The 72,089-nt window shown below is 48.1% G+C and overlaps 1 protein-coding gene across 1 annotated transcript; it reads right to left on the bottom strand.

Moving 5' to 3' along the window:
- Positions 1-20,838: 20,838 nt before the first annotated feature.
- On the bottom strand, positions 20,839-62,204 carry SLC25A37 (solute carrier family 25 member 37; the record flags this gene model as incomplete). The annotated part of the gene is made up of 4 exons (XM_082843059.1): positions 20,839-22,339; positions 24,210-24,266; positions 26,291-26,519; positions 61,989-62,204. 4 exons carry the CDS (start codon positions 62,202-62,204, stop codon positions 21,819-21,821), a joined length of 1,023 nt encoding a protein of 340 aa, XP_082699185.1. The 3' UTR covers positions 20,839-21,818.
- Between the last annotated feature and the right edge of the window lie 9,885 nt (positions 62,205-72,089).

Genomic DNA, 72,089 nt, shown 5'->3' with positions numbered 1-72,089 from the left:
TTAAGTTAAAAATTTTTTACTTAAAAAATGATTGTCTTTGACACCCTTCCATATCAGAAGTTTTCTTATTATTTAAACAGTTGGATGGTATTCAATTGTATGCATATACCATCATTTTTAAAGTAGTTCCTTATCACTGTAATTTAGGTTGTACAGAATATTTTGCTATTGCAAATAACTTGGCAAGAATTCTATTTTTTCTCTCTTTTCTACACCACTGCAGTGACAGCAGTGGTATGGACACATAAAACTGGAGAAAAAAGCTCCTGTGATCCTAAAATCAGCACAAAAATGGTGGGGACTATTCTCAGTATTTTTTCTCTTGCCACTTTGCCCCTAGGGAGACCCCATCACATGGAACTGTGTGACAACATGGGGGTATACGAAAACTCTTAGAAAACCTATATTTCTTGTCAAAGGAAACAAGACAAGAAGTGCATCAAATTGGGGGCTGGGGTAATTTTATAGAGAAGAGAGCTGGAGAAGCAGCCACCATAATTCTGTGTAGGAACCATTACAAACCCCAAGCTCACTTTTGAACGGCACACATGTGGAACAGATCCAAAGAAGCATAGTGAAGACTTTGAGAAATGAACTATGATATAAAGACTGACTAAGTCCCAGACTAAACTCTGAGTGGTACATGCCTGCACAGATTCATCAAACTGTTGTTGGATCTACCACCGTTAAGTAGGTAAAACTGAACCTGCAGTCTGAACATAATCAGGTTGATCGCCTGTTAAAACAAAAAATAAATAAATAAACATTCTCCAGAGGATTTTAACAGGACTCAGACTTTCACAACATACTATTCAATGTGTTCATGGGATACAATCTAAAATTACTCAACATGCCAACAATGAGGAAAGTATGGCCAAGGCTCAAGAAAAGACAGTTTGCATATGCCAACCCTGGGAATACCTAGATATTGGAATGATCAGACAGAAACATTAAAGCAATATTATAACCACACTCCATGAGATATGGATATATACTTTTGACAAGAATATAAAGACAGACATTCTCATCAGAGAAAAACTACTTTTTAGTGTACAACTAAAAGATATTATATCTGAAATAAAGAATTCACTCAATAGCAGAGTGAAGATGACAAAGGAAAAAGTGAGTGAATCTGAAGGTAGATCAATAGTGATTTTCCAATCTGAAGAACAGAGAAAAAACAAATTTTCAAACAAATAAATTTAGCTTTAGGAACTTGTGAGATGATATCAAAAGTTTAACATTCACGTCACTGGAGTCCCAAAATGAGAAGAGACATATTGGTACAGAAACAATATTTGAAGAAATAAGGGTGAAAACTTTCCAAATTTTGTGGAAGATATAGATTTACAAAGCAAAAGTATCAGTGAACCGCAATCAAGAGAAACTCAATGAAAACCAGCAAATCATAACCAAATTGATGAAAAACACATGGTAAGAAAAAAATCTTGAAAACAGCCAGAGAAAAATGACATATTACATACAAGAGACGTTAGTCAAATAACTGCAGATTTCTCATCAGGCACCATGGAGGCCAGAAGACAATGGAACAGAACCTCTAACAATCTGAAAGAGTTGTCAACTCACCCTTTAAACCCATTGAATATAACCTTCAAGGCAAATAAAAGACATTTTCAGCTTAAGGAAAAGTAAGAATTTGTTAGCAGAGGATCTGCTCTAAAAGAAATGCTGAAGGATGTTCTTCAGCCTAAAAGGAAATGATACCAAAGGGAAACTTAGAACTTCAGGAATGAGGAAAGATAAAGAATAACAGAAATTCTAAAACTCCGGATAAAAATCATGGGCTATTTTTCTTGTCTTAAGTTCTTGAAAATATGTGTTATCATTAAGAGCAAAAATTATGTCATATTGTTTAGTGCCACTGGAATTCTCATACATTGCTGGTAAGAATACAAACAATACAGCCATTTTAGAAAGCCATTTCACAGTTCCTTATAAAGATAAACATACGCTTACCATATAACCCAGCAATCCCATTCCTAAATATTTACCTTAGAGAAATGAAAACTTATGTTTATACAAAAACTTGTATGCAGATGCTTAGAGCAGTTTTATTCATAATCACCAAACTAGAAACAATCCGAATATCCTTCAGTTAGTGAATGGATAAACAAACTGAGTTACATCCATACAATAGAAAATAGTCTACAATTTGTATGACCTTCTGCAAAAGGCAAAACTATACAGATGGAGAACAGTTTGTCAAGGGTCAGGGGTTGAGAAAAAATTTGACTATAAAAGGGCAGCTCAAGGGAATTTGGGGGAGTGATAGAAATATTCTGTACCTTGATCATGGTGGTGATTACATGACTTTATACATTTCTCAGAACTGAACACCAAACAAGTTCATTATTCTCGATGTAAATTTATAAATATTTTTTTAAAATTTAGCAGTCTGTTAATTTCTTCAATTCCACATGTCCCTTCCTTAGGTAAACATACATATTTCTAAAAGCTGAATGCAAATGGGATTCTTGCATATTTCAATATTTACAAATTCACCAAGCAGGCTTACTTTTAAAAAGAATCTTAGTGTGTATTCTTTCGTGAGGTAAACTCATTGCATCTGATATGCACTATTATCTACGTAAACCAGAGTTTTGAATTTCATCATCTGCTTAAAGTGAGGTGAATCTGCAACTGTGATGATCTCCCAGGATATTCTTTTTTTCTCTACAGTTCTAATCAAGAACAGGTTGGTTAAGTTATTCTCACAGCCTTTCCAATACCACGATAGGAAGAAAAAAAAAAGAGAGCAGTCCTAGGCAGTTCAAGTCCCCAGGACCAGCCACTTGAGAAACCCACATTCTCTGCCTTAATGAAGAGGACACCAGGAGACAGGGCTCTGGTGCCTGGTTGCACCAGGACTTGCCTTTTCTTAGACTGTGCTCACAGCTAAAAGTCCCTGGGTCTTGAGCCCCTTTGAGCTGGATCACGGTCACATCCCTCCTCTCATCCTGCCAGTCCTAATGTCAAGTGCAAACAGCAACACCATGAGAAGGAAGAAGTCGTCTTTGTCTCAGCCTGGCGCTTAGTGATGTATGACAGAGATGACACCTGTTCAACAAACCAGGTAAACTTTGTGCACCTCGTTCTGGCTCCCTCCTCCTCCACAGTTAGCTCAGGTGCTCTGCTCATCAGTTTGCACATCCTGGTCACATTTCCTCAGGCCCCACTTTCCTGAGCTGTGTTTCAGGTTCAGTAGTCTTTCAAAAAATCACAGACAACTCTGGCTTTGCCCTTTTAGGATGGAGTTCCTCACTTTGCTCAGTAACTTTCTGGAAAAACAACGGATGCAAATCTTATCAATCACAAAGCATAACAGGTGCCTGGGGATATAGGCATCCTCTATAACGCAAACCAGTGTGGCTTCTTCTACAAACTGAAGTCTCCTTTTGCAAAGAAGCTAATCCACCCCTCTCGCTACACACCAATTTCTCTGGCAACTAAATCCTTATTGGCATATAGTGGAGGTTTTTTCAGGTGAGCAGTCTAGCAGTCACTCTCCTGGGTTCCTAAAATTCCCTGTGTTTTAATGCAGTGACTCTGGGAGACGTAAGCTTGAACTTAATTGCTGGGTATCAAAACCAGTCCTGGGAGCTCCAAGCTCCTGACGAACCATTTCCTCCTCTTTCTATAGCATACAGATGCTTCTGCTTATCTCCCAGCTTCATCCAGCACTCCCCACCTTTACAGAAGGTGAAGGTAGTGCCATAGCTCAACCCAAGGGGAGGATGTTCTTACATAAAGCGTGCATTTAGTAACTAAGAAGAAATAGACTGTGATATGAGTGTCCTCTCATATTACCAACATACACCAAGCGATTTTCTTTTTCTGGGGCGCTCACTGCAACTTGAAAAGATCAACGGATATGGCTAGATTTTTAAAATAAAGTATAAGTCAAATTTAAATTGTTAATTTCCTTATTACTGAGAAGCCAAAGAGTATCCACTAATGAGAAAGAATCCACAGAACACTTTTTCCAATGCATTCTTCATCCTCTGTCAGGCTCACCCTCTGCCAGCTCACCACAACTACTGACCTAGCTGTTGAAGGAAAGTAACAGGTCGGGAGGACTGATAAGCCCCCAGGCCCTGCCTCACTTGGCATGGCAAGCCAGCTCATCCTTAAGGATTCCATGACTGCACCAGCCATAGGAGTGGAACTGTTTTAAGAACTTGATAGGCCTGTGTCCCTAAGTCTTCATCCCACATCAAATCAAAAAGCTTGAATTTACTCACATCCCACGTTAAATATAATTTCTACGTGGCTATATAAGAGCTAGAAGCAGTTAACTGACTGATATAATGTTGAATAGACATTTAATTAAATGTTCATTAATTTTGATTTTTCAGTTTTCTTTTCATATTTTGAAATCAGTACATTTCTTTTTGGTTTCCAAACATTCCCACTGTTCCCTGTAAAGCTGGTACTCCTAAGGCACTGAACCTATAGTGCTTAATGGACACAACAGTTTTGCACACGGGAACGCGGGAATGGTGTCTCTGGGCCAAATCCTTGCGACATCCAGCTCAAGATGATTTTACATGTTTGAAAAGAGGGCCCTAATACCCACTGGCAGTTGGTTTCATTTATATTATTCACTCAATCTTTACAACAGTCTTTTGAGGTTTTAATTATCATCCTCACGTAACAGAGAGGAAAAATAGAGCACAAACCATCTTAGTGACTTGTTCAAGGTCCTACTGCTAGCAAGCGGGCTTTTGAACCCAGGTCTCAGGGCCCCAAAGTCCACAGTTTTCAGCTGAGTCATGATCCCTGCAGGTACTGTGCAAGGTGCTAGAAACACAATGGTGAACCCAATCAGACTTGATCCCTTCCCTTAATGATCTAGAGACCTTACTCATACAAATGGTCTTCAACTTAGCCAATTTGCCTTGGGAAATTTTCCTTCAGGGTTGTTTCATGCATATATCTTGTATAGACCCAGCTTGAAACCTAGATTTTTGAGTAAAGGCTTCTCTGTACTGTCTCACTCCCAAGCAAAATAGCACGTGGCATATAATAAGCATATGTCAAAATAATTCATGCCTCCACTCTTGGGCGTAAGGCAAAGAAACACAAGGGAAAAGTTCCCAAACTATGAAGGATCTGCAACGCAATGATCAATTAAAAAAATGTAAAATGCATGAGCATGCCTTGATACAGATCTGAGTTACAGATACAAAAGATTTAGTTCAAGACTCCTAGAGGAACCCAAGGTAATGCAATATCCTTTGGAAATGCTGCCATTTGAAAAAATTGTGGTACTCTAAGCAACCAGAGGCTGAGACAGATGTGGGCTTCCAGTTTGAGTGGTGAGAGATGAAGTGTGTCTCGGATATTAATGAAAATCAGATGCCACCCTGTGGCAAGAAATAGAAATTCAGCAAAAAAAAAAAAAAAAAAAGAATTTGATTGCTCTGAGAATCAAATACTGCTATAGAATTGTGTCCATAAGTAACACAGTCCATCTAAGTGGAGACAGTGTATTCACACGTTAATCCTCAAAACACTTTTTTTTCTCTAGTCTATGACATCCTTGCAGACATAATTCTTAACACACACACACACACACACACACACACACACACACACACACACACACAGGACATTGACAAGCCTCCTGAACACCCCCCTCCTCCACTCTAATCTACAGGGCTGGTTGTCACCTCCCTAAATCCAGTGCTGATTAACCCCTAAGGCATTGCAAACTCAGTGGGACTCCAGAAGTTTGCTAAAAACAATTAACAGTGATTGTTGCTTGAGATGGGAATGCAAAAATAGTAGGAATGCAAAATGGGACGGCCACTTTGGAAAACAGTTTGGTGGTTTCTTACAAAACTAAAATAATCTTACCATATAATTCAGTAATCACTTTTCTTTCAACCCAAAGGAGTTGAAAACTATGTCCGCACAAAAACCTGCACATAGATGTTTATAACAGCTTTATTCATAATTGTCAAAACTTGGAAGCAACCAAGATGTCCTTCAGTAAGTGAATGGACCAAAACAAAACAAAACAAAAAAACTGTGGTACAACCTGGCAATGGAATATAATTCAGTGCTAAAAAGAAATGAGCCATTGGGGCTTCCCTGGTGGCGCAGTGGTTGAGAATCTGCCTGCCAATGCAGGGGACACGGGTTCGAGCCCTGGTCTGGGAAGATCCCACATGTCACAGAGCAACTGGGCCCGTGAGCTGCAACTACTGAGCCTACGCATCTGGAGCCTGTGCTCCGCAACAAGAGAGGCCACGACAGTGAGAGGCCCGTGCACCGCGATGAAGAGCGGCCCCCCCTCACCGCAACTAGAGAAAGCCCTCGCACAGAAACGAAGACCCAACACAACCAAAAATAAATAAATAATCTTAAAAAAAAAAAAAAGGAATGAGCCGTCAAGCCATGAAAAGACATAGAGGAAACTTAAAATGCATATTACTATGTGAAAGCCACTCTGAAAAGATGAAATACTGTATGATTCCAAATATATGACATTCTGGAAATGTCAGAACTATGGAGAGAGCAAATCAATCAATGGTTGCAGGGGTTAGGAGGAAGTAGGGATGAATAGCAGAGCACATAGGATTTTTAGAGCAGTGAAATGACCCTGCATGACACTATAATGGTGGACACATGTCATTACACGTTTGTTCAAACCCATAAAATGTACAACACCAAGAGTGAACCCCAAGGTAAACTATGATCTTTGAGTGATTATGATGTGTCAGTGTAGGTTTATCAACAGTAACAAATGTACCACCCTGGTCAGGGATGTTGATAATGGAGGAGGCTATGCATGTGTAGGGTCAGAAGGTATATGGGAACTCTCTGTACCTCAATTTTACTGTGAACCAAAAACTGTTCTAAAAATTGAAGTATGTATTTTTTAAAAGTTCAGACATACAGACCCTACAATTTTTTTAAATGCCACAGAAAAACCTCATTGTGTCTTCCTATAATTATGTACAATGTGAAAATGAGGGCCTTGCTGCTATCACGTTCCCCAGACTGCAGGCTCTCAATGTGACCTATTTTGTTTCAGGCACTGGACCTGGAGTTCAACACAGACAACAGTCGTCACTCAGAATTTAGAATGACATAGGCAAATTATTTAATTACCATTGCATAGAGATGCAGCAATTAAAAACATGTTAAAGACAAGGATGTGAAATACATTTACATGCATCATTTTCCTATACTGAGTTCCTGGATTTTTATATTTTATTTGTAGAGTAGTTTAGGAAGTGAGAAGTAAATATCAGTAAAGCAAAATGATAATGAATGATTCCTTCTGGCAGGTACGCTAAAAGGCCTGTGAAGAGTCTCCTTCTCATCTCATATAAAAGCATGTAACCATCCTTTAATTACAGGCTTGGAGGCTGGATAGAGCCTGTATTAAACAAACATAGACTATTGCAGTTGGAGTAACTATTACAGGTCATCTGACCCAACCCTTTCATTTTCCAGATGAGGATACTAGACCAGAGAGAGTAAATGATATGTCCAAGATCACTCAAGTTTACCCCACTAGTTAGTGACCACCAGGACTAGTGTCCAAGCCTTTGGACTGCACCCATCTGATATGGTTTAATGGTTAAAGTTAACCAGAGCAAATAAATTACTTCATTATATCAACAATAAAAAAATTATTCTCATATTAGCATTCACTATAAGGTAATTATACACTTTTCAAATTTGGCTTTTAGAAGCTTGCTGATCTTAGAAACAAAAGAATTATAGAGGCCAAGGTTGAAATACAAGATAGCATCAATAAACAAAGATTTTCGACCTAAGTCAAATCAGCAAAAATAGTCTCTTCAGAATAGGAAGCGGGATCAAATGAAGCATGACAGTAGGAATCTAAGAACATTTGCAAATGAGTGCTCTTGGCAACCCTAGCTCACTGGAACACCAAGAGGCTTAGAACCCCATGTTCCATGCTGTGTGAAGGGAGTTTTTCTATGATGAATAACAGGATCAGGGTTTGGTCCAGTATTACCATCTAGAACATCCCAGCTGTTCTTCCCAGTACAGTTATCATCTCAGTGCCATTAATCATAATCTTCTTAATGTATAATTTACCCAGATCTCATTCATATCATGAGTTTGAGGGGAAACATGAGGGGGAGACATACAACAGGCCCTCAGCCCCTGGCCCCTGCCTAAAGATTGTGAACTGACCATAGAGGTTAATTATTATGGACATAAAGTAATCCATAGATAAGACCACTGGAAGTGCTAGAAAATAAGCAAGAACCAAAGGAAGCTGCTAGCACTTGGGTCTTATCAGCTTCCAGGCTGGTGAAGTTCTTTTAGTCCTGGGCCAAGGCAGTTGAAATTTGGGCACTGCTTTGAGTCCCCAGATACTTCTGTTGTCAAGGACTTTCACTACTGAAAGTGGTTTCTACCAAAAGCAATCTACAGATTCAATGCAATCCCTATCAAATTACCAATGGCATTTCTCACAGAATTAGAACAAAAAATTTTACAATTTATATGGAAACACAAAAGACCCCAAACAGCCAAAGCAATCTTGAGAAAGAAACATGGAGCTGGAGGAATCAGGTTCCCTGACTTCAGACTATACTACAAAGCTACAGTAATGAAGACAGTATGGTACTGGCACAAAAACAGAAATATAGATCAATGGAACAGGATAGAAAGCCCAGAGATAAACCCACACACCTATGGTCACGTAATACATGACAAAGGGGGCATGAATATACAATGGAGAAGAAACAGTCTCTTCAATAAGTGGTGCTGGGAAAACTGGACGGCTACATGTAAAAGAATGAAGTTAGAACACTACCTAACACCATACACAAAAATAAACTCAAAATGGATTAAAGACCTAAATGTAAGGCCAGACACTATAAAACTCTTAGAGGAAAACATAGGCAGAACACTCTTTTACATAAACCGCAGCAAGATCTTTTTTGATCCACCTACCAGAGTAATGAAAATAAAAACAAAAATAAACAAATGGGATCTAATTAAACTTAAAAGCTTTTGCACAGCAAAGGAAACCATAAACAAAACAAAAAGACAGCCCTCAGAATGGGAGAAAATATTAGCAAATGAAGCAACTGACAAGGGCTTAATCTCCAAAATATACAAACAGCTCATGCAGCTCAATATCAAAAAAACCAAATAACCCAATCAAAAAATGGGAGGAAGATCTAAATAGACATTTCTCCAAAGAAAACATACAGATAGCCAAGAGGAACATGAAAAGATGCTCAACATTGTTAATTATTAGAGAAATGCAAATCAAAACTACAATGAGGTTATCACCTCACACCAGTCAGAATAGCCATCACCAAAAATGTCTACAAATAATAAATGCTGGAGAGGGTGTGGAGAAAACGTAACCCTCCTACACTGTTGGTGGGAATGTAAACTGGTACAGCCACTATGGAGAACAATATGAAGGTCCCTTAAAAAACTAAAAATAGACCTACCATATGACCCAGCAATCCCACTCCTAGGCATATTTCCAGAGAAAACCATAATTCGAAAGGATGCATGCACCCTGGTGTTCACTGCAGTGTTATTTACAATAACCAGGACATGGAAGCAACCTAAATGTCCATCAACAGAGGAATGGATAAAGAAGATGTGGTACATATATACAATGGAATATTACTCAACCATAAAAATGAACAAATAGTGTCATTTGCAGAGACGTGGGTGGACCTAGAGATTGTCGTTCAGAGTGAAGTAAGTCAGAAATAGAAAAACAAATATCGTATAATATTGCTTATATGTGAAATCTAGAAAAATGGTACAGATGAACTTATTGGCAAAGCAGAAATAAAGTCATAGATGTAGAGAACAAACGTATGGTTACCAAGGGGGGAAAGGGGGGTGGGACGAATTGGGAGATTGGGATTGACATATATACACTACTATATATAAAATAGATAACTAATGAGAACTTACTGTTTAGCACAGGGAACTCTACTCAATGATCTGTGGTGACCAAATGGGAAGGAAATCTAAAAAAGAGTGGATATATGTATACGTATAACTGATTCACTTTGCTGTGCAGCAGAAACTAACACACTGTAAAGCAACTATACTCCAATTTATAAAAGTGGTTTCTATAAAGCAACACCCGTTAAAACTTTGTGAAGCCCAGCATTACAGAAAAAAAAATGGCATATGGGTGGTATCCATAATTATTTTCATTAAAATTTGTACATTATTTTATTCCAAACTTTACACAGATACAATCAGACAAAGGGAGAAGATTTGCTGCAGTATTTCACTCACCTGATTGCATGAAGTTCAAAATATGAATGTTGAGATATATATTTGTCACCTGTCAACCCAACGAGAGGCATCCTCTAAAAGCATATTCTCACTACTCAGCAGAAGCCACAATCTATATCTACACATCCACAAACAATAGGAGCAAAGGCTCCCAAGACCACTCTTCATTTATTCTTTTTTTTTTCCTTCGTTGACTATAGATTTATTGTTTTCCAAGTCCTGGCAAGTTAAATGTCTGAGTTTTCAAATTATGTATGTATGTATTTAAATTCTTATTTTGAACCAAAACAAAATTATGCAGAATAATGTAATAGACATCTATGTATTCACTGTCAAAACTGAACATACGTTAACAGTTTACCTTATTTGTTTCACACTTTTTAAAAAAGATGAAAAAAATCACAAATATTTGGAAAGACTTCCCTCATTCCTTCATTTCCATTTGCTTTTAAAAACTTAATTCTGTCTCTGAGATTATCCATGTTAATCTACATGGCTCAAATGCTTTCATTTAAACTGTTGTATAGTATCCCAGTGTATGAGTAAATCAGTTTATTATTTATTCTCCCAACAAGCTCAATTTTTTTGTGTTATTATCGAGGCTGAAGTGAATATACTTGTGTGTATTGCCTTATGCCCAAAGTGAGTTTCTTTAGTGTAGAATTCTAGGCGTGATACTGTTGGATTTCCAAGATGAAGATCTATACCTTTTCTGTTTGGTTTATTTCTAAATTTCATGTAGTCTTTGTTGCTAGTGAAAATATCTTTTAAAGACTGTATTTTTAGATTGGTAAAAAGGGAATAATAGGAATGTTGGAATAATAACTGATTTCTGTTTATTAATCTTGTATCTAACATTTCTCAACTCTTTATTATTATTGTTGCGGTACGTGGGCCTTTCACTGTTGTGGCCTCTCCCGTTGCAGAGCACAGGCTCCGGACGCGTAGGCTCAGCGGCCATGGCTCACAGGCCCAGCCGCTCCACGGCATGTGGGATCTTCCCGGACCGGGGCACGAACCCACGTCCCCCGCATCGGCAGGCGGACTCTCAACCACTGCGCCACCAGGGAAGCCCTCAACTCATTATTTTAACAGTTTATGTAATAGTTCTGACTTTTCTATGTGATTTTCATCTGTAAATAATTTTTATTTCTTAGCTCTACGTATACTGTTTTCTTGTACTGGCTAGTGCAAGAAACTCTGGTACAGTGTCTAATCAGAACAGTAGTAGAAGCATTCTTGTTTTGTTCCTGACTTTATGAGAATGTTTCTTACACTTAACCATTTGGTAAGATGTTGGTTATCATTTCTTGGTATATTTCTTATATCGGGTTAAGACAGTCCTATTTTATTTTACCAAAACTTTGTATGATGAATGTTTGTTGAAACTTACCAAAAAGTTGGTAAGATTGGGGATTCTTTTGACCATATGTTACTTTTCTCCTTTAATTTAATGTGCAGGAGATAGTTAACATAGCAGACTTGAAGCTGCTATCTTTAGAAGAACCTGCTTGCAACGATGGGCTCCCGTTAAGGTGTGAGAACTTGACTGCTGAAACATTCTCTAACTGGTATAGATGTTTCACTGTGGCTAGGTTGTTTGTATATTGTGATTTATGGTGAGCACCTGATTTCTTTCTCGGAGGCTAGAATTTTGGTACTTGAGGGCAGAGAATGCCTGTGTGACCGGACGCCCAGTAAAAACCCTAATTTCTGAGTCTCAAATGGGCTTTTCCAAAAGGCTTCATTTTTCTTCCTGGAGAAAGAAGTATACTCAAGTGTGTCTCTTCCTGGGCTGGGAAGGGGAAGCGTAAGAAGCCTGTGTATTGATTTCTCCAGACCTCACCTATATCTTTTTCCCTTACTGAACCATCTAGCTGTATATTCTTACTGTGTTGTTTATAATAAATCTTAGCTGTGATTACAACTGCCTCTGAGCCCTGTGATTCCATCATCTCATCTTGGGGGACCCCTGAAACACTCAATAATGCAGTAATAATGTACACTGATAGATATTCTGTGTTAAACTGTTCTTACATTCTTGGAATAAATCCTGTTTCGGCATGATGTATTTTTTTATATCTATTTATTTATTTAAGTTTTGGCTGCATTGGGTCTTAGTTGCGTCATGCAGGATCTTTCGTTGGGGCACGCGGGCTCTTCATTGCGGCGCGCAGGCTTCTCTTTAGTTGCTGCGCCCGGGCTTAGTTGCCGCACCGCACGTTGGATCTTAGTTCCCCCACCAGCAATCAAACCTGCATCCCCTGCATTGAAAAGTGGATTCTTCCCTCCACCAGGGAAGTCCCTGGGCATGATGTATTTTTTAATTGCTTGATTCAGTTTGCTAATTTTCAGCTGAAATTTTGCATCTATATTTATAAGTGAGAACCGTCTGTAATATTCCTTTCTTTCACTTTCCTTCTCTGGTTTTTCTATCATGGTCACATTGATCTCAGCAGCTTTGTAAATCCGGCTTATAAAACCACTTGAGTTTGGACTTCCCTAGTTGCACAGTGGTTAAGAATCTACCTGGCAACGCAGGGGACACGGGTTCGAGCCCTGGTCCGGGAAGATCCCACATGCCGCAGAGCAACTAAGCCTGTGTGCACCACAACTACTGAGCCTGTGCCCTAGAGCCCGCAAGCCACAACTACTGAGCCCACGTGCCACAACTACTGAGCCCACGTGCCACAACTACTGAGCCTGCACGCCTAGAGCCTGTGTTCTGCAACAAGAGAAGCCACAGCAATGAGAAGCCCGCACACCGCAACCAAGAGTAGCCCCCGCTCGCTGCAACTAGAGAAAGCCTGCGCGCAGCATTGAAGACCCAACACAGCCAAAAATAAATAAATAGATTTATTTAAACAAACACTTGCGTTTGAAGAAAGGAGAAAAAAAGATGAAGAATTACTCTAACCAGTATTAAGTTTCATTTTATAGTAGTAAATAATTTTTCTCTTTTTTGTGTTTTATTCTTTGATTTATGTTTTTATATTATTGTTTTATTTTTAAACAGTTTTTTTTTATTTTCAATATTCCGTTATCTGAATTTCTGGTGGATATATTCCAGTTGTTTGTCATGATTATTGACTTTAGCTTTCATTGGTTTGTAATTGTAGATTGCAAACTCATCTTTGGCAAGGCTTACCTTCCTAAATTGTTTTTCCTATTTTACTGCTACTTCATACTTTTAGCTGTTTGTTGTGGGAGGATTTTCAGTTTATCTTAGTCTTCCACGTTGCAGAAACCGGAAATCAAACCCAACATTATTTGCTTATCTGCTGTTGATGTTAGCGGTAACTTGGCAAGGCTGCTCGCCTCATCTTCTGAGAGAGCACTGCTTGTTCTGCCAGCAGTTTTTGTGGGTTCTGATCCATCTGCTTCCACGTTAGGCCAGACTTTCAAGTCATGCATCCCCTGGCAAAACATGCCATATTTTCCAAACCATGAAACGGTTGGTCTTCCCACAGACACTGCCTTTCCTGGCCCAACACATCCCAAACAGTCAGGGCCACTTGGGCATTCCTGGGCCAGTCAGGGTATTTCACAGGCAGATTTAGCCATTCATTCCAGTTCCATCTCATACTAAATGCCTTGTAGGAGGGTCTCACTGGCAAGGCCAGAGGCTTCCCTTCTGCAAAAACTTGGCAAGTAACGTAGAGGTCAGAACATGTTTTTTGGTACAGTCCTGAAAACTTCCACACTGGGTCTTCTAGAACAGCTTTATAACTTTTGTTCTCTCTTCCCTTCCAAACTTCCTGTGTTAAACTGCACACTGATGTCCAGGTCACAACGGTAGATGTAGTGAAACTTCTCCGCTTCCCCCGTGCCCCACTCCACCCACCCTGGGCAAGAGCAACACCTAAGGCTGAAAGCAGGATGCTGGGCAGACTCCAGGACTGAACTCCTTCATTTATTCTTTTTAAACCACCTGTTCTCTTAAAGGAAGCCACCAAAAGCCAGGGTGACAATGACAAAGAACCCGGGTGTCCACAATGCCTCTGTCGCTCTGGGTTTCACGTCGGTTCTGCTTTGTAGTAAGCGATTTCAGTAGTAAGTCCTTGATAACAGAAATTCACGAGAACTCTAAGGCAATGCCTGGACTTCAACTGCCTTGGGTCAGAGACCCAAATATCTCCAGTATGATCTTGATTTTATTATAGTTTTTCTTTTCACATAGGACTTTCAGATGACAGCAGACACAGGCTGGGCTATCTTTCCTAAGGTGGCACTTGTGTCCTCTCAGCAGTGATGCTGGTGGCTCTCCCCAGCTGTCCCACCTGCTATAGAAAGTGAAAGATCACGACTGCCACGTGTAAATAAAAACATGAGCAAAGGTTTTCTTAAAGAAGCCACGTCAACAGGAAACTAAAGTGGAATTCTAAACCGTGGATATGCCCTCGCATATCCACCCCTTCACAAAAGGGGGCTTACGTGTTCCCCAAAGTAAGGTTACTTTTAGGAGGAAAGGCTAGAGAAATGAGTAAGCTTGGAAGTATTCTCGAATTTTATAAATGTATCGGGGAGTCCACATTTTAAACAATGTATCTGACCCGGGACTCCTGATGAAACTTCCTTGGTTCCCACTAGAACACCAGGGTAGCTTGGATGCTCTATAAATCATTTAACTTCTTGATAGATATCCAGTTTGCTTCCAGATTTGACTTTTGTGAACAAGCCTGGGACGGGCATTTCTGATTACTTGCCTGATTATTGTCTTAGGTGGCTATTGGAATATTCTGTCAGGTATATTAGGAACGGCGCTTGGAGGGCAAGCAGCTGAACCTGGGGGAGGTGGGGTTTAGCAAGGAATCAGAAGAGGCAAGAGTAAACGGGAGGGGAGACAAACCAGGGACAAAGACGGCAAGAGCAAGGAGAGACAACCTGGGAATTTGTAAATGGCTGTCACTGCTTTTACATCACACCTACCCAAGTCGAATGGATGACTCCTCCTCACCTCTTGGCTATCTTCATAGTTTTCTGACCACTCCAGTCTCTCCTGGTCCCCATTTCTCTCCTCACTATTAAATGTAAGCATTGCACATGGTTCTTGTCCTGCCCTGTTCATGAGATCAAGACCTCAGGGTCTCATATGTCCATTAGCTGTTCTCTTTCTCTTTACTCCCTGAATCTGGCACTGCCATATGCAGGTTAGCCTATTCTTAAAGTCAATAAGCACTGGGGAGCCCTGGAAGGTTTTGAGCAAGTGAGTAACATGGTGAGTAGCAGGGTAAGGGAGTAGCAGGGTAAGGGAGTAGCATGGTAAGGGAGTAGCATGGTAAGGGAGTAGCACGGTAAGGGAGTAGCAGGGTAAGGGAGTAGCAGGGTAAGGGAGTAGCACGGTAAGGGAGTAGCACGGTAAGGGAGTAGCAGGGTAAGGGAGTAGCACGGTAAGGGAGTAGCATGGTAAGGGAGTAGCATGGTAAGGGAGTAGCAGGGTAAGGGAGTAGCACGGTAAGGGAGTAGCAGGGTAAGGGAGTAGCACGGTAAGGGAGTAGCGTGGTAAGGGAGTAGCAGGGTAAGGGAGTAGCAGGGTAAGGGAGTAGCACGGTAAGGGAGTAGCATGGTAAGGGAGTAGCATGGTAAGGGAGTAGCAGGGTAAGTGGTCCTTACACAGTAAAGGAGTAATAACGTAAGTAACATGGTAAGCCTCCGGCAGGAGGGGCCAAAGTCTCTTGGGGTTAGGAGAACAGTAGCTGAGATCTGGGAGATCTCCAGCCAGCACCTGAACACCTAGATCTGGAGCTCAGGAGAGAGGTGGGAGCGCCATCTCCCACATCTGGGAATCATCTTTCCAGGGGGGCCAGGTGAAGCTGTGAGGGCAGATCAGCACCAAGAGGGGTGGAGAGCCAGGAGTTCCAAAGGCAAAACCTTCCCAAGCAGCCATCCTTAGGAGGCCCAGAAAGCAACAAAGAAGGTAGTCAGGGTGTGGCCTGAAGAAGGGCGAGGAACCAACACCAAGCGGGGGGGGGGGTGGGGGGTGGGGGGTGGGGGGGGGGTGAAGAGGAAGCTCTGGCCAAGAGCTCAGCTCATGTCGAGCACGCCCAGGGAGGAGGGGGACCGAGGGGAGCCCAACGGCTCTAGAGACGAGGCACTTCCTCCACCACCTGCTCCTCCTGCCAGCCTGGTTTTCCTGCCTACGCGGCCACTGCCCCCAGCCAGCCCATCCTCACCTTGCCCTGCAGCCGCGCCCCGCCCCAAGCTCCACTGTACACGCTCATCAGCCACGCTCATGCTGTTCCAGTGTCCCCTGCCTTCCCCTCAGTCACCTCTCTTCTGGGCAACTTCACTGTGACACAAATCGACCATCTCCCGGCCTCCTTGGTATCCCACCTCCACTCCATCCTGTTACTTCTGCCAGACGACTCTTCCGAAAGCTGAGCTCCAGTCGTGGAGTCCTCCACTCAGAGACCCTTAATGACTCCCCATTACCCACTGATTCAAGGTCAGATGACGGTCAAAGCTCACCTTTGCAGCTCGGCACCGAGGTTTCTCCTACAAGGCCTTTATGGCTCAACCCAGCTGTTCTCCCGAACTCTTAGGCCATGCATGCATTCTGCCTCAGACCAGAGCCAAGCCTTCATTTCTCTGTAAGCAGTACGAGCCCCCCTCCATCCCTCCCAGGGGCCGTGTCTATCTCTTGGACAACCCTGGGCTTCTTAGATGCTTCTCGGAGGTGTCTGTTGCATTTAGGTCACTCGAGCGGGCAGAAGTGGAGTCTCTCCCCAAAGAGGTGGGAACCGGAACAGAATGGAGCGCTTGGCCCGGGAGGAAAGGGAAGCCCTTCCCTTCGTGGATTTTCTGGGCTGGAATTTAAAGAGTGTGGATGGGCTGGAAAGGGCTCCTAAGTGATGAAGATGGTCTCTGTCGTAGGACGAACCAGGAGCTCCAGAACTAGAGGGGACCCCGGGTCGAAGACAAAAAGTGCAGCCAGCGTCTCTTTCACTCAGTGAAACTTCAGCGAATATCGCACACCAAGCCCTGTGCTATGTGCCCATAGTGGTGGACAGGTAAGCTGGCTCTTCAAAAAGAAAGAGCCCGGATTTATAGCACTGGCCCATTTCTGTGGTGTAAACATCCCTACCATTGCTGATTTCAAGCTACCAGCGTGACATTACCGAATTCGAAGCTGGGAAAAAAATGTGCCCAGTCAGCTCCGGGGAGCTGGTGCAGGACAAGACGACACACCAACAGTGGGGACAGAGCTGGGGATTGGATGGACTAGTAAGTGTCTCATGGAGCCTGGTCTAAAGGTTATCAAGTTACTGTTTTACATCCACGGCAGCCTCCACTACCATCTTGGTGGGTCTTGATTTGATGTCTTCCCTTATATCCTTCTATTAGACTGTATGGCCTGAAAGGGTGGGAACACCACTGACACTTGGCTCGTGTCCCCAGGGCGCCAGGCACGGTGCTCTGCTCGCGGGAGGCGCTCTGGACTTGCTGGCAGGTGGACTCCGTGGGGCAGGGAGAGAAATCTGCTGAATGGGTACATACGCATTGGATGCCCTCCAGCCCGGAGTGGAGGCAATCAACAAGCCACAAGGCAGCTTTGAGAAGCACAGTGTTGGCCTTTGGTAAAAGTGCAAAGCAGGAAGTTTACCTAAAGCCTTCTCCACTCTCTGATCAGCACCGCTGCCCACCTCCTGGCACCGCTGCCCATGGCTGGTTCTCAAGCCTGACCTCAACCCTGACTCCCCACCCTCACTAAAGTCTTTGGTGGTTATGCTGAAAGCAGGCGCTCTGACCTCCCAAACTGTGATGAGTCAAGAGCTGTCCCTGGCTTTTCAAAGGGGTCCGAGACCCCCCAGCCCCATTCTCAACTCCAGAATAGGTCTAGTTCCTGGTTTAAGCTGTGCTCTTTAGGAAGTACGGGTGGATTCTGGTCCCCCTCGGGGTCTTCCGTGTAGAGGGACCCTGATTAAGCCTCCATAAAGGGATGAGAGAGGGAAAACAGGCATGAGCGTGCCAGGCACCAGGGCTGGGCATCCCAGGTGCTGGCAGCCTCTCACACTCGTGATCCCACAAGGATAGAAGAGCTGCCACCCTCCCCAGCAGAGTGAGCAAAGCCATGGAGGCTCCCAGCCCTGCCCCATCACCTCGCGTGACCATCCCTGGCCACCTGCTTCCATTTTGATAAGAGGGCTGAGGGGCACTTTCCATCGAAGCCATAGATCCTGGTCCTTAATGCACCAGACTGCAGGAGGCACAAGCTCCGTGAATTAGGTTCCTTTTCTCCATCCACTTCCCTCTTATTTCAACATCCCCACCAAAGAGCCCACAACACTTCAAAGATCAAGGCTTTATTTTCTGTAGCTCCAGTGTCACAACTGTAGCAGCATATCAGAAATATCCCCACACAGAAACACACATTTCTCCCCTTCTTCCAGGAACCGGTGACAATCAAGAGGCAGAAACCATGATATTTACGACAGGAATTTAAGAAAGGACACTGGCCCACCCTAGCAACATACATCGCGCGTCTCGCAGGTGGGAAGCAGCAGTACATTTGTATTGAACAGGCACAATCATCCTTAAATAAAGTTAAATAAAACCTTAATGGCATAACAACGTGTTGCCAGTGCAGCCTTAGGGGGGGACTTTGGAGGACAGCTCTTGGAACAAGACATCAGCATTTAAAAAAAAAGAAAAGAAAAAGAAACCACACAAAAGGATGCAGGCCAGTATCTAGCGAGTTTCGATCCAAAGTTAAGAAAAAAAAGTCATGGACTGAAGATTTATCCCATTTGGAAAAAAATCAATTTTTTAATTCTAAAAAGTAAAACTCAGATGTATGAGGGGTTGGATCACAAATCATGGTCTGGACAGAAGTCACTGTTATTGAGTATTGTACTCAAGTGGCATTGCTGGGCGGCAGATGACACCCCAATGACACCAAAGACACCAGTGACCAAGTTTGTGCCGTGACTGACTACATTAGGTTGGTCATCGCCAGGGATGGGGGATGGGGAGAACATGTTCCTATTTCGTTCTTGGCCAAGTCAAAGTCACAGTCAACTGGGCTGCAGTCTGCATGGGGCAGCAAGACAAGCTTTGGAGCTCAGGGTGAGGCGGGGGGCGGTGGTTACCTCTCCCAGAATTCATGACCACTTCTAGTTGTTTAGCGCTTCACAACTTTCAAAGCTTTTTCAGATACCTCGCTCGTTCAGCCTCTGGAAGACCCAGTGGGGAAGGCAGGACAGGTGGCATCACCCCCATTTCCCAGCCGATCCCTACACACTGGGAAAGGAAAGCAGGATCAGACCTTCTGACTCTGAAATCTGGACTCTATCTCTCCCGACCCAAAGGAGTTCTCCCTGAGAAGTGAGCCATTTCTTTCCTCAATACCATCGAAAAACAAAATCCCATAAGAAATAAGGAATATTTTGCAGCAGTGTGGTGTATCTGAAGTGGACAAAAAGGGGTGGTTGGATAATTATTTTAGAATTCGATCTAGATTTTCTTCCATCTGCAAAATGTAACACTGATGGGGTATATGTTTAGAGATGTCAACACTTCCCCCAGCAGTTTGGTCTCCATGGGCTTCTGGCATCCCTGAGTGGGGATGCAACTGCAACGGAGCGGGGAAGCTCGCTGCAACTGATTTCCACCGGGGAGTGGGGGTGGGCTAACTCCGAGGTGGGACAGGTCAGCAGGCAGGCCCCCCAGCCCCTGCTCATCGGGGCACGTGTGGGAGCTGCCTGACATGGGTTTCTGCTGTCCTGGACCTGCAAACTACTCCCAGAGGCACAGCACACGATGTTCTGAGATGCAAAAGTCCCAGCACCACCTGAGTTCATCCCAGGAGTCACGGCATCCGAAGGAGCCCGGGTCTGAGCCTTGGTGAGAATGCAAGACATGGACCGTGCCTAAGGCGAAGGGCGAAAGGCGAAGGGCAAAGGGTCAAGGTCAGCACCAGGCCGACCAGAAGGAAAACACACACGTACTTCCTGCTCATTTTGAAAGACAGCTCTAAAGGAAACTGTGAAGCCACTGGGTCTTCCCTCGGAGAGAGGCCTGGGAAAGCTTGGCTGGAGGAAACAGGCTTGCGTTTGCTCTCAGGGATAATCTGGCTCAGATAGGCCATTTCAGGAAACAAGGCATCGTGTTCCCAGCTGGCGTGGATCAAGCAAGGCTATAAAGATGGTTCAAGAGGCGTCCTGACTGAGCACAAGGGCCCGGGTCCCTTGCGCAGCGGGGCTGGGGAGCCTGGCCTGTCCCTGCGCGGTGAGAGGCTCTTAAGGTGGAAATTTGTGATGGGCAGGTGTACAGACAAATGCCGTAGATATGCTTGCTGTGTTTTGTAAAACCCCTAAAACTGCACAGGGAAACACAGGAGATCAGGAGATTTAGTCAAACACACACACAGACAAGAATACCTGAAGTGCCTGGGTTAAAAGACTGTTGGAGAATTAAGTCCTAGGATCAAGGTAGGATTTATCACACATGCCCGCCCAACAAGTGGCCAAGCATTGGCATTTCAAGGGCTTTTAAGTGCTGGCCCCGCGAGGCATACATTCACGTCACCCACAAGGGAAGGAAATGGTTTCAGTAAGTGTAAGACCAGCCACCCTAATTCCACTGGGGCCACTGTGCTCCAGTGTGAGCCGTGCTGCCGCCCAGTACGTGTGCGTGAGGGCGAGCACACAGGAAAAGGAAAAGCCCCAGGGCCAGATCTTTGGTCCTGGAATTTCTAGGAAAAGACCAAGGGAAAAGGCACATGAAGGTGACTGATTGAGTAAGAAAAAAAAAAAAAAAAAAAGTAGCTAAAAGTATTATATCATTATTTTGACTTGTTTTTCAACGTACCATTTTCCCCTATGAAAAGAAAATTCAAAATATAAACCTTATATTTATTATTTTACATTCAAGTGGAACTTCCATCTGGGGGGGCTCAACACAATTTTAGGCCACGTGGAGCAACGTATTACTTTGGTGCCTTTTGACTTAACCCGATGGAAGAATTCAGCTATTTTTTTTTTTTTTAAACAGCTTTATATTCCCAGCTGTAACACTTGCTTGTACACACACACAGGCACACACGCAAATCCCAAAACTTCTACATAGAAAAATAAAGGATAAACATTATCCATCTATGTGATACTGTGTACTGGAACTTCTATATACATAATTTTTTTTTCCTCTTTAATGTTTTCAGTCACTGCACATTTTCTTCCCTCCTGGGTGATCTACGTACGATTCTAGGGGAGGAGATGCTATACTGAAGCAGAAAGGCTACATCGCTCTCGGGGGCGGGGGGGGGGGTGGGGAGGAAGAGAAAAAGCACTTTCTCGCTCCCCTGTCAGTCTTTCGATACGTTCTACCACCTGGGATGTCCCTGCGGACGGACGGCCGTCGTGTAAGCGGCTGTCCCGTCCTCTCCTCTCTCTAAGGCGTCAAAGAGCAGATCCTGCCAACACCCTGCCCCAGGAATCTTGGTGTGAGGGCAGGGGAAGGGCAGCAGTCAGGGAAAGTCTTTGCACCATCAAAGATTCTGGCATCACTTCCCACAGCCCGTTCCTTTAGTACGGAGTTCGATTCTCTAGCTTGTGCTTGGTGAGGAAGTACTTGAAGAACTCGTAGACGGACCAGGAGATGGCAGTGGACGGCATCTGGTAGATGACGCGGGCCTGCACGCCCTTGAAGTAGCCCGGCAGGCCGTTGAGCTGGTACACCGTCCGGAAGGCGTTGGCCATGCCCGACAGCCGGCCGCTGACGTTGGCCAGGTTGAGGGCCATGTTCTCCTGAGTGTTGAGGAGGGTTTTACAAACGTCCAGAGGGGTGGTAGCGGCTGCAGCCAGGGCCCCGGCCAGCCCGCCTGAGATGATGTGGGACTGCGGGTTGTAGCCCCGGTACGGGTTGATCTGCTCCTGCAGGAACTCATAGGTGATGAAGTGGATGGACTGGAAGGGAACGTTCATGGTCAGCTGCGTGGTGTAACTCCGGTAGAAGGCCCCCAAGCCCTCCGTCCCCCACACGGTCCGGATGCAGCTGAGGGCCGACCGGTGCGGCGAGTCGTACATCTGCAAGCGCTGCTTCACAACTGTGGGCGGGTCCCGGGTGGTTGGGTTTAGCCCCACCCCAGGTCGGAGTGAGATGGGAAGCCAAGCCATAAAGAGAAACAAGCAAGTTTAGACACATGGGTAACAGGGCACAGAGAGCTAGCACACACCCAGCCCCAGCCCGAGAAACCACTGAGGGCCAGCTCCAGGGCATCCCGTTTAAACACTTGCCTCCGGGATCCAGGGCCAGGAGGTGGCTGTTTCCTGACGTTTCTCCTGCCTGACTCTTGGTTGACGTGGCCCCCAAACCAGGCAGCCACTTCAGACGAGACTCCCCGAGCTGAGCCCCCAGGCCCTAGCTGCCTCGGGCTTCACACACGCTGAGAAATCTAAACCCTGCTCCTGGCTCCTCGGCCCTCTTCCGTCCCAGTACGTCTATTGGACACGTGTCCCGTCTTTTATTCTCAGTGGTCTGTACCTCTGACAGTGTTTTTAGCTTCTGGGTCTCAGTGCTCTTGGAAGAGACACTAGAATGATATCAGCCCAAGCTCAATGGCAAACTCCAGTGAGGACTCTGGCTTCATTAATACAAAAGTAACTGGTGGGTCAAAGGACATGGGGCAAATACTTAGAATTTTAATTGTCCCCACGCATTGCAAGATAAACGCGTACAGTGTGCTTTACTTTTAAAGAAATAAAGTCCTTAAAACGATATAATGTCAAGGAGAGGAGGGTGGAGTTGAACCTCATTTTTCTCTCCTTCAAAAAAAGTAGAAATAAAATTCTTGCCTGGTTGACATGGGCTAACTTACTGCTCATTGATATGAATTGCCTTAAACACACAGAAAAAGCAGCCCACCTCCCAATCTGACCCATACATCCCTGAAAGTCAGAACAAGTTTCCTATCTGCTAAGGCATGGGAAGCAGCTGACAGCAAATAAATTGTAACCTTAAAAGACAAAACCAGACAAACTTATAATGCAAGATTTAAAATGCTGCACTTTTTAACCTCTGATTCTCCCTTCTGGCAAGGGACCATTTTCAGATAGAGGAGGAAAAGGGAGAGAGTCCTACATCTCACACAGAGAATAACCCAGCTGAAGGTATGCCCAGCACCGGGTCCAAAACCTCCTCACCATTCAGACCCAAGTTGGCTGAGGACGCGAGGATACTGAAAAAGCTGACAGAACTCGTCTGAACAGCTAAGAATTGCTTTATAATGCTCCCAAAATTCCAAAGGAAAAAAAAAAAAAAAAGAAGGTAACGTGGGAGAAGACAGCTACAGCAAAATGGCCAAATATTAATTTATGAAGTAGAGTGATACACACATGGGGGTTCACCATACTCTTCTCCCTACATTCGCCTGTTTGGAATTTTCCATAATAATTTCAAATTTCTTTTAAAAAAGCAAATTGAACATAAGCCCTAATGAATGGCCTCTGACAGGTTCCTTCTAAATTCGTCTATGGTTGATAATGGTTAACAAGGGCCCAGTGGGGTGTGTGTGTGTGCACATGTGTACGCATGTGAGCACACACAGGTTTCAGAGTAGTGCAAACGCACACAAAAGAATTGGCAGGAGAGCCTGTTAAGCAGATATCCTGTCTCTACCCCCAGAGATTCTGGTTTAGTAGGTCTGGGGTGGAACCTGAGAATCACCATGTTTAACGTGCTCCCAGGAGACACTGATGCTACTGGTCTGTGTAGCTCTGTTTAAGCGAACAGGAATCCCAGAGCTCAAATGCTCACGTGCCTTCTCGAGGCCTTTGAGAACATGGTACGAATTCTCCTGCTTATTCCGACTGGGGACCAGGAGTTCCCTTGCCCGACCTTCTGTCCCCACCCCCCAACTTTGCTCCGGCCCCTCTGCGCATCCCCTACTGCCACTCCCTGGGACCATGAAACATTACCTTCTGCTGGATTCATTACCGCATCGTGGAGCAGGGTGGCCATACTCCCAGCTATCCCTGCAAAACAAACTCCAGAAAATTACCCTCTGGGACCAGGGGTTCTGAGGAAGTTCCTGGAACTCTGGACCTTGCTTTCTAAGAAGCAAAACTCACTACCAACTCCACCCAGGTGAGCACTGACTCTTAAAACCCTAAAGTGATCATGGAAAATACTGGATAAAAATGAGGAAGGTAACACAGGCACCGTCACCACATTTCAATACTGCAGAACCTCATTTCCCCTAGGAAAAGGCTAGACCTGCCAACACTGGATGCTACCAGAAAACACACTTGGTGGCTTTTTTCCACCACAGAGATTTTAATTCTCTCTCATCTCTGGCCTTTGTCTACAGATTAACCCACTCTGCCCTTACGCTGGGGGCAATGGAAGGGGATGATATCATGTATACAGCAGAGACCGGGGTGGGGGCGGGGAGAGAGAAATCTTTAAGAAAATTCCTTAATAAAATCCAGGCATTTTTTAAAGCAAATGGCCAAGGGCAAAGGGCGTCAGGGAGATCTGCATATGGCAGATTTCCAGGGTGAGTCTGCAAAGTGATGACGTGTCTCAGAAATGGCCGAGCCCATCTGAGGGTCTCCTCTGGCCTGGCTTCAAGAACCAGGAACTTCGAAAGCCAGATTCCAGCCTGGAATTTTGCATTTGGCTCTGGGTTTCCTCCCTCTGTGGGTGACATTGCCCAGTAATTAAGATAACTGCTAAAAGGTGGGAAGAATGAGGGACACAAGCTAACGCTTCACAAATGCATATCTATCCCCCTCCCTCCCTCCCTCCCTCCCACACGCTTAGGATCATCCCCAGAAAGGTCAAAACGCGACCAAAGCACACACCACAGTGAAGCAATAACAGTGCTGGGGAGAACTTGACATAAACTGGGTTCCGTTCAAAACCGCCTTCAAGCGGCTCAGAGACCAAGGAGCTAAAAAGGCAGTTTCAGCAAAAGGAGGGCCCTGAGGCCACGAACTTGAGGACAGCATCAAGAGTGCAGATCTTGGTGACGGTCCGGACAAATGCAACTAGGGGCCGATTTTGAAAAAGCAAAACCAATGTCTGCAAACCAGCCAGGTTGGAGTCATTATTACCAGGGTTTGCTGATGGGAGGGATGCTTTCTGGTTCTGAGTAGCACAAAAAAGAGAAGGGGTAGAAGGTTGTTGCCAGTCACATCTACCTCTCTGTTGCTGAAAAATAAATTTGTTAAAGTAAGTTCTCCTTATGCCACTAGCCAGAGTCTCGCTCCAAACCCAAACAGAAACCAACAAATGCCAAACCCACAGGAGGCGAAAATAACCACTTGGCAGGACCCAGTAAGACAAGCCTATAAAACAGTTGCCTGCGGCCAGCTCAGGCCACCCCCCACCCTCCTGGTTCCCTCAAAACAACAAAAGAAAACGATTTCAGCCCTTGCTTGCAGAGAGATGCAACAGACGGAAGAGAATGGGGGCGAAATTCCCAAATCCCCAGAAGCTTAGGTGGGAAAGGTCCTCTGCGCAGGAGCAAATCCTTTGTCAGCCATAAAACTTCTTGACCTTTTAAAGCTTAGTTAGATCTTGACGTTGTAGAGACCTGTTGGGCCAGTTTTTAAATAGTCTCAAAGAAGCTGTCCAGATAACTTTTTTTTTTTTTTTTTTTTTTTTTTGGAATCCAGCATTCAAAAGTTTTGTTTCTATTCAGGGTTGTTTGTTTCTTTTTTTCTCCCCTAGATCTGATCATTAATTGCTTTTGAATTTTTTTTTTTTTTTTTTTAAAAAGCAAAAAGGCAAAACCCACTCAACAATGAAACACCTCTGTCACTGATTCTCCCTGGGCTTCAGAGAGCGAAGGAGGGGAATGAAAAAAAGTGCATGCGCGTGTGTGTGTGCGTGTGTTTGGGTGTGTGTGCACACACAAATCTAGAGTCCTTGATTCATAAGCAAGCGTGGCGGAGATGAGGCATCAGGCTGCTGGGTCACAGGGAGGAGAACCCTGGGGAAGGGTCTGTTGAAGGAGAGACCTTTCTAACTCCAGACAAATGCTTGCAAATACCGTTGGCTAGGTGGCTGTTCCCTTGGTGGTGGAAAACGGCATTTAAAGTCCTTTTCATGTTTTCGTAGCAGGCAAAATACAGGGCGTGGGCCGGCCCCGCGCCCATCATCATCACGTTGAGGCCTCGCAAGGGCCTCCAGAAGCCTTCAGTCCGTATGATTTTCTTGAGGGCTCCGTAGACGCTTGTGTAATGGGCCTTGGGATCTGGATTCAAACTCTGCATTCGTGTCTGGGGGAGGGCGAGAGAAGAAAAGAGTGGGGTTAATGAGGCTGGTCAGGAGCGAGAGGAAGACCCAGGGAGAGAGTGAGAAAATAACAGGCCATTTTTATAGATTCACAGGATTTCTGAGTGAAGAAAACTTTTATTCTTCTCCTTTCTGGAGTAATCCCCCCCACCCCACCCCCCCCCACCCCCACACACACACACGTTCACATGGATTCCATTATGCCCAGCAAAGGCGGTAAAAATGAGGGGCAGGATTTGGAGTAGGAACACCTGCCCGGCCACTGGGAAGCTGTGGGACTTCTGATGAATCCCTTAACCTCTCTGGGCCTCGGGATTTGGCACCAGAGACCAGTTTCCACGGATCGGGGTGGGGGGGGTGGTTTCAGGATGATTCAAGCGCATTACATTTATTGTGCACTTTATTTCTATTATTATTACATTGTAATATATAATGAAATAATTCTACAACTCACCGTAATGCAGAACCAGTGGGAGCCCTGAGCTTGTTTTCCTGTAACTAGATGGTCCCACCTGGGGGTGATGAGACCGCCTCAGCCCCACCTCAGATCATCAGGCATTAGATTCTCATAAGAAGCGCGCAACCTAGGTCCCTCGCATGTGCAGTTCACACACAGGGGTCGTGCTCCTATGAGAATCTAATGCCGCTGCTTATCTGACAGGAGGCGGAGCTCAGGCGGTGACGCAAGTGATGGGAAGTGGCTGTAAATACAGATGGAGCTTCACTCACTCACCTGCTGCTCACCTCCTGCTGTGTGGCCCAGGGGGTGGGGACCCCTGAAATAGAAGTATCGTTATTATCCAGGGGTTCCCACTCCGGTTCTAAAGTCTCCTGTGCCCTCACTTACCTGAGACCTCTGTGTTGCGGAAGCTCCATTCAGCCCCAACCATAAATCTCCCTGGAATCCTCCATCACCCACCCCCTCATCTCCTCTAAATACATTTTACGATTCGTCTATACAAGTGAGCACTGAAATAGATGGTCTTGTTCTTAACTTCTTCCTATGTATAGTCTTGCCCCCTGGAGGCAAAGACCAACTTTCCCCATCTCTGTCATCCCCATCACATTCCCCAGGCACTTGAGCAGGTGTGATGGTGAATCTTATACGCCAACAACCCGGCGAGGCCACGGTACCCATGCTGGCTCCAATTATGGCCAAACACTAGTCTACATGTTGCTGTGAATGCATTTTATAGATGAGATTACCATTTAAAGTCAGTAGACTTTGAGTAAAGCAGATTACCCTCCATTGTGTGGGTGGGCCTCGTCTAATCAGGTGAAGGCCTGAAGAGAAAAGAAACTAATGACCCCCAAAGAAGAAAGACTTCTGCCTCCAGTCTTTGGTTGTAACATCAACTCTTCCCTGGGTCTCCAGCTGGCCTGGCCTGAAGATTTTGGACTTGCCCGTCTCCACAATCATGTGAACCAATTTCTCTCTCTCTCTCTCTCACACACACACACACACACACACACACTCACACACACACACATATACACATTATTGGCTCTGTTTCTCTGAAGAGCCCTGACCAGTACAGTAGATAAGAAATATTTGTGGGTCAATGTACCACACTGGCTCAGTCCTGCAAAAGCAGCACTCCCTCCTCCCCTCCCCTCCACCCAACACACAGAGTCTAGAGCAGAGGGTCTCCAAACTTTTGTAGGAATACCCTTTTACCTCTAAGCAAAATCATAAAGAAACTAATATATAAAATAAAAGAGTTTCTCTGACTGGAAATGGGACAAAAAGTTCTGTCCCCTCCTCTCACTCCTCAAGGCAGAAATCCCCCCGACCAGGAACCCCAGGGCTCAGAGGAACAGCATGAAAACCAAATTAGTGGTGGTTTTATTTTTTGGCCCTGCGGCGCCGCACGCGGAATCTTAGTTCCTTGACCAGGGATCGAACCCATGCCTCCTGAACTGGAAACGTGGAGCCTTAACCACTGGACCACCAGGGAAGTCCCAGGACACCTTTAATGCTTTAAAAAAAAAAAAAGTAAAGACTACTTCTGACTATAAAATTGGCCTTTAAGTTCAATTTAGCTTTATTAAATACGACTTTCCCCTCTTTTCTTCTACCACAGACTGGTGAAAATGCCCCCTGACTCAGCCAGAGGAAGCCGCCAGACACCTGGGTCCCACACTCCCAGGGGGGGAATGGACAGGGTCAGTGTCCCTGTACCTTTTTGTTTAAGTGTTTTCTATTCTAACCCGTTTCAAAAGGATTTTAGGCAACTTGATAATAGAGGACACATTATAAGCAAACAAGACCAAAGGAAGAAGTGGGTGAGTGTGCCAACCAGAAGGGTCGCTGACTCATGGCTACAAACCCTGTGCTTTGTTCCTAAGGGCACCGCTGGCCAGAGAAAATAAAGTACACGAAACGCAAAGTGCTCCCTTTGGAAGAGACAAAACTGGTGCTCCAGGGACGGCAGAGGTTCTCTAGCACTAAATTCTAATGGATATTTGAAATTGCTCAAGCTTTAGAGCAAATGAAGCTTCATATTTCGCCTGGCTTTCTCTTATCACTGCCCCCGATAAAAATCAGGAGCCTGATGCAGGAGGTGGTACAACCAGGTGGCCGAGAAGGCAAGTTCTGCTCTCAGACAGAACTGATTCCATCACTTACGGTGTGACCCTGGACAAGGCAGTTAACCTAAGTTTCAGCTTCCTCTTTGGAGAGAAGGAGTGAGAAAATTAAATGTCTGTTACTATCCTTACGGTTAATAACAATAAAGGATTCGTCAAGAGGCTAAGTAATATGGTTCTAGTACCTGGCCTTCCAGACCGTTCTAAGCTCCGTGGAGCAGGGGTTGTGTCTGTCTGAGTCACAGCACATCTCCAATGCCTATGACAGTGTCTAACTCACAGTGGGGGACCAATAAATGTTTGCTGAATGAACGGATACGCAAACACACACACATGCAACTTAGGATACCCACGAGGGTGAGGCCGTACTATGTCCCTTATTCGCCTCCCCTAAATATAAGCATGCTTTCCCATAATTACCTGTCCCTCCCATCACCCTTTATACCTAGAGCTCTCCTTACTGATGAAAAGTTCACATCTGGCTGCATTTCTCAAGCCCAGAGTGTGAGCCTCTGAGCCACAAGAGGACCAGAGGCAGCCTGTCCCTGGGGGCCTAGCTGGGGCCTGTCACTAGGAAGTGGCTCCTGCCAGGCCCATTCCCAGAGGACAGACCCGCCTTGGGGAAGGTCTGCCGCAGCTGCCTGTGCCGCCTCCTCCTGGTTTCTGGCCTGGGGTGGCAAGACCAGCCTACGGAGGACAGCCTTCCTCGGTCCCAGCAGCCCCTCGCAAGCAGGGGTGTGGCAGTGCGAGAGAACACACAGGACTGGAGTGAGACCCTGGTTCCTGGCCCTCGCTGGCTCTGACAGGGTCAAGTGGCCTTGGTTGTGGCATCTCACCTCTCTGGTCCCTAGTGCCCTCAACCGTAAAGCAAAGGGGAGGATCAAAACAGCGGCTAATGATCAGAGTCACTTGGGAAATGTCTAAAAATACCTGTCTGGGCACCACCCCAACACATATTGATTTAAAACTTTTTTTTAATTGAAGTATAGTTGATTTACAATGTCATGTTAGTTTCAGGTGTACAGCAAGGTGATTCAGTTCTCTCTCTCTCTCTCTCTCTCTCTCTCTCTCTCTCTATATATATATATATATATATACACACACACACACATATATGTATATACATGTATATATATATATTATTTTTCAGATTCTTTTCCCTTACAGGGAAAAGAATTTTATTTTCCTTATTACAAAATATTGGGTATAGTTCCCCGTGTTTTACAGGAGGTCCCTGTTGGTGATCTATTTTATACATGGTAATGTGCATATGTTACTCCCAAATTCCTAATTTACCCCACCTTTCCCCTTTGGTAACCATAACTTTGCTATGTCTGTGGGTCTATTACTGTCTTGTAAATAAGTTCACTGGTATCTTTTGTTAAAAATTTTTAGATTTCACATATAAGTGATATCCTATGATTATTCGTCTTCCTCTGTCTGGCTTAGTTATTTTTTTAATTCCCCAGATGACCCTGATCCTCACTCACACTTTCGGAGAACTGCTAAATAAAGGCCCCTTCTAGGGCTTCCCTGGTGGCGCAGTGGTCGAGAGTCCGCCTGCCGATGCAGGGGACACGGGTTCGTGCCCCGGTCCGGGAAGATCCCACATGCCGCTCGGCTGGGCCCGTGAGCCATGGCCGCTGAGCCTGCGCGTCCGGAGCCTGTGCTCCGCAACGGGAGAGGCCACGACAGGGAGAGGCCCGCGTACCGCAAAAAAAAAAAGAAATTAAAAAAATAAATAAATAAAGGCCCCTTCTAGGCCCCAACGCTTTCTAATGACGTTCTTCACCCGGCCCCGGCAGTAATCAACACAGCTTTGGTCGCCTGAGGAGCGGTGAGGGCTGTGTGGGAGGGCGGTGTATGTGGAGAGGCGAAGGTAGGGAGTAGCGGGCGCACGGTGGCAGGGCTTTAGAGCCGGCCAAGCCGACATCGCTGGTCTGCACCATCCCCGCTCTGGGACCTCAAGCAGGTTCCTTAATCTTGGGGTATGGAAAAATCCCCCAGAGAGCTGTTGGCAGACTGTGAGGTAACCTCAGGAAATGCCTGGCTTGGAGTGCAGTCAACGATAATTGTCCCCCCTCCTACCTGCCCCCTATATATGGGAAGGCACGGCGGGCAGGGGGCGGAGGGCACGGGTGGTCTCTGCCTTACAAAGTTGCTCATGTCAGCCGGCTCACGGAGACTTACCAGGGAAATTTGGGGTTGAGTTCTCACCTCCCCCCTCTTTATAGGAGGGGTGAGGCAGTTGGAATAAATAAATTTTGAACCAAAACATATCATCCTATGGAAAAGGACAGCTGGACTTCAGTGGACTTCTCTGTTCTCGGGGAGGTGGGCTACCCAGGTGGGCAGGCCATATTCAATGACCCCCTCCCGGAACAGAAGCAAGTGGTCCATGAGCGCTGAGGACCCAGGAAGCCCCCTCTCAGTCCACGTCAACCACCACGGCCAGGCTTGGGGCCAGCGCCTCCTTGGTCCTGCAGCACCTTCATTTCTCCAATCTGCTTGCAGGGGGCACCCACTCGGGGTCGGGAGCCAGGAGACGAAGAGGAAATAAACAAGGAAAGTGTGAAGTAAGAGGAGAATGATACGGACTGTCAGAAAGAGCTCAGAAAAGGGGGCAGGACTGACCCATCTGTACCGTTACGTAAGGTCATGAAAGCATCCTCAGAAGGGAGCCTGAGAGAAGCTGAAGGTGGGCAGGTGAGAGTGAGGCTGCAGGGACCAGGGCTGGAGAGGAGATAATCAATTGAGTCTCTTTTTTCTCTTTTTCTGTGACACTGCCCATAAAATGTACAACTGAGGGCTGGGCATTTTCTATCTACCTGTGGACTAGAGAAGAAGAAAAAGTTAGGGGTGAGTGGGAACCACCCAAGTGTCCATTGATAGACGAATGGATAAGCAGAATGTGGTCCACCCGCACAGTGGAATATTATTCACCTTAAAAGTGAAGGAAATTCTGACTTGTGCTATGACATGGGTGAACCCTGAGGACATGATGCTAAGTGAAATAAGCCAATCACAGAAAGACACATAGTGTATGATTCCACTTATAAGAGGTCCTAGAGACCTCTAATTCACAGAGACAGAAAGTAGAATGATGGTTGCCAGGAGTTGGTGGGGAGCGGATACGGGGAGTTCTTGTTTAAAGGGTAGGATTTGGGGTTTGCAAGATGTAGAGTTCTGGGACTTCCCTGGCGGTCCAGTGGTTAAGACTCTGTGCTTCCATTGCAGGGGGCACAACCCCTGGGCCTGGTCAGGGAACTAAAATCCTGCAAGCCACGTGGCCACAAAAAATTTTTTTAATTAAAAAAAAAAAGATGTAGAGTTTTGTGGATGGATGGTGGTGATGGTAGCACAACAGTATGAACACACTTAACGCCACTTAACAGGACATTTAAAAATGGTTAAGATGGTACATTTGATGTTATGTGTATCTTACCACAGTTAAAAAAAAAAGGTGTGAGGGTGGAGAGAAGGAAAAAGAAAATGAATGAATGAAGATGCACAGAGAAAAAGCAGAAAATAAAATAAAATAAAAAAACAAGAAAATGGAGACAGAATTTCACCAGCTGCCATTCATGTCCTGAGTTTCGGTTCCTACCTAGCTGTCCAGCTCTCCTGTTTATAATAAATTCCCATTCTTTGCACTTTAATTCTCCCCTCTTGGAAATTCATAATGTACATTAATTAGCACAATAAAGACTCTGGGAAGTCCTTCAGGAAAGCAGACTGTTGAGCTCTGTTTCAAGGCACTTTTTCAAGGTTTGTCTTTGGCGATGGAAGCCTCGTCTCACTGAATAATCAGTTACACCTTGCAGAACTCACTTGAGGAGACACAGCGGCAGCCAATGGCACGGACCCTGGAAGCAGGAAGTGCAGAGATCAGCTCTAGGAGTCAGAGGGACCCCCGGAGCAGCCCCTGCAGAGCATGGGCTGCAGGGAACAGCCTGGAAGACTAGGCCTGGTGGGGGGCCGTGCGAGGGACAAATGAGCGGGACGAGCCCCGTGTGGCACGTGCTGGGGCCTTTTACTCCACATCAACTCGCATAACTGCCGTTGCTCTCAAAGGGACGGGATGGAGGATAGTGCATGGGCCCCGAGATCAGGAGACCTGGGTCTCTGGCCTGGTTCTGCCACTCACTGCCTCACCTAAGCAATTCCCCCCACCCCCCCATCCCCTTCCCCCAGCTCTAGAACAGTAATTCTACAGGAGGGATCCAAATTTTAAACCAACTCCAGCAAGACCGGAATGGAGGGGTCAAGCCCTTTCCTCAAATTCTCCCCTAAGAAGACAAAACAGGACAAGCCTACCTTGTAGGTCTGTACTCTCTCTTTCTTTTTTTTCTTTTTCTTTTTCTTTTTTTTAACCGTGCCTGCAGTGGAAGCACAGAGTCTCAACCACTAGACCACCAGGGAAGTCCTGGCCTGTTCTGGCACTGAGAGGGCGGGGAGGGAGTGGAAAATGTGTGTTCCGCCCCAGGTAAGCTCGAAGGAAGGATCGTATAACAGGAGCTGCAAGGGCTGGGCAGAGAGCACATCTAGCTTATTAGCGCCTGCCTTTTCTGCTGGGAAACTGGAGCCCAGAATGGAAAAGGGACTTGCCCAAGGGCACATGGATAAGCAGTCACGGATCTGGGCCCACCAGAAAGAAGAGGGCAAGCTGAGTCTGGCAGGGAGTCCTCGGACCTCCCCAGGGATCCTGCAGAGGCCAAGCCAGCCTGGCCCCAGCCGCTGCGGCGTCACTTGGCCACTGTCCTCCCACCTGACCTGGACACGGCTGGGGATTCCCAATCTTTCTTTCCAAATTTCTCAAAAATAAAAACCAAGTAATAAGATAAAAAAAAAAAAACTTCCCATGACAAGTGGCACTTTCAAGACCAGAAAAAGATAGTGTGAAATCTACTCATCCATCCATTCAAATGCATTTGCCACGATCCTCCCCTGAGGCAGGTGTGATGGGGAGGGAGACGGGGAGGGGCGTGCATGGGGCTCCCAGTTCAGGGTGCGAATGAACAAACATCACATGGGCAGCCACAGCTCCCACAGAGGGAACAAGGCTGCGCTCCAGAAGGTCGCCCAGGAATCTCGGCTCCAGACTTCCTCCCAGAGAAGGGAAATAAGGTTCAAGCACCGAGAAAGCGCTAGGAAAATGCCAGACAGTGTGAGCATCCGCCGCCAGTGGCTGCTTCAGAACTAGAAGTCAAGTTGGCGAGTTGAATTCCCTCCCATCTGCCAACTGTTTCCAAGTAGCACTGACATCACTAAGTCGAACCACAGTAAAATGCCTAGGCTGGACCGCAGGGCCTGCCCCCAGCCCCCTCCCTATTTTCCAAACCCCATAGCCACGCACCCATGGGTGCAAGGCCTCCCTGGCAGCGCGTTTCCACCCGCAGCCCATCCCTGACACTGTGTGCAGCTGCACCGGGGTCTGTCTGCTGCTCACGCTACAGCTCCCGTGCACAGCCGCCCAGAGGAGAGACGGCCGCCCAAGAACCGGTTCACACGTGGTCCAGGAGGGAGAGGCTTTTTCTGGCACAGTGCTTTGTGGGGAAAGGACTGCCTTCCGGAGCAAAGCCACAGACCTCATCGAGGGCTTGGAAAGCCCTCATCGCACCTTCCAGAAGCCTTAGGAGGGACATACAACAGACGAAGAAACCCGAACCACATCAAGGGAGCCAACGCACAGTAAACCTTTCAGCGCTCCGAGTTCAAAATGGCCAGCATCTTGACTCAGACAGAACTCACGAACTCATGGTGCTCACGACAGGGGATGGACTCCTGGTGGGGCTTCCAGCGATCACACCCTGGCCCTTTGAAAGCACGTGCGGAAATCATAAAAAATGAGGCATGAGGACAGCATCTAGCATCACCCCCGCACCACATTAACCAGGAACGGAGCAATGCAGAAAATCCTCTAGGGGAACCATGCCGTTCGCGGCACTCTGAGGCACATCAAAGTGTATTCCCAGGTTCAAAATTCCAAATCGTGTCTTCTTACATCTCCCAAGTTGGCAAAAGTATATCCATAAGGAGAATATACTGTGTCTCTGATTTTTAATCAGAAGGAAAATTTAGGAGCCAGCAAGAGAAAATGAGTCCTCAAAAGCAGTCCTTGCCTCTCCCCACCCGCAAAAAAGGGGGGTCTGTTGGGAGAATGGCTGTACATTGGAGCAGGAAGACGGGTGGTGCACGGGAGGAGCAGGCCTTTGCATTCTGAAAGCCCCTGTTGAGAACCCCTATATGAAAGCAGCCAAAGGGCCAGCTCTTGGAGAACCAGGCAGAAAAGGTGAACAGAAAAGAGATGAGAGGGGGGCTTCCCTGGTGGCACAGCGGTTGAGAGTCCGCCTGCCGATGCAGGGGACACGGGTTCGTGCCCCGGTCCGGGAAGATCCCACATGCCGCGGAGCGGCTGGGCCCGTGAGCCATGGCCGCTGAGCCTGCCTGTCCGGAGCCTGTGCTCCGCAACGGGAGAGGCCACAACAGTGAGAGGCCCGCGTACGGCAAAAAAAAAAAAAAAAAAAAAAAAAGAGAGAGAGAAAAGAGATGAGAGGGGTGGGACCACACCTCCAGCTAAATCAGGCCTGTGTCAATGTCCCTGCCTCGCCTACAGAAAGCCCCAGACCTCCCAGGGTTTTCAGGTGGCCCCGATGTTGGGGGAGGGTGGGAGGAAGTGGGTTCACACATGGGAGAGCAAACCTTCAAGCCCGCTCTGCCTTTTCACTTATTTCCCACGGGGTCCAATGTTCACAAAAGTCACATTTGCTCTTCTCATCAGACCAGCCACCGTCAGACGTTCCTGATTACCTGCTGCCTCGGTGGTGCTGGGCCTGGACTGCAAAGGATCCCTGCCATCTGTCATTCATGCCCTCCGGATGCAACCCTGAAACCTTCAGGCCCATTAAGGGTGTGCTTAGGGGGCATTGCTATTTCTAGGGACAAAAGGACTAAGTGATGACATCACTTATATGTGGAATCTAAGAAATAGTACAAGTGAATTTATTTGCAAAACAGAAACTGACTCACAGACATAGAAAACAAACTTATGGTTACCAAAGGGGAAAGGGGAAAAGAGGGATAAATAGCAGTATGGGATTAACAGATACACACTACTATATATCAAATAGATAAACAACAAGGACCCACTGTAGCGCACAGGGAACTATATTCAATATCTTGTAAAAACCTATATAATGGAAAAGAATCTGAAAAAATATATATATATTGCTGTACACCTGAAACTAACACAATATTGTAAATCAACTATACTTCAATTTTTTTTTTTTTTTTAAAAAGGACTAAGTGAAGAGCTTCCACGATGCAGTCAGTAGAAAACACATATTCCACCAAGACAACCCAAACCAAGTTCCTCAGCCTCCCAGGGAAAAAGCCACAGCACCAAACACCACTTCTCCTGGGAACAGGCCACAGACCCCAGAGCATATCCAACCCAGAAAGGGTGGCAGAAAAGGGCCATTTGAGCTGCACCTGGAAAGGGGGATGGTATTTCAACTGGCAAGAAATGGAGCTGTCATTACAGTCCCTTCCACACTATTTGCCTTTTTGACTAGGTGCACGTGTGACTTTGACTGAAAAAAAAAAGCAAACAGCAGAGAAAGGAAGAGAACATTCGGGCTGAGCGGGATGTGAACGTGCTGGTGGGTCTGGGAAACGGAGGAGGTTCTGGCTGGAGGGCGTATGTGCAGGGGATGCAGCAGTAAGGTGTGCATGGAGAGGGAGGGCGGCTGAACTCCAGGAGGCTCTGTCTGGATAGGTTGCTAAGGTGTTTGGAATTTACTTTACAGTCAAGTGTTCTCCATGGTTACGCCCCACACTTGACAAAGCAGCTACAGAGCAGCGCGGTAAGCAAGAAGGCTGGGATCTCCCGCATCTGGGAGGAGGGATCAGGCCTGTGCAGCAGAAGCCCTCCCCATGGGGTCCCATTACGGGCCAGCGGCTGGCTCCCAAGCTGCAAGGTCACTGTAACAGCACAGCCACGGAGTCTGCCTTCCCACACACAGGCAGCAGCTCACAGCCTCCTCGCCTATGGCTCCAAGGATGCCATTCCCACATTGCTTCATCATAGGAGCCAAACCTGCTCACTCCTCCCCTTCTCTAGAAAATTCTATAGCAGGAGGGAGGGATGAAAGAATCCACCTGGCTCAGGCCCCAGGTACCTAGGACACACTCAGAGTACCTAGTTGGTGGCCCGCCCAAAGGATTAAATGATCTCTGCTCTACAGGTGGGCAAATTCCCAAGATTCCAGGTAACAGGGTTGGAATTTCATGGATGGGATTGGAGACCTCACTGGGAGACAGAGAGGGCGGGAGAGCACTGGGTGGAGGGGAAGCCTGGACCACTGGTCACTCGGACCCACCTTGCTTGGCTCCAGTAAGACGAGCCAGGGCTGGACTCCTATGTTCAAGTCCCACATCTAGCATGAAGGACTATGTGGCCTTAGGCAAACTGCCTTACTTCTCCGAGCCCCAATGCCAATACTCACAAAATAAATATAATAAATAAATAGGGCTTCCCTGGTGGCGCAGTGGTTGAGAGTCCGCCTGCCGATGCAGGGGACACGGATTCGTGCCCTGGTCCGGGAAGATCCCACATGCCATGGAGCGGCTGGGCCCGTGAGCCATGGCCGCTGAGCCTGCGCGTCCGGAGCCTGTGCTCCGCAACGGGAGAGGCCACAACAGTGAGAGGCCCGCATACCGCAAAATAATAATAATAATAAATATAGATATAATAAAATATTTATAATAATAATGTATTATATATAATATAATAAATAAAATAATTATAATAAAGTTAGATATCAGCTAACTATCCCCGTTTTACAAACAAGGAAACTGAGGCACGGGGGATAAGCGACTTGCCCCAAGGTCACAGAGTACAGACAGGACCGGAAGCCACACGGTCTGGCTCCAGGACTGCACCATTAGCCTGCACCAGGCTACAGGACCTCTCATGGAAAGGTAGACTGGAAGGGTCACCTATGACCTCCAGCTTCTCCCTGGTCTCTGATGTGCCCTGCTTCTATGACTGCGCTAAGTCACGCGTACACCACCTCACGTGCCGGACCTTTTAAAGAGGGAGTAGCCCTGATGCGTCAAAGTCACCTAAACCCTTGCTGCTTAAGTCCATGCAGGTCCTGGGGCGGGGGGCGGGGGTGTCTATGTCCAGGTGGTACTCAGAGTCAGTCACAGAGACCAGTCCCCTGGAGGTCACACAGCATCACTGTTTCCCAACTCTGGCTGTCAGCCTGGACACTGGGCTCAAACAGAGCTGGCTAATAGAACCCGGTTCAATACCAACCCACCTCCGTCCTGGAAAGGAGCTCGCCCACCCAGGTGGTGGGCAGGAAGGGCATCCTGACCCACGAACACCCCCGGCACTCTATCAGTATGCAAAAGCTGAGACTGAATACGCCAAAGGGCAGGCTGCTTTCAATGAAGAATTTCACTCACCTGGCCTCCCCGGGGCCTCCCCTGACTCAGCAGCTTTGTCTATGTCACTGGCTTAAAAACACCCCACCTACAAGTAAGGAAAAGGCGTCAGAGGCAGCACTGGAGAAACACCTCACTCTCCAAAGTGTTCTGTTTTCCTGGCATCTGGGGAAACTCGCTGAAGCATTACAGAACCGCACTGAAGAGCAGGCTTAACACGAGGATCCACGTGGAAGCGCCCAGCGAACACACGAGGTCCCCCACCCCAGAGCACCAGCGCATCTCCTGCATGCAGGAGAAGCAGAGTCCGGACAGCCCTGCTACCTACTTCAGCGCCCCCAAGCTCCAGCAACATCTGTTTTGTTTTGCATGGGGTGGAGGGGCTCCTCCCTCTGGGCTTCTGTTTGATGTCAGAGTTTTCCCACCCATCCAGCCCTCCCCCAACTCTGCTTGGCTGACGAGGAAACGGTTGGATGACTTGCCCAAGCTCCCAGAGTTAAGTCACCACTGCACTAAGACTGGACAGCACTCCGACTCCCGGACCCCACCCACTTGACCATCCTTCAACAGTACTTTGCTAAAAATCCCAATCATGGAATCTCAAAGAAACCTCGTTCGATCACCCACCCACCCAATGCTCAGACAGTTCCTGGGGTTTGAAGTTCATCCATTCACTCCACCATCACACGCTGAGCTCCTACGACATGCCAGATGCCATTATTAGGACCTGGGGACACAAAGATGGCCCCGTCCTCAACCACGTCACTATTTTTGAGCTGTACACATTAAGTTACTAAAATTCTCTGCCCTTCAGTTCCCTCATCAGTGAAAACCCCTACCTCACGTGCTTCCTGCGATGAATAAGTGAGCAAACACGAGCACATCGACCACCTAGCACCGTAGAGGAGGTAGTAAATGTTAGCATCACTGCGACTTTTTGTAGAAGGGCTCCAGCGAGTATGACCCCTAAACTACCACCTGTGTTAATACAAATGGCTTTGAAATATCATCAAGAACTACCACTAAAACTAGCGTAATCTTGCCTAGAAGGTGAGGGTATCTTTCCCTGCTTGCTCATAAGTGGCTGTTTGGCACAAAGGATCTCATTACAGGTTTGAACGGAATCAGTAGACTACAGAATAGGATAGGCCATAAACCACACAACAGAGCTCAGGGTCCTGGAAGGAAGCTACCAGCCACAGGGCACTGGGGACTCCAGGCCACAATTCCTACAATCTCATAATAAAGGGACAGGAATGGAACCCCTACTCCAATCCCCTCTGACCAGAAAGAGGCTGGACAAACCTGGAGCAGCCCTCCAGTTTCCAGTGGAGTCCAGACCCACGACAGTCAGCTGAACAGGCTCTGGGGCCTCACCTGACGTAAATCCCGGCTCTGCTGCTTCCTCTCTTGCACCTTTGCTCCTTTGCGCCTTCCGCGAATTACTGAATCTCTCCCAGATGCTTCCCTACCAGAAGCGTCCAGCTGCCGGTGCTTCTATTAATCCTTTTTATGGGGGTGAGGGGGAGATAAAGAGCAAACTCCTAGGAAGATGTCATGTCATTTTTATTCTAATTCCTTCATAAGATGCTCATTTCCTTGGGGAGGATGCCCCCGGGATCCACCCTGGTTGGAAGCAAGGCCCCTGCAATCACTGCATATTTGGACTAGACGACCTGACTGATTGTCAGGACTGCCCAGCAGCCCTTTAGTTCGCTGACCCTCCGAACAGAAGAGAAACTGAGGCCCAGGGAGGTGAGGGATCTGCACAAAACAGCCCCTAAGGGTCTCCATCCCTCCCACCCACCCCGCTTGCACAGTCACCTTTCTCTGCTCCCCATTTCTAAATGAATGGAACCGGCTGCTCACATGATTCCTGATTATGTAACAATCAGGGGAGCTAGAGGTGGCGGAAAATCTAGTGTCAATTTACACTGGTGCAAAGGGTCCAGAGGAAAGCGCTGCAGAAAGTTCACTGAGGGCTCAGGGCAGTTCTGGAGACCTTTACCTGGTGCTTAAGTCCAGGGCTAGGGCCAGGCAGAGCCCTTAAGTGCCAAGGTTCCCTGAAACGGCTGATTGGAACCCACTCCCGTGCAGTCACCACAGTGGTAGTGAAGGCCCTCCCCAGCTCTCAGGGACCCACCACCCTCGGAACTGCAGGGAGGCAGCCAGCTGGGGCCAAACTGAGCTACAGGCCCGGGCACAGGGCGCCCTGCTTGGGGTCTGCTCCCTCTGCCGCGTTCCACCTGTGGGTGTGGGCCGGCTCTCAGGTCCCTCGGATTCTGGGGATAAATCCAAGTGTGTCTCACTTTCCCGAACGGGGGATCTGGGGGATCCCCCCCAAGACGTGCAACTAAACGTGAGCATGACAGAACAGAGAGAGCCCTGTTCCAAGCGTCACAAGACCTCAACTCCCATCCAGCCTGGCTACCAAATCCCTGAGGAACTCCTAGCAATCGGTTCGCCTAGCTGGGCATCAACATGAATTTCCACCAGCGGGTAAACCGAGAGGTGGAAGATTTTCTGCGTTTTGTTCACCCATCTATTACAATTGCAAATATTTGTCCAATGGATAAATGGAGTTAATAGATTTTCTCTAAGGAGGTCCTTTTTGGCCTCTAACATTCTAAATCTATAAAACCAATAAAGAGTCTTTTAAAAACAAAACGTGTGGGAGGGGAGTGTTTTATCTGGGGTGGGGGAGGTAAATCTACATTACTAAACCTTAGGACTACCCGCAGCTTAAAAACACCTGTATTAAAAAAAAAAAAAAAGGATTCCAGCAGAGGTTAGAACCCTTGTGTGTAGCTGGTGTGCGTGTAAAATGGTGCAGCCCCTACGGAAAACAGTACGGAAGTTCCAAAAAAATTTTTAAATAGAATCATTACACGATCCAGCAATCCCACTGCTGGGTATACATCCAAAAGAATTGAAAGCAGAGTCCCAAAGAGATATCTGTACACCCACGTTCACAGCAGCATTCGTCACAATAGCCAAGGGGTGGAAGCAACCCAAGTGTCCATCCACAGATGAATGAATAAACAAAAGGTGCCATTATCCATGCAACGGAATATTATTCAGCCTCAACAAGGACGGAAATTCTGACACATGCCACAACACGGACGAACCTTGAAGACATCAAGCTAAGTGAAATAAGCCGATCACAAAAAGACAAATACTGGGGGCTTCCCTGGTGGCTCAGTGGTTGAGAGTCCGCCTGCCGATGCAGGGGACGTGGGTTCGTGCCCCGGTCCAGGAGGATCCCACATGCCGCGGAGTGGCTGGGCCCGTGAGCCATGGCCGCTGAGCCTGCGCGTCCGGAGCCTGTGCTCCGCAACGGGAGAGGCCACAGCAGTGAGAGGCCCGCGTACCGCAAAAAAAAAAAAAAAAAAAAAAAAAAGACAAATACTGTATGATTCCACTTACATGAGGTATCTGAAATAGTCAAATGCAAAGTGACAGAAAGTAGAATGGTGGTTGCTAGGGGACTGGGGACAATGGGGAGATGCTGTTTAATGGGGACAGAGTTTCAGTTTGCAAAGATGAGAAAAGTTCTGGAGATGGATGGTGGTGACGGTTGTATTATACAATAATGTCGATATACCACACTACTGAACTGTACTCTGAAAAAAGGGTAAGATGGCGAGTTTTATGTTATGTGTATTTTAACCACAATTCTTAAACAATCCTCGATCTAATCGACAGCTCACTCCGTATGCATTTCTGAAATCACAGTCTGAAATCCTGTCACAATCCAATGGGTTCCCTGAGGTTTCTTTGCACAGCTGGGAGAGCAATTTTTGTTTTTCTTGTCTGTTTTTGGCGAAGGCGACCAGAGGCTCAAATGCACAGCATAATCGCCTGGACACAGCAACATCCCTGGCTCCAGGGCCTGCCTTGGAAGGAAGTACCTGGAAGTTCAGCCCAGGGGCTCTTGGACGGAAGGCAAAGCTTTGACGTAAGGCAGAAAGGCTTAAGATGCAGAGCTGGGATGCTCACCCTTTTCCACATGCTGGCCCCCGGCCCCAGTGATGCAGTGTGTCCCTGTCTAATACACCCTTGGCCTGTGTCAGCCCAAAAGATATCATGCCAGGAAGATATCACACCCCACCTGCTCAGGCATGGAGGTAGCTGTCAAAAACCAGCCAAACGTTTGTATGTGAGAGACTGGGTGATGATGCCGGTGTTTCCAAGGCCCTACCTTGCCATCAGAGCCAGGGAGCTGTGGGTGACAGCCCTCCTGGATCCACCCTGGACAGGCTCAGGGAGCCAGGCACCTCGCGAGTCCCGTGCACGGTTCCCAAGCCAAGTGCGGTCCTGCCAGCTTCTGCAAGACTGGCTTCCACGCCCGCCAGAGAAGCCATACCTTCTAAAGCAAGCCCCACTATGAGCCTGCTATCCACAGGAAAAAAAGCCTTTTCAAAGCTGCCCTGTCACCAGCCTTCTCTTGCTCATTCCTCTACTTATAATTATATCAGGTGATGCGTCTGCATGCCTGTCTCCCATTAAAGTCTGACAGAAACACGAAGGAAGGGGCAGCCTCATCTGTTGTGATCTCAGCGCCCCAGCACTGTGCTTTGACGCTCCATAACGATAGTCAAGGACTCAGAGGTACGCTGCATTTCATCCACAGACGTACACAAAGCAGGCACGTTAAGCCCCAGATATACTCTCCTCCCCAAGCAGCTATCTATCTGCTTACTGAGGATCTATGTCCCACAGTGTGACGCATCTCACATTTTCTGGGATCTAACACACAGGATAAGAGCCCAGGATATAAGCCCTAGGAGAGCCAGGCTCCAGAGTTCAGGGAACACTAGAGGGCTAAGCATGGGCCCTGGGTAAATTTCCCAGATGTTCCCGAAGCCAGATTTCCCACAAATGCTGCTGTCAGATCATCTCCAAAATGCTGGGTGATTTACGTGTAGGCGGGGCCAGGTCACAGCTGGAGGGGATGTTCTTCTGCTTCCTTCATATACCAGACAATAACAGAGAAAGATGACAAAACACCAGAAACACCAGGCTCGATGTTCTAAGGGTCTCAGGGGAAAGACACCAAAGGTAGCATCCCGAAGACTCGCCTCTCAGCCACCAAAATCCACTTGCACGTACAATACAACTTTTTGCACGTACAAATTATTTCCTAAGTTTTGGGGGAGCTATTTGTAAGTTTCCCGGGATGCCTAAGAGAATGGCAGGAACCTTCAATCCTGGGTGAGATTTCATGCCGTTGAAAACCCTCATCCTGGAAACAGAGCTCAAGTGTATGATTTAAACCAAAGTCAACTGAATGGAAGGGTTTCCAGGGGGAGAGAAGGAGATGGGTGCCGGGGATGAGAGTGAGTGGCCAGACCGCAGGAGTCTCACGTTGGTAAAACTGGGTCATTCGACCAACAAATTCTCCCTACGACATAAACAGGGCGCTGCTAGGGGTGCCGGGGGTGACGGGGCAGGCAGCGAGTCCTTGCCTTCAAGGAGGTTAGAGTCTAGTAGGCGAGGGGAAGAGCAAACCAAAACTCATACAAATAGGGACTTCCCTGGTGGTCCAGCGGTGAAAATTCCGCGCTTCCAACGCAGGGGGCCCGGGTTCGATCCCTGATCAGGGAACTAGATCCCGCATGCCGCAACTAAGAGCCCACATGTCGCAACTAAAGATCCTGCATGTTGCAACTAAAAAACAAAAAAAAGCTCCCGCACGCCTCAATGAAGATCCCACGAAGATCCCACGTGTTGCAACTAAAGAGCCGGTGCAGCCAAATAAATAAATATATAAGTTTTTTTTTTTAAGTCATACAAATAAAAACTTTCAAACTCTAAATGTCCTGAAGCAAGGGAGAAGGTGAAGGTGCTGAGACAGTAAAGGCAGGGATCCTAGTTTAGATTTGGGGCGGGGTTCTGGAAGTGACTTCGAAGCAGGGACCGGAAGCCTGGGGGGAGCCACGCAGGTGAAGCATGGGAGAAGGGGGCCACCTGGGGGCACGGGTAGTGGCAGGTGGGATGTGAACAGAGGCCCCAAGAAAGGTGTTGTCATTGCAGCCAGCTGGGTACCAGGAGCACAGCACAGAGCCCATGTGGAGCCCTGAAAAGAGGACAGTCCTTTGACCCTCCATGGGATGTTTCAGTCTCTTTGGTCCCGACCTCACAAGCCGTGGGGAGTGATGGGGTTCCCATCACCGTGCGGGGAATGGCTGCGGCAAGCCTCTCAATGTGGCAATGCTGGGTGACCGTGGCCATGCCGGCTGACCCCTCGATGACTCAGCTTCCTGGTAGTGAGCTCATGAAAGGTCCTCGGCAGGAAGGACTCAGAGAGCTATAAACAGAGCCTTCCAGAAGCATCTGCTACAAGGCTCTCCTTGCTTCTAGGGTGGGGCTGTGGCCATTCAGCATTTCTGGAATAGTGTGAATGAATCGTTTGCAGTCTTTCAGTGCTGTAGTTGGAGGTTTCAAGTAATTTAAATAAATGATCATTTCTCGGCAGGTACTCTGGGAAACAGGGGCCCCAAATGGTAGTTGGGCATCTAGCTCTTTTCCTCCTTGGGCATTCTAGCCCTGGGAGAATTCCAGAGCTGGGGGCCGTGGGCAGGGGTGGTCTCCCTAGCTTCCTCCTTCAAGCAGAAGTGCTTGCAAGTCTATATGTTACATTCCAAGTCAAAAGACAGTGCCCAGAGTTATACAGCCCATGCAAATAAGGAGTGGAGATTTTAGAACGGGAAGCTTCCTAAGAAACCATATAGTTTTAGTTCCATCTTGCCATTCCACAGATGAAGAAACTGAGACTCAGATTAAGTGACGTGTTTTCCCAGGGTCACTCAGTTGGTGGGCTTTTGGTCATCAGGAGCTAATTGTAACTCACCCTAAAACGGAAATTAAATGTTCTGTGTGTGTAGCCAGAGAAAGAATCCGTTTCGCCTTGATTCTCCTCATATCATCCCCCTGCCCTCCACGTTCAAGTTCTGGGCTGACAAAGCTTCTTCCTGTCCCTTAAACTCAGAGAGGATCAGAAATCTGTTTCCAACTTAAAAGCAACTTCTAGTAAAAGCCCAGCTTTGTAGTTAACTTTCATTTTTTAGGGTCTGAAAGAGAATTTCAGAAACTTTCTTGTGATTAGATTATCAGAAAATTCAAAAGAACCTTGGAAGAGACATTCACGGGAAGGTTAAAATGAGAATTCTTACCCCAGGTCAGGGGAAGCACCACTGTCCGGCCCAATCTCAGGAGCCTGTGGAGGGAACAGTGCTAATTCCAAGGATAAACAGAACCACCTAAAACTGTACCCACACAGACCCCATTGTGACAAACTGCAGTGTTAACCCCTTCTCTACCTCCTTCTGAAACTTGAAAGACTTTTTTGCAGGCAAAGAAGGAACTAGGAGTCATTCCAACTTGTCCATGTATTCCTCATTGTTATTCTATTGCTTTTACAATGAAAAGTCATTTCTAAAGCTGATTTAAATCATCTTGCTTTATGTATTTTTTTTTTAATTTTTTTTTTGCTGTACGCGGGCCTCTCACTCTTGTGGCCTCTCCCGTTGCGGAGCACAGGCTCCGGACACGCAGGCTCAGCGGCCATGGCTCACGGGCCCAGCCACTCCACGGCATGTGGGATCTTCCCAGACCGGGGCACGAACCCGTGTCCCTCGCATCGGCAGGCGGACTCTCAACCACTGCGCCACCAGGGAAGCCCTTGCTTTATGTATTTAAAAAAATTGAACTATAGTTGATTTACAACTTTGTGTTAGTTTCAGGTGTACAGCAAAGTGATTCAGATAGATACACACACACACACACACACACCCCCCACACACACACACACCCACACACAATTCTTTTTCAGATTCTTTTCCATTATAGGTTATTACAAGATATTGAATATAGTTCCCTGTGCTATACAGTAGGTCCTTGTTGTTTATCTGTTTTATATACAGCAGTGTGCAGCTGTTAATCCCAAACTCCTAATTTATCCCTCCCCCACCCCCTTTCCCCTTTGGTAACTGTAAATCTGTTTTCTACGTCTATGAGTCTGTTTCTGTTTTGTAAATAAGTTCATTTGTGTTATTTTTTTAGATTCCACATGTAAGTGACATCATATGATATATGTCTTTGTCTGAGTTAATGATGGTGATATTCTCAGTACTCTAAGGATTAACTATAAATCTTTAGTCATTTTTGAAATAAATTTAACGCTTCACGCTTCCTGGCATAAATACACGTTCATTAATTCAATGATTGCCTGAGAAGCCAAGATTTAAGGAAAAACAATTTTTAGTGTAAAAAGAGAACTCTCTAGTCTCCCTTTCATATTTTAGATTTTTAACCCTTTCACTGACAACTCCTATCCCAACGGGGCATTTTCTATGGCGTAACGTCCACCAGATCAATCCTCTGCTTCTATCCCGACTGTTTCTCCTGGAGAACAGCTCAGCATTGTCTATCGACACTGAAAAAGGCCCACACACGTCCTCCTTCAAAACACCCAGAAGATTTAGTAACAAAGACCTCCTGTGCCACGGGAATCCGCAGACACAGAAAGGGAGGGCTGGCCTTGGGGTCGGCTGGCTCTTGCCCATGTCACTGGACCAGTGTTTTGGAGAAGCAGGACTCAGATTTTAGAAGTTGTGAGATCCAGGAGCTTCTGTCTAAACCTGGACTAGTACAGGCACCAGGAGGAAAAGCCTCAAGAGTCCAGCTTCCAGCCTTTATCAGAATCACTGGAGGTTGATGGATAAGCCCCAGGAACTGAACCCTCTGCATTTATAGAAGGATCCACCGGAGAGAGAAGGGCTCAAAGGAAAGAGAGGGCAGGAGATAAATGTCCAGCTATTCAGCTGCCTTTAAAAAGTGACAAGGAGGGCTTCCCTGGTGGCGCAGTGGTTGAGAGTCCGCCTGTGAATGCAGGGGACACGGGTTCGTGCCCCAGTCCGGGAAGATCCCACATGCCGCAGAGCGTCTAGGCCCATGAGCCATGGCCACTGAGCCTGCGCGTCCGGAGCCTGTGCTCCGCAACGGGAGAGGCCACAACAGTGAGAGGCCCGCGTACCGCAAAAAAAAAAAAAAAGTGACAAGGAATGAGATAGGAATCTGAGTGTCAAGAACAGGGCCCTGTATGGGGCTCCAGGTCAACCTCTGTCCTTCAGAAAGCAAAGTGGTCACCTACACTGTGTGTCACGTCTCTCAGGTCACCCTACAAACAGTGACCTGGGCCGAAAAGGTTACTCAGGCAAACCCTAAACCTCGACAAGTCACGTGACTATTTAATTTTTAGCCACTTGTCTGGCTGCTGCTCCAGCTGGCGTTTGCCAGTCATGTCACCCATCAATTACGAACCAATTATGAGCAGAAATGCCTTTGACATGACAGCTTTCCTCCCTTCTTCTGGGTTTTCACCCTCCTCTGGTCCTCAGCTCTGCAGTGAAAGTTCTCATCCAGGGACGAGGCTGGGCCTCCTGGATGCCACCGGGCAGTCACTCGGAGGCGAAACAGTGAATTAAAATTTCAGAACAGGGTGGGGAGAGAAGAAGAATTTCAGAATGCGGGGCAGGTCCCACGTGGAGGCCCCAGTGTGACCCCAAACCACAAAAACTTTCTCAGCTGATTCTGTGGTCAGACGGCTCAGAGCAGAAGCCCAAAATCAGAGTGTCAGGGGAGGGGTACCTTGGGGACAGGCCATGACATTCTAGGGGACAGGGAATCGTACAGCCCTGTTCTAACATCTACTTCTCCTTCAGTCTAGATACAGATATGTTGAGACATTATTTCTTCGAGGGGCCCTTTCCTGACTGCTCCTGAGATTCGGTTTCCACGAGAAGAGGCTCATCGCCCCCTCCGGAAATGATTCATTGATAGCTCCGTCCTCCTGGCAGATGGGGGACTGCTGTGAGGTGACCTCGGAGGTGTGAGCCCCCCAGCTCCCAGTGCCCAGCACATGCGGTCACACCCACATGCTCCCACGCCTGAATTAATTTAGTTATTCAATGAAGTCCAGGGGATGAAGCTGCACTTTTACAAATGCCTTTTAACTCTTTCTCGGTAGAGATGTTTCTATGAATCATGCTAATGCAAGCCAACATTTAGCAAACAAGCCGTGGAAAGAGTGACTAAGGAAGGAGACTTGGTTCTATAGTCAATGACACACCCCAGGTTCGTCCTTCCACCCTCACACTCAAGTACACACACACCAGCATCCTCTTTCCTTTAGAAAGGCTTCCCGGGACTTCCCCAGCAGCCCAGTGGGTAAGACTCTGCACTCCCAGTGCAGGAGGCCTGGGTTCGATCCCTGGTCGGGGAACTAGATCCTGCATGAATGTCACAACTAAGAGTCCGCATGCTGCAACTAAAAGATCCCGCACGCCACAAGGAAGATCCTGTGTGCCGCAAGGAAGAGCCGGTGCAGCATGAATGAATGAATGAATAACTAAATAAATAAATACTTTAAAAAAAGAAAGGCTTCCCCCCCGTTTCTCCACTCTGACTTCTTAGATCTGATCATCTGCCAACCACCCACTCCTTTAATCCAGGCTGGAGACAGCCCCAGGACACCCATGGGACCACCTCTATTCCAGGGGAGCAGAGTACCCCACTGCAAGCCAGAGGCAGGGCCCTGCATGTTCCCACCCCCAGCAAGCCAGCCAGCAAGCTTCCTGCGGGCTGCCAGCGCCCACCCTCCACCTCCACCCTCCACACTGGCCGTCAGGCCCAGGGCAACGCGATGAGCAAGGAAAACCCTCCGCGTCGGCAGCGCGAGGCAAGGAGGACCAGGGACCCCGAGACAAAGGCATCTGTGTCCTACCCCCTTCCCCTCTTACTTTTCAGTGGCCATGAACAACCAAGGCAAACAGAGATGGCAGGGACCAAGGTAGGTAAGAGCATCAACAGACACACAGAGACACACTTCAGGGTGATCAGCCACCTTCCCTGGTCCCCAGCCTCACACGCCTGCCACTCAAAGAGGCAGACTCACCTGGAGAGTGAAATGGAGCCTCTAAGGCGACAACCCCACGGAGATGAACGGGGCCCTCACTCCCTGAAGTCGGCCTTAATCACTGGCCTTAATCACCGTAGCCAGCCGTATGCGGCCCCGCTCGTCACTGGTCCTACATCATCAATTTTAAATGTATTTCTGAGCACGCCCCAGAGTATAATTGGCTCTTCGTCATTACCCAGCTAAAGAGGTGGCAGCAGCCGGCCACCCTGGTCTTTATTCAACAGATGGGAGACACTGTGTGTAAGGAGAGAGGTTAAGTGCCCAAGGCCATGCAGCTGTAGCAAATCCTGCAGTGGCTGGAACCAGAGCCTGTATTTTCCATTCCGACGAGCTAACCCTACCCCTTTAACAGGATCCCAGTTTGATAATAAATACCACAACCTGGCACCTGCAGAGAGCTTTATACTTTTTAAATGGTATAAAGGTTTGTTCACTGCAAACCGGGCTGTATTTTCTTACTAGATGTATTAAGTAGACCTGAAACGGAGGCACGACAGGCATTGTTACTCTGCCCTATTTAAGATGAGGACACTGCAGCCCTAGCAGACCGAGGAACTATGAGGTAATGCTCTTCCCAACAGGTCATTTTCCGGCTGTGTTCTGGAAAGGAATCCTCAGGCCAGTCCAAATTCAAATTACTATATTGAGTCCAACGTTGACACACTGCTGAAATGAGAGCTGCAACTTGCTCGAGAGAGAGAAGCCAGACAGAGCCAAAAATATCCTATGGCAATAACCATTTGTCATCATCCGCTTGCCCTGCATACTAGAGTACTTGACCCAGGAACTCCTACCTATACGTTAGAGCCCCGTGTTCCATGCCACACTTTGATTTCCTGCTGGTGTTCCCTCAACTCCAATTCCTCCCTCCCAAGAATGCAGCTGAGGCCCCATCATCTCCTCTCAGAACCCAGCTCAAGGGCTCTGCCATCATTAACATCTGAGTCTGCACCCCAGCACCTCACTTGCTTGCTCCTACCTGATTCCTTTCCTCAACTCTGGTACAGCAGAAAGAGGCCCAAGTTTCAGGGCATGTTATTGTTCTGAAGCTCAGTTTTCTCATCTATGAAATGAGAAACTGCACATGCCTTTTCCTATCTTCAAAGGAGAGCTAAGGGCTTCCCTGGTGGTGCAGCGGTTGAGAGTCCGCCTGCCGATGCAGGGGACACGGGTTCGTGCCCCGGTCCGGGAAGATCCCACATGCTGCGGAGCGGCTGGGCCCGTGAGCCACGGCCGCTGAGCCTGTGCTCCACAATGGGAGAGGCCACGACAGTAAGAGGCCGGCGTACCGCAAAAAAAAAAAAAAAAAAAAAAAAAAAAAAAAGGAGATCTAGGAGGATCAAGGGACAGAACATAGGTTGAAACGATACAAAAATACTGTAATATACAATTACAATAGCAACATACAAGCATAACCAGGCATTCAAGAAATAACCCTTTCAGAAATGATATTACGAGCTAATATTAAAGGAGTGCTTTCCACGTCCCTGACGCTCTCCTTAACACTCTAGATGTATCATAATTCTCATAGCAACATGCTGAGGTGAGTACTATTTTATCCCCATTTCACAGATGAGAAAAAATAAGGCACAGAGAGTTTTCAGTAACTTGTCCAGGCACCAGCCTAGGGAGTCTAGCCCCAGAGCCCATGCTGTTAACTTGAAGGGCTCTTAATCATTAAGCATATTGCCTCTGATATGATCTGTCATTAGCTGGGCCTGTCAAGGTTTACAAAAGCCGCCCGCAAACATGATCCCACCTGAGCTTCTCAACAGCCCTGTCAAGTAGGTAAACAGATGATGTTAGTCTAGGTGACTAATAGCAGTCCATGAGACAAGGAGACACTGGCCCAGAGAAATGACTCGTCCAGGTTTCAAAGCTGGCGCATGGCAGGACTGGGACTTAAATTCATGGGGCCAGCCCCAACCCCTCCTAGTTCAGTGCCCTTTCTAGGGGCTTCAACACCAGCACCAGTCTGACAGACACGCCCCCCTTCCCAGCCCCTGCCCACGGCAGCACCTCCAGGGAACAAAGGCTGTCGCTACAATGAGAGATCCATCAGGGGCTTTTGCCACCGGACCTCACGGTACCGTGGCTTTCTGAGTCTTTCGCAGGATGTGTGTGATGAATCCAGAGGCCGCTGGCCTCAGAGGACGTCCTCTCCATGACACGAAGCGGCAGTCCCTTCACCTGATCCACGGTGGCCAGACATTTCCTAAACCTGTTATGCAACTCTTGCTTCAACCAAGCTGCTGCTGGGATTTCTCTCTATTTCAACATGTTTTGTTTTCTCTTCAGAGAGAAAGCACGAATGTGAAACCAAAACACCTCTTAGTGACCAGACAACGGCCCTTCCCGGCAGTCTGGGATTACTGGGAGGGTACGGTGAGGGGATTCTCAAAGGTACCTTCTGTGAACCAATTTCAGCTCCCAGAATGACTAACAACCGCAGGGGTGAGGAAGAAGATGGGGGTGGGGGGGGCACGGAAGAACAGTACAACTGAGGGCCAGTGTCTCCCACGGGGACAGGAGCCGATGCAAGAATGCCAGGCAAAGACATCCCAGTGACACTCCCAATCTGACTCCAGACCTTCAAGATGGCAGCCTGGGCCCTCCAGACTCCACACCCCAGCCCTCATGCCCATCTGAAAGCAGATATCAAGTTGGGCCATTCATCTCCTCAAAAGGAGCCAGCCGGTCCCATCACCTAAGCTCAGGGTCTAATTATAGGGGGCGGGCTCTGGAAATAGGGGCCAGGACTTATTTTTGTTGCCCGGGGTAGGAGGGGCCTCAGTTAAGTGTGGAATGAATGAAGTGGCTGGCCAGATGAATTCCTAGCCTCATCAGGGTTTCACTGAGGCTTATGGGTTCTACCACAAGAAAGGGACAGGCAAAAGGGCTGAGAAAGTCTCTTTGTGACCAAGATACAGTAGAGATTCCAAACGCTCAGCAAAACAAAAACTAGCATTTGTTTCATAGCAGGTTTTAAAGCACTTTTTCCCCCACATCTTTTTTAAAACAACTGATTCATTCAACCAAGAGTCACGGAAAACCTTTACGTATCCCCGGTGGCTAAGTCAGAGGGGGAGAAGGTCTAGGTCTTTGCATGCCATGCGAGGTAGTCCAGGTTTTATTCTGAAGGCAACGGGGACAGCTAGGGGAGTGTCAGGTGGGGGGAGACACCAATGGATGTGAACTGAGACAATGGGCTGCCCCTCTACCCCCTCAGGCCCCTTGCAGGCTCTGCAGCACCGTGGAGAACAGGCTGGACTTTCCATTCCAATCGGCTAAACTTACCCCTTTAACACGATCCTGGTTTGATAATAAATACCATGGCCTGGCACCTGCAGAGAGCTTTATGCTTTTTAAACTGTGTTCACTGCAAACCTGGCTGTACTTTCTTCCAAGATCCAGTAAGTAGATCTGAAAGGTGGGCAGGATGGGTATTACTACTCTTCCCTATTTAAGGAGAGAAAACTGGGAGTGTGCAGGACTAGCTAGGAAGGATTTGTGGGAATTCATTCAACAAATATCAATACTTAACTGAGCACCTACTGTGTGCCGGGTACTGCTTCTGGCAATAGGAACACACCAGAGAACGAAGGAGTAAAACATTCCTGCCCACTGGGAGCTGACATTCCAATGGAGGGAGACCACAAACAATGTAAATCACATTACAAATATGAAGAAAATAGTAAACAGTATAAATAATAAACATGAGGGAATTCCTTGGCAGTCCAGTGGTTAAGACTCTGCACTTCCATTGCAGGGGGCACAGGTTCGATCCCTGGTCAGGGAACTAAGATTCCACAGGCTGGGCAGCACGGCCAGGAAAATAAATAAATAAATAAGTATGAATTAACAGTATCGTGTGTTATAAGGTAACACATGCTGTGGAGAAAAAGCAGGGCCGGGCAATAGGGAAGTGTGGGTGAGTGGAGGGGAGGGTTTGTTCAACTGTGACTCCGTGATCAGGGAAGTCTGCCCTGTAAAGGCGACAGCTGCTGAGTCCCCTGAACCAAGGTAGAAGCAGTAGGAGGGAGAAGAAAACAAATTAAGAGGTATTACAGATGCAGGAGTGGACAGGTCTTGGAAGCATACGGGGAGAAGGGGAAGGGGGGCAGAGGTGGGGGAAAAACTGAAGACCATCCCCAATTTTCTGAGGGAGGGGGCCCAGGCCAAAGGGCAGGCCAGAGGGGAGGGCAGGACGTCCGTGATGGACCCCAAGACAGCCAAATGGACATGTCTTCAAGGCAACTGTTTATCTAGCTCCTAGAGAGTCTGGACCAGAGACACAGAGATGCCACCTGCGAGTTACCAGGACCCAAGCAGAAATGGAGACGTGTCCCGAGGAAAGAAAAGAAGGTAGAGGGCAGAATTCTGAGGAAGACCAGCAGGCTGCCTGTCGTCAGAGGGGCCAGGAAAACGATGGCGGAATTTATTAGGCCAGGAGATCACTGGCACCCTAGTGCCAGCAGAGCGACGGGCACAAAAACCCAGAGAGGCCTGGGGGGTGACAAGGGGAGGAGGGAGAGACTGAATGTCAACCATCCTTCTCTAACATTTGTTATTTTAAGGGTACGTGGGCTCAAGGTGAGCTGCCTGGGGTTGGTTCGTTATTTAAGATGGGAGAAGTACGGACTGGACGTAGAAATGTTTCTAAGAAGGAACCCATGGTGGGGTGGGGCTGGGTGGGGGTGTGCTAAGGATACTGGAACCGGGTTACTCATGAGACAGCTGACCAAAATAACCACCCCCATGACCTTTATTGAGAACTTCAATAAGCAAGAGCTTCACGTATGTCACCCCACTTGATTCTTTCAACAACCCTGTAAGGTAGGTCTTGGGATTCACATCCACACTCTGCAGACAAGGAAACTGAGCTTAGAGAGGCCAAGTAAGGTGGCCCAGGTGGAGAGCCAGGATTCAAATCCAGGTGTATGGGGTGGTCCCTACACGTCACCCTTCCCCCGCTGATTCCCCTTAGAGGAAGGAAGGACCCTCTTACCTTAAGATAGGAGGAGGGAGGGGCGGGAGACGGCAGGCTAGTTGGAAGGACTGTCACAGGAGAGTCTGACTGGGGGCCTGGTTCCTCTATAAACAGGGAGCGAGATGCCACACTGAGGCTGAGAGAAGTGGAGGGGTGGGGGTCTGAGAAGCAAGATGCTCTGAAGCAGCTGCTGAGGAGGACAAAAGCAGACCGACCAGAACACGGGAAAGGACAGTAGATGCCATTCTGCTTCGAAAGGGCGTGAAATCCCAAATTGCTCTCGTTCTTGCAACAAAATTATAGTGATCTTTCCTGTCTCCTAGAGATCCTGCCCCTCCCTTCTTTTCTGTCCTCCTTCAGCGGGAGGCGCTTTTCTAAAAGGTGGATTTCGGAGTGGCGTGGAGTCCAGCGAGGAGTCCTCTTAAACTTCTGTCCGGTTGTCTGTGTCATGAACACCCAGGCCGCGTGCTGATGCCCAGGGCTGGGGTCTGCTGGAGGAGTGGGGTCTGCTGGGGGCCGCAGAGGCCTGGCACACGGGGCAGCAGTGTGGTTTTCTCCCTAAGGGCTCGGCTGCCCAGAGGCTGGTGGGTTGTTAGGGATTAGGTGTGGGCAGGCCAGCGTTGGAAGGACCAAAGGCAGAGAAACTGCAGGCCCAGGAGTGGTTGCAGGGATGGGCTGAGGAAGCCAGGGATGCGCTCAGAGGAGAGAGAGAAGAGACAGGAGCCCTAGCACAGTGTGACCATGAGAAAGCTGTGGCCAGGCTATGAGACGTCTGAACGCACGATTTCAGAGGCGGAAAGGTTCTGGGTCAGGACAAGGCCCCGTGGAGGTAACAGTCCTCGATCTGAGCAACGTAAAGAATGGAAGGATTTGGGTGTTCGTTGGGTGGTGGCCAAGAGGGGACAGTCTCAGGATGATGAGGGGATTCAGGGTAGAGGAGCGATCTATGAGCCAGATGCCAACATTCAGAGAACGAGGGAAGGTGACTGGATCACGTCATTGATGATGACCATGATGAACCTGAGAGCTCCCACCTAGGGGACACTCACACATGGCAGGCTCTGATAAGCGCTGTAAGGACTCAACGCTCACAGCCACCTGGGACATCAGTACCATCTTGTCCTTTTTTTTACAGGTGGGGAAACTGGGCACAGAGGTGGATGAAGAAACTTGCCCCAGGTCACACCCAAGTGGGAAGCAGGACCTAGTCCATGCAGTCAGGCTCAGGGGCCCCCGCCCCTACCCATCCTGCCATCCCAGTAGAGCAGGAGGTGAGCGGGGACAGAGAGAGAAGAGGGATGGACACTGGTGGAAGTGGATGGCGGGAGCCTCAAAGGGGAAGGAGCAGTTGATAAGGGGGGTGATGAACAGCCAGAGGGCAGCAGCCCCAAGGCATGTGGTTTGAGGCGATGCGAACCATCTTTTCTTGAGAGGCTTCAGGGAAGTGGGGGTCTCAGGAGAAGAGCACCAGCAGGAGGAAGGAAAACTCAGTGAAGATGTAAGGGAGCCTGTTACGCGGAACTTCCATGGGTTCCGACGGGAAAACAAGGGAAGAAGGAAGCAATGGAAAGTTGGTTCAGGTGAGAAAAAGCAGGAAGAAAATTTGTGTCTGCATTTCACAGAGAAGAGAACTAGACCTCAGAAAAGCTAAGTGTCCTGCCCAACCGGTTAAGTCCAAGACTGGGACCTGAATTGCCCCAAGATAGTTCTCTGAGGGTGAGAAACTGTGGCCAGAAGGAGCTAGAGGGCAGGTTTGCAGTTAAAGAGACAGTGATCGGATGCAAGCCTCCTATGAAAAAGGACAGCAGCAAACATTCCAGGTGGAGGCTGGGAGGGGAGGGCAGACTTTCGGAGAAGCAGAACTCAATGAAGATTAAAAACAAAAAGAAAACTCTCTGAGAAGGAAAGTACCCCTTGGGTACCAGGGGAGATATGAAAAGAGCCAGTTCTGGGGTTCAAGAGGGACTACCAAAGGCTTCCTTGAACACAAGCAAGCCAGTTCATCCAGTGGGTCAGGGAAAGTCAGAAAGGGTCCAGAACCCAAGCCTGTAAAAGAAGAAAAGTGGGACTCAAGTCTGGAGATTGGTCACCGCCCCCAAGAGGGGTGGGACAAAAGTCCTCCTCAATGAAAGGGCCACAGATGGCTAAAAGGTGCCCAACGGAAACCAGGAAACTATGGAAGGCCTACTCCACAGAGCCACGCCCTCCCTTCTACATGACACGCCCCCCCACTTCATGTGCACACCCCCCACCCCATGTGCACACCCCTGTATGGCTTAAACAATGTAATTGAATCCCCCCAGTTAGCCCCAAGTGCCTCCCGCTGTTAAAAAGCTGAGGCCGCCTTGACCGCCAACTATAATCCTAGGGGCTCCCCTCCAAGCCCTTTGCTCTAGCCTCCCTCTCCCCCACTTCTGGGCAGAGGGGGCCCGCAGCCGGCCGGAAAGTGGCCACATGGGGGCCAAGTGCTGATCTGGGACTGCCTGAGATCCCTTTTCCCACTCCTCCAGCAGACCCCAGCCCTGGGCATCAGCACGCGGCCTGGGTGTTCATGACACAGACAACCGGACAGAAGTTCAAGAGGACTCCTCGCTGGACTCCACGCCACTCCGAAATCCACCTTTTAGAAAAGCGCCTCCCACTGAAGGAGGACAGAAAAGAAGGGAGGGGCGGGATCTCTAGGAGACAGGAAAGATCACTATAATTTTGTTGCAAGAACGAGAGCAATTTGGGATTTCACGCCCTTTTGAAGCAGAATGGCATCTACTGGACGGTACTTGGTTTCGAAAGCACTGGAGTAGGTGGGAGGGACACTGGCAGCTGCCTTCGCCCCCTGCCCCCCACCTCCCCAGAGGACCCTAGCAGTCAGCTTGCACTGCTGGGACCAGGAAGGATGAGCAAAGTCAGAAGTGGAGGAATGCAGAGCCTCCTGGCACCTGCCTGGCTCGCTGCTGCTGCTCGGAGCTCAGCAGGGCCGGCGACAGAAACCCCCAAGGCCAAGCGAGGTTTCTAACTGGCCCGGCAGCCACCAGCTCCTAGAGAGAAGGCTGAGCCTTAACCCGCTCGGCCGGCAGTCAGTGCCCTGCCATCGGGCTGCACCCTGGCGGGGAAGGAGGCCTTCCCCCAGCAGAGCTTGAGGACTGAGTTTCCCTGACAAGCAAAACAAGAGAAGGGCTGTGAAAGGGTCAGCGGAAGTTCCCTCGCTTCAAATCTTTCCTGTTTCCTTCTGCCCCGGCTTTCGCCACCGCAGGACTCAGCATGGTCTGCGAGCGGTGTGCCTAATCTGGTTGGAATTTCCTCCTCCACCCACCTGGCATTCTCCCCACAGCCCTGAGCGCTCCCGATCAGGGGTTCTCACATCCACCCCAAGTGCTGGTCTAGGCGACCACGCCACTGGCCCCTCTGGAGCCCCAGGGAGAGGCTCACGGTAGAGGGGCTGCAAAGCCCCAGTTGGAAAGGAGCAAGTCGTGGCTACCCTTTGGCGAGAGCCCTACGGAGCCCCCTGGGACCGCTCCCCTGGGACCACTATGGGGTCCCAGCAGCCTGGCCCTTTATGGATGAGTGAGTACTCGTATGCCACCAGCGCGGGGACAAGTGACAGAGGAAGACACAGGAAAGAGGAGAAAAGTTGCCCAAAGTCTTCCAAATACCCACTTAATAATCACAGGCTGTTGACTGCTGGAGCTCAAGAGGCACTAGTGATTATGAGGCTCAGTGTTTTTCTGACGTTTTTGTCCATAATCCCCAGCCAGAAGTGCACTTTACACAGCCACTCAGGGAACACACACACACACACACACACACACACACACACACCCCCAAGCAGAATTTCATGGAGCGACACTGCTCCTTACCGCATGCCACACGTGCCCGTGTTTTGTACTCGCACCAATCTGGCTTTTTAAAAATGTTGCTCCCGGGACTTCCCTGGTGGCGCAGTGGTTAAGAATCCGCCTGCCAATGCACGGGACACCGGTTGGAGCCCTGGTCCGCGAAGATTCCACATGCCTCAGAGCAACTAAGCCCGTGCGCCACAACTACTGAGCCTGCGCTCTAGAGCCCGCGAGCCACAACTACTGAGCCCGCGAGCCACAACTACTGAAGCCCATGTGCCGCAACGACTGAAGCCCGCACGCCTAGAGCCCATGCTCCGCAACAAGAGAAGCCACCGCAACGAGAAGCCTGCGTACCGCAACGAAGAGTAGCCCCCGCTCACAGCAACTAGAAAAAGCCCACACGCAGCAACGAAGACCCAATACAGCCCAAAATTAATTAATTTTTAAAAAAATGTTGCTCCCACTGATGGGTCACCACCCAGTTTGAAAAATGCAGATCATTAAGGTGACATGGTGGGGGGGATGGGACTTCATGGGAAAATGTATGTAATGTTACAGTGGGAAGCATTAGCAAGGCTGACCTATTTGCACTCAATGACCCAACCTAACAGCTCGCTGGGCTCAGAAATGAAAGTGACCACCCCTGAGCACCATGGTTCACACTATCTAGGAGAGAAAAACTGGAAAAAGCAGGGCCATCCAACACTCTCACTGAACTTTACAAGAACAGGTTAAAACTGTGTGCCTTATAAAATCAAAGAAAACTTTCTTTTTCCCTTTCAAGATACAACTTACATTGATTTGGCTTCAGGTGTAATAACTTTTGAAATTTCAAGAACGTAAAGAGGACGAGTGGGGGCTTCCCTGGTGGCGCAGTGGTTGAGAGTCCGCCTGCCGATGCAGGGGACACGGGTTCGTGCCCCGGTCCGGGAAGATCCCACATACCGCGGAGTGGCTGGGCCCGTGAGCCATGGCCGCTGAGCCTGCGCGTCCGGAGCCTGTGCTCCGCAACGGGAGAGACCACAACAGTGAGAGGCCCGTGTACCACAAAAAAAAAAAAAAAGAGGATGAGTGTTCTGTGTTCACAGAAAGGGGGACAGGTTAAAAATGGGAAATACTGAACTGGTCCACAGCCTCCGTTTTACTAGTGACAAAACTAAGACACAGAACAGTGCCTAAGGCATGAAACAAGTTAGGGGCCGGGCTTGAACCCCAGCCCAGGGCTCCTGATTCAATTACTCACAGTCTTCATCTTCCCAAATATTTAAGAAGAACACAGTGAAGGTCTCCCCAAGTAGAGCATTCCCGTGACTGAAGCATATCTCATGTTGGACACATGACAACCATGCTGGTCTTGGCACACGTTGGCACTCTGCCACAGCCTCACTGGGGTCACACAGCGGGGCTCATACCACTTAACTCTGTGCCTTTCATCCCTGCTGCAAAGTGAAAAGAGTAATCCAAGAAAGTTGTAGCCAAAAAACAAGAGGGGCTTTAAAGCCAAACCTGCATGCTCAAAACCAGAAGAACCCCTAAGGGTCATTATTCAGAGCTAGGATTATAATCGCAGAACCAAGAAAACCTTCCTGGTTAGTTAACCCAAGCCTTCATTTTACAATCAAGCCCCACAGAATGACTTGCCTAGGACAGTAAGACCAGCTCCTTCGATCATACACGCCACGTTAACCTGGTCACAGGTGAAAACCAACCGCTACGGAAAGTAATACTAAGTACACAGTGACAAATGGATCAAAACAGACCAGCGTCCATGGGGCAGAAGGAGGGGCAGGGAGGAAACTAAACACAGATCACAACATTTAAACACGTGAGATTAATGCCTCTTCAGAGTGTCACAGGGAGCTCAAAAGGCACGACTGACTATTCCTAATCCTAAAGATAAGCTAAAATGATGCCCTGAACCAAACTCACAGCAGAGACCAAGGGCCTCAGAAGTGGTACAGGTCCCTGGAACATTCATCTCCACGACCCAGTGGGTCTGGTGCCCGCTCAAATAACATCTCCCTGCTCCTAACTTTCCCACACTCTGTCCAAGGCGCCTGAGACAACAACTTCAAACATGGGGAATTTTATTACATGTGAGGGATTCTTTCCTACACAAATGCCACCTGGTATCTGTCCAGGGTCTTTCCTGGAGCAGCTTCGGAAACCTAAAAGACAAGATCTCCCTGTGGCCTCTGTAACCCTGGCAGGCAAGGACCATTCCCTTAATTCCCCACTGGGATGCCGGAGGGAGAGAAGGGGTGATGGCTCAGTCCCAGCAGCACAATATAAGACTTGGGCTCACCTTACTGCCAATGCCCATGGTCTTCTCTCTGGACCCGTGTCTGTCCAGCCCCTGACTGCCAGCTCTGAGAGCTGCCCAGGGCAGGGAAAACCCTCTGCATTAGACATTCTGGGCTTCACGCCACTCACATGGGGCCAGCATCAGCAACAAGATACAGATGCTAACTGGGGAACTCTGCTGGGCCTGCCTTCCAAGATAACTGCCACCCGGAGAGGTCCCCAGATCTCCCAAAGCAACTGAGGCTGGAGTCGGAGGATACAGGGGCTCATGAGCCCGGGCAGGCTAATCTGTTCACCTCTCTGTGCCACGGTTTCTTCATCTGTTAATCCCCAGGGTTGCTGTGTGTTTTAGATGAGTTCTGCCCACAAAAGTGCGATGTGTCAGTACTAGTATTACTCCCCCTCAGCACTCTATCCCCTAGCCATTCGGTATCCTGAACAGGCTGACTGAGGTCAACTCAGGCAAAATCCGCCTGGCTAAAACTGCCTCCTTACAGAAATGCATTTAAAACTACCCGGGAAGTACCGGGCCAACTGAACCTCTATTACACAAACCGTAAGAAAGGCTGTATAGCACACGCTCTCCCTGCCTGCCCGCCTCCCTGCAACAAAATGAGAAGGCAAATGTCATTGCAAGTCTTACTGCCTCTCAGCGGCTCGACAGCCGGAGGGCGGGTGGCCGGGCCGGCCGGACCGGGGACACGTTCCTCGGCGCGAGCGTGGTTAGAGCTCCCGGCGGCGGGTCCCTCCGGGACAGCGCACGTGTGGGCAGCCTCGGCCACCCGGCACCGGCCGGCGGACGCCGCTCGCCACGGCTTGGACACCGGGAGTGCCAGCTGGAGCCGCAACGACCCGGGACCGCAAACTCTCCGATCGCGTGGCCAGACAGTGGTAAGACTGTGCAAAGCTGCACTGGCCGCCTCCCTCGGGAACCCCGCCGCCACCACCGAGGCCAGCGGCGCTCGCCACTCCTCCTCGCCGGCCGCAGCGCCGCCAGCAGCCCGGGCCGGGAACTCGGCGGGAGCGGCGGAGCGGGGCGCCGGCTGGGGCACCCTCGTGGGCGCGGGGGGTGCCCCCAGGGCCCAGGCGCACAGCGGAAGGAGCTGCGCAGCGCGCTCCTCGGCGCCCCGGCTACGCGCGCCAACTCCCGGTGAGACCCAGGAGACCCGGGGCGCCGCGGCCCCGAGGAGAGCGCGGTTTCGGAGAGCTGCATCCAGGCTGCTCCTGCGCGGGATGCAAACGCACGCGCGCGCGCTCTCCTCTCCGCTCGCTCCGTCCCTAAAGTCCCCTCGCGCCTCACCTTCACTGAGTCTACCGGGTACATGACCGAGTGCTCCAGGATCCCGGCCATCGCTCCGGCTGTCATGTGGATGGATAAGGAGACGCTGGTCGGCAGGTTCTCATAGTCCTCCGACCCGGCGTCCTTGCAGCCGCCGCCGCCGCCGCCATCTCGGCTGTCCCCATCCATCCTGCGCCCTCCAGCCTGGCTCCCTACGCCGCCGCAGCGTAGCTCCATCCGCCGGCTCCGCTGGGCGCGGGAGGCTGCAGGAGGCGGGCGGGGAGGGGGAGGGGGCGAAAAACTTCACTTCTTTAAAGTGGGAACCACCTCCCGGGTGCTGCGGCGCCTGACGCCATGGCGGGCTGGGGTGGAGCAGAGGGGCACCAATCACTGGGAAAGTAGAGGCCGGCCGCAGCCGCACCATTGGTGTGCGGGACAGTGGGGACCCGCCTCCCAGTGTGACGTCACTGCCCAGTGCAAATTTCCAAGCTACCGGATGGGGGCGAAAGGAGACGTTGGGGTGTCCCGGGAAGTTGTCTTACCTCCTGTTGGGGTGGTGCTGCCTGGTTTGGGGCAGTCGCTGGGGAGGGTCAGCCGGACCTTAGGGATTGGGCAATGCTTAAGGCTGGAGGGAGATTCGGAGCAGCGGAAAATCTGCCCCCAGAGCCGGGGATTTTGCAAACAGTATTGCTCAGCAAGCTTTGGCATTCCTCAGGCCTGGAGGGGGGAAGTTGCTGCGAACGTCATTTATGGAGCAGTTATGGTGGCTGGAGGAGGGGAGGGGTGGAGGCACACGTGGAGGTGGAGCGGAGTTCTAGAATTGAGGACCCACTGCGCGATATGAGGGGTGCACCTCCTTTTGTGCAGCTCGAGAGCATGTCCCGTGGAGGGAACAAAGTGAAAACTCAAGATGCTGTGCCAGGCTGCTTCGTTGAGGAGAACGGCCACTTACTCGAATTTTTCTGTCTCACTGAAAACACATAATACACAGAGCAAAACTTGTGCCTCCTTATTCTCACCAAGAGGCTAAACCCACCCTGCCCTGGACCGGGCAATAAGTAGTCACCAGGATGGAGCCCTTCTGAGTAGGCGCCTTCAGCACGTTTTCCTGGGGCTGGAGGGACTTTAGAAGCCTGGTCTCACAGTAGGGTGCAAAGTGGCCAAGAGAGTGAGATCGTGCCGGATTGCATCTGCCTATCTTTAAAGACTCTGGTCTTCTCCATCTTAAACTCATCCCAAGCTATCTTCTTAAATAAAGTGTAACCCAGACTTGTTTTATTTTAACCTAAATAATATTGTCTTTCTCCATCTGGGGGAAGGGGGAGTAATCAAAAAGTAGGGGAGTAACCTGCCTGTTTATCTAAGGCTCCCTGAAAGCATGGCAACTGCACATCTAAATGTGCATGTTCTGGGCTTAAGATTTGGCAGGAGCTGATCAACTTTTACTGCACCTTATCCAAAGAAGGCTTCTCTGGTCAGAAAAGCTGTGCCTTGAGATATGAAAAGGTGCAGGAGACCCTGAAGATGCTGCACACCCTCTTTGGCCTCACCCTGGTCCCAAGATTTGGGTCATAACAACCCAGGCAGCTCTCTGGGATTTGAGATTCAGTGATGTCAATAGAGTCTTCATGGCCAAGGGCACCATTTCCCCAATTTTGGTAGCTGCCAAAAGTTGCTCCCAAGACCGGTGCTAAGGATGGGCTAGGTAGAAACACGCTCTGTATTTAGTAATTGCTGGAGAACAATTTAGTAATTGCTTTTGCCAGAGGTGATTTTGAAGAAATGTTGGTCAAAACCTGTTGATACTCGTGTAAAAATGGATACCCTTTAACCAGTACATATTAACTCATCGTCCCACTTCAGGGAATGTGACACAACTGTCTGAATATGCATGACGCTCTTCAAAGCATTATTCATAGTAATAAATAATTGGAAACAACCAAAATGTTCAACTAGAGAACATTGGCTGAGCAAATTATGATACCTGTATTCATGAAATATTATGGGGCCATTAAAATTGTGGCTACGCAACGACATGGGAAATAATTATGATGCAATGTTATGTGAAAAAACAAAACAAAATTCTATGAACATTACATTCACAAAGATGTAAATATGCAGAGGAAAAGAGTGAAGTGGTTATTGTGATAGTGACATAGGATTAGAGGTATTTTTACTATATTTTTCAGACAAACAATGCTTGTATTGTTTCTATAATTGAAAAAAATGGAAAGAATGAAAATGGATCATTCTTTTTCGGATCTAATCTCCCAACGGATGAGAAACCCCCTGAACTCTGCAATGGTGATAGTGGTGGAGAAAAGTAAGCTTGTGGATGGTTAAGAGGACTCTTGGCACTTGTGAACATGCCCATAATCTTCAGGTACCTAAGACTTTTTTTAAATTTCATTAAACAAACGTTAAGCCAGAAGCATTTAGAAAATCTTTGGAATATTTATTTTGAATATTCAATATTTTTTCTCACCAATATATATGGTGGTTTGGCCCTCAGCGTCCATCTTAAACTTCTCCTTGTACTGTAGTGACCAGAAAATTTGAAACCACATTTCTCAGACTCCTTTGCAACTAGGAGTCTAGATATAATTTGTATTCTGCCAGTTAGGTGAACTAGGGAGATCTGGGAAGTGGAAAGCAGATAGAGACCACCTTCCTGCTGCTTTGAAGTTATACGCTGCCTAGTGAAATCATAGGGTTAGGAGCGGTTGGGGTGGGCAGTGGCTTGCCTGTTACAATAGCATTGCAGGGTCTGGACACCAAGTTCATGAATGTTGAGAGGCAATTGTGGCAGTGGGAGTGGCAGCAGGGATGGTGGCAGCACCATAGCTTCCACAGGTGGCCTTCACCTTTGAGGATGTGGTGGAGGTTCCCTTGGGAAGCCAATTTGGAGGTGTGGGTCTGAGAATCATCTCTGGAGTCCCCGCCTAGGTTTCAGCTCTTCCTTCCCATCCAACAATATTCTGTATAGTAGCAAATGGGCATCATAATGAAGGAGGCTTCCCTAGATGTCAGAATGCAGCAGCCAGACGTGGTCTTAGATCTCTGAGGAAGGCCTGCTTGCAAGGAGGGGTGAGACCCCAGACACCATAACCCAGTGCTTTGACCACACTGCCAACAAGGAGGCAGCACTGGAAGGACCCAGGAGCAGAACGGAGATCCTGCCCTGTGGGGTAAACCAGGAGACTCAGAATGACTTGCTGGTTCCAGCCGAGTCTTACATAAAGTTCCCGAATGTTGAAGTTCTGAAGACATCATCATGCTGCTTTAGCCCAGCTGGGAGTCAAGCTCCGCCTAGAAACGGGAAGTTACAGAGGGTGTAGGGGGAAGAGCACTTGAGTTGGAGTCATGGACCTGTTCAAGCCCAGATTGCACCATTTAGCAGCTATGTGGCTCTGGCCCTTTTGGTTGGCATGCTTCCTCACCTGCTTACCATGGGCACTGCCACTTAACACATGGTGAATGAAATACAGAAAAAAATAGAATAGAAGCTTGTGGTGAAGTATATATAATTTGGGGGTGTTGGGAGGAAAGAGGACAGAAAGGAGTTAAGAGTATAGAGTTAAGAGGTCCAGGCTTCCTCCAAAATCCTACCTTTTTCACAATAATTACTTAAACCCTGGCATCGACCTGCCCACCCATGCAACACACAGATATATTAACACCCTACCCAGAATTTAGCCAATGCTGTGTCTCCCCCTGGAGCCCCAGAATTCCTCTAACAGAAGGGAGGCCCGGACCATGGAGGGACTGCAGCTGGTGTGATGTCTCCTAGATCATCGTGTGCTGGGTACCAGGTGGGGTGTGCATTTTGCCTTTGTTTTTCACAATGTGAACTCCTCCACATCTGTGTTATCTTTAAGTCAAGTGTACACGTTGGAAGGGCTGCGCGGGCCTCTAGACATACAGGGTGTCTCCCTCATTTACACATCTGACCCTATAATCCCAGAACCTCTTGCTTTCCTAAAGACAGCACTGTGTTCCCTAAAGGCTCTATCTGTGATTCATCCTTAGGGATGAGTCCCTCCTTGAGACAGAAAAAATGGAGGCCAAAAGCTAGCCTCCCTCCAGAGCCCCCCATCAAATAAGGAAGGGATGGGGGGGTGGGCCACCAGGCACAGAGAAGGCAGAGCTGCCTCAGTTTACGGGGCTTCCTTTTATGAAAGGTGGTGACAAGAGAGGGTCCGAGCTGGTAGTTTAATCAGCGGGTTGAGAGAGGAGTGTTGCCCAGCTCTGCCTCCCAGAAGCCTGCCGGGCTCGCACTGCTGCAGACTCTGCTGCTGAGTCCCTTGTGATAGGGCTGGGCCCCCCTGCTGTGCGACAGCCACCCCCCACCCTGACTCCTGTCCTGTGGATGCGTGTGCTAGCCTCCATGGCAGCTGCCCCCTGCACTTTCACAGATGAGACCCAACGATGCCAGCCATACCCTCCTCACATCAGGGTCTCTGCACTGCAGTCATTCCCACTCTCACTCAAGAACCCATCACCTAGCAGATGTCTCAAGGCCCCAGAGGTGGACGGAATGGGTAGCAGAGGAGCCCTGAGGCCCCAGTGGAGGCCAAGCAGTGGCTGAATTGTGGGTAGGGTGTGCCACATCTGTGTGTTTGCATGGGTGACCTTGGGCCATCCGTAGCCACCCACCAAAAGAGCTTGCATCTGTCATCTTTCCCTTTCCTCACCTTTTTCCACAAATATACTCAATCCTCCATAGCCTAATAAAATCCCTCTTCCCCGTTCCCCGCCTTAAGCTATTGCCCTATTTCTCTCCTCCATTCTGAAGCCCCAGAAAGAATGATCGCCCCTGGCCATCCCTCCTTACAAGGCATTCACTCCTGAAGCCTTCCCGTGGTTTCTAACTCCTGCACTTTTTTTTTAATAACATCTTTATTGGAGTATAATTGCTTTACAATGGTGTGTTAGTTTCTGCTTTATAACAAAGTGACTCAGCTATACATATACAAGTACCCCCATATCTCTTCCCTCTTGCGTCTCCCTCCCTCCCACTCTCCCTATCCCAGCCCTCTATGTGGTCACAAAACACCGAGCTGATCTCCCTGTGCTATGCGGCTGCTTCCCACCAGCTATTTATTTTACGTTTGGTAGTGTGTATATGTCCATGCCGCTCTCTCGCTTTGTCCCAGCTTACCCTTCCCCCTCCCCATGTCCTCAAGTCCATTCTCTAGTAGGTCTGTGTCTTTATTCCCGTCTTACCCCTAAGTTCTTCACTCCTGCACTTTTCGAAAGGAGCTCTTGAAAAGGTCACCAATGATCTCACTGCCCGATCAGCCCGCCTCTCCTGGCGGGAACCTCTGAAGCCCGCCTCCTCAGGAATTCCTCCCTCACTTCCGCTCTCTTCCTGCCCTTCAGGCAGCACCCTGTGCCTCCTCGGCCTCTCCTTCCTCCTGACAGTCTGTCCTCAGAGCTCCTTTCTTCTCTTCCCTTTGGTCCTCACTTCCCTTCCCACGTTCCCGTTCCCAGCCCAGGCTCTGTTTTCAATCCTGACCACTCCTCTGCACTCCAGCCCCATATTTTCTCATGCCTCTCAGACAGCTTCCATGTGAAGCTCAGATGGTAGATCAGTGTCCTAGGGCTGCTGTCACAAAACACCACAAACGGGCAGCTTGAAACGACAGCAGTATATTCTCTCATGGCTCTGGAGGCTAGAAGTTCAAGATCAAGGTGTTGGCAGGGCCATGCCCCCTCCAAAGGCTCTAAGGGAGGATCCTTCCTTGCCCCTTCCTAGCTTCTGGCGGCTCCCCTGCAATCCTCGACGTTCCTTGGCACCTGTCATTGGATTACGCCAGGATGACTCCATCTTAGCTTGATTATATTTGCAAAGATATTTCTAAATAAGGGCACAGGTTCCGAGCAGACATGAATATTGGAGGAAAACTGTTCAGCTCAAGATGGGGGTGGGTGGTGGTGGTGAGAGTCTAGAGCTGCAGGCTGTCGCGGGAGAAGCCCGGGTTCCAGTCCTGACTCATATCCTTTGCCCGCGTCCCTTTATCTTCAAAAGGAAGAGTTGGACCCAGTGTTGTGCCAATCCCCTTCCAGCTCTATCTGTCCAAACTAAAACTGAATTCATAATCCTTCCTCCTAGTTGACAACTCCTTCTCAGGCTACTTTTTCCTGTATCTTACCTCTGTTTTACCAGGCAACCGACTGGCAAGTTTACAGTCATTCCTGGCTTCTCTCTTCTTCTCTCAGATCCTGTCAGCCATGGGGAGATTCAGGCCTCTGAGAGAGTGTCACTTATAGCTACGGCGACTGTGTAATTTATCTTCCAAACTGGGATGCTTTTTGAGAATGACAAGGGACACTGGTGAGAATTACACCAGGACAGAGGTAGAAACTGAGACCGTCCTGGGGAAACTAGGATATGGTCGTCCTACTTATAGCCTACCCCTGCCTTCCATGCCCCACCTGCCACAGGTACTCATTTCTCAGCTCAGATGGTTCCCCTTCCAGGAAGTCTTCTCTGACCCTCAGGAAGTGAGCTGAACCCTGTCACTCTTTCACGCCTACTTCCTGGCTCTCCCAACCTTCTATTTATTATTATAGCTATGTTGCCTCAAGTTCTTTGAGGATGTAAATTGAGTAAATGATCAATATTTATTACAGTAGTAAGAGTTTCCTTCAAAGGACCTCCATATTCCTATATAATAACATTAAAATGCTACAGACATTCATGAGCTCCAGGAAATTAAACCATGTTGCACCATAGCTCCTGAGGCTCTGAGCACAGACGGTGGAGAAGAGAGAAAAAAGGGACATTTTCTTTTCTTCCAAAATATTGATACATGTCACAAACGCTAAAACAGGGTGCTACTTTTCTTGGGAGCATGGAGTTGCAAAGCCTGAGAAGTGGAAGAGACCTAGAACATGATATACTCTATAATCCCATCTCACAGGTGACCAAAGAGGTCCAAGAGGTAAAGTAACTTGTCCACAGACACAGAAGTGGATAGTGGAAGAACTGGGATAAAAACCCAGGTGTTCCATTCAGTACTTTTTCAATTCACCCACCTTTGAAATAACCCTAGAGGCTGATAAGACTCCTTTATTGCGGTCATTAGTCTTATCTCAGATGCCTTCTCTGTAAAAACCAATAGTCATCGATGCTCGCTCTGGCCGGGTTCCCCTGACATAGCACATTAGCACACGCCCGCATTTGCCAGATTCCGCAGGTGAGTTTCACCGTGAGCCTTACCATCATTGAGAACGTGTTGATCACAATCCTCTAGGCAGCATAGCTGCCATATTTCCAACCATTCAATAGATTGCTGAGCATAGAAGATGCGCTCTTTAGGAGAATGGAGATGATATTCCCCCTGCCTGGAATGTCCAGTGCCCGCTCTTCCCATGGATAGATTCTTTTTTTTTTTTTTAACATCTTTATTGGAGTATAATTGCTTTAAAATGGTGTGTTCGTTTCTGCTTTATAACAAAGTGAATCGCTATACATATACATATATCCCCATATCTCCTCCCTCTTGTGTCTTCCTCCCACCCTCCCTATCCCACCCCTCTAAGTGGTCACACAGCACCGAGCTGATCTCCCTGTGCTATGCGGCTGCTTCCCACTAGCTATCTATTTTACATTTGGTAGTGTATGTAAGTCCATGGATAGATTCTTGTCTTTCAAGTACCAGCTTTAATGTCACTTCCTCAGAGAGAACAAATTAAACCAGTACCACAATCACTTTTTAAAAAAATGTATAGCACCCATTACTTTCTTAATTTATTTTTGTTTTTTTGTTTGTTTGTTCTTCCTCTTGCACTCTCTCTCTCTCTCTCTCTCTCTCTCTGTGTGTGAGTGTTTCTGACTATCACACAGAGTAAGTTTCAAGGAAACAGACATTGGGTGTCACATCTTCACAGCTCTGTCCCTGTGCCTAGAACCGTGCCTGGCACAGAGTAGGCTACGAATGAATAAATAAAATGTGCCCTCCTCCAGGAAGCCTTCCCTGACCCAGACTGCCCACACACATCTTTCTCCACTGAACTTCTCTAGGATGTGTGTACTACCTCACCCACATGACATTTACCATTTACTTCCTTGTACTGTAGTTTGTTTCAGAACATACCTTGGTACCCCATCTAGACCCTAAGCCCTGGAGAGCCGAATCTCTGGTTTATGCTCCTTTGTAGGCCCAGAACCTAGCACAGATTCCTGCACATAACAGGAGAGCAACAGGCATGTGTTTAATCGATTGAGGAGGAAGCAGAGCATAGCAGAAAAGATGAACTTTGAACTCAGACGTCCTGACTTACCACTTACTATCTAGCTGTGTGTCCTTTGAAAACTTACTTAGCATCTCTGAGTCTAGTTTCTCAATTATAAAACGGGCACATTAATTCCTACATTACAGGATTAAAAAAGAAAATATATATAGCACTCTATATATGTATATGTATTTATGTATTCAGAAATGTCATTTCCCCGTTAGTGTTTGACAAATGTTTTTAGCTCTTACAGTAGCCATGGACATTTTTCATAGCACGCTGATGTTCACCAAAGATTTTCTATCTCTTAATCAGCAGTTGATTCTGCTTTTTAAGTGTTCTTTTTATTTTTCAAAAATGCAAGTCTGTAACAGTTTTATCAAAATGTTTTGATAAATGCAAGTATATAAAATCAGGACATGAACACTACTTGCTACAGTTAACAGATTTCCTTTCCATATTATCATAAAAAGGACCAATTCACATTCTCACCATTTGCTTCACATTCACAAAAGTCACTTCAAGAGCTATAGCCGTCTCTCAAAACTGATCAGTTTGGTGCAAGTAAAGCATGTTTCTTTTAAAAGGCTGTGCACTTGCCCAGGTGTGAGGTTATTACAATGTAGCACATTTATACAGGTGGAAATACAGAGAGGCTGCTCTGTCCTTTAATCACCTGTCCTATGACAGCAGAGTCCTAAATTAATCTCCATGTCTCTTCATTCCCAGAAGTCTGGTGGCCAAGTCATACTAAATAGTGGCAACTTGTAGAACTCTGGAAAGTTTTCGAGCACTTTCTCATATCTTATCTCATTTGATTCTTAGGGCTGTTATTACAGAGTTAGATGGAGAAATGCAGGCCATGTTATATTATTTTATGGTTGGATTGATTTGTAAGCTGTACTACCCAAGGAGGTTGATTAATGGGGCCAATACCAGCAAGGGAGGTGTCACACAGTACCCTGTCCTTGACCAAGTTCAATTCAACTATTTTTTTTAATCAACTACTGGAAAAAGTCATGGAATGCAAACTTATCAACCTCTTGGAAGATGCAATACTAGGAGTAGCTTTACAGAAGGCTAAAAGTCAAGGTTGTTTTTTTGAATCTCTAAAAACATATTGATAAAATTGTGCCCTTAAATCCTGAACCTTACGGACAAGCAAGGCAGGACAGGCCCTCTTGAACTGGTAAGACTTCGCATGATGCTGTAGCTGCCCATCAGCTTGGGACAGGCTCCAGCTCCCAGGACGTTTTTCCTGGCTCTCTTCACTTGGACGGCCACTGTTTGTCCTTCCAGTCCCCAGTTAGATGCCACTTCCTCTGGGAAGCATCCTGACTTCACGGGTTTGCTGCTAGTTGTTCAAGTCAAAAGCCCTGGATTCATCCCCAAATGCTAATTGTCTCTCACATAGAACATATGATCTATCAAGAATCATGCCAGCTCTGCCTCTAATAGACAGTAGAGTTGTAGTTATTATGTACAATCTAATTTTTATTATTTATTTGTATTTATTATGTTTTTGTCCATCTCCCACCAGTAGAATGTAAGCTCCCCAGGAGAGAGATCTTTGTCTTGTTCACAGCTACTTCCCAGAATCAACAATAGTACCTAACACTGGTAGGAACCCAGTAAGTATTTATTTTTGCTTTTTAAAAACAATTTTTATTTATTTATTTTTTGCGGTACGCGAGCCTCTCACTGCTGTGGCCTCTCCCGTTGCGGAGCACAGGCTCCGGACGCGCAGGCTCAGCGGCCATGGCTCACGGGCCCAGCCGCTCCGCGGCACGTGGGATCCTCCCGGACCGGGGCACGAACCCGTGTCCCCTGCATCGGCAGGCGGACTCTCAACCACTGCACCACCAGGGAAGCCCATCAATT

The sequence above is a fragment of the Leucopleurus acutus genome, assembly GCF_964270905.1.
Source record: "Leucopleurus acutus genome assembly, chromosome: 7".
Lineage (NCBI taxonomy): Eukaryota > Metazoa > Chordata > Mammalia > Artiodactyla > Delphinidae > Leucopleurus > Leucopleurus acutus.
Note: the sequence above shows the minus strand (reverse complement) of the source record. Positions and strands in the feature narration are given on the sequence as shown.